Genomic DNA, 72,089 nt, shown 5'->3' on the forward strand with positions numbered 1-72,089 from the left:
CAATGAAGCTCTGAATAGTCGCTTTTGATCGTGCTTCTATAGCCTTCAGGGCTAGGCTTTTTTTGAACAAGATATTGTGCTTCTAAGTGTTGCAGTTTTTTAGAAAAATTTGGCATTGGCAGAACAGCCAAGGTGAGTATTAAATTTGGGTAAAATGAACTTTAACGATACACTCTAAAATTGCCCAGTACTCTTGCTGGATTTTGGGGGTGCTATTAAAATCACTTGTTTTGACATTTCAAAAGCCTTTTTCTGTTTCTTCTTTGGCTGTATATACTGCAGCTAAGTCTCTTGATTTTAAGCGAGTATCTCAATTTTAAGGCACTTTTGATGACTCGGTACTTGCACCTTTTTCTTTCTTAGAAATTTTGGCTCAAATTCAAGTTCGTTTTTCATTTCATACAAAGAGGAAGCAGCCACAGTTAAGCAACTACTGTAAGTGTCTTGATGAGCTGGCCCATCAGGTGACGTGGAATGCTTTGCATATCAGTTCAGTCGTGTCCGACTCTTCGTGACCGTATGGACTATATCACACCACGCTTTCCGGTCTCTCACTATCTTCCTAACATCACATAACTGATACTGATTCACTAAATGAGAAGCATGGGCATGGTCAACTCAAATAAAATTGGCTACCTTTTCTTAATCTTCAAAAAGCATTTGATACAGTGACCCTTAAGATTTTAACTACCAAACAACTACTTGTCTTCTGCTGTCCATTTATCGCTATTTTAATGAATTTTTTGCATCAGATTAAACAACCAAATCAAACCTGGTGATAATGTATCAGTAAAGGGGGCTGTAAAGGGTGGGGTTTATTCCATCTCTCATACTTTTTTCCTTAATTTAGTAACACGAGCCCTAAAATTTAAGAGTTTGGCCTTCTAGAATGAACAAATTATGTCACTAAGTGTTATGACAATGCAGTTTCAGTGAATAAGAATCTGTTGGCACCATATGCAGGGGGTCATGCTGACGCCCATGTCAGTATATATATCAGTGTAAACTTTCCCAAAACATAATTCCGTTGCCGTGCGAGGGCTAAATCGAAACCACTGTGGTGAACGAGCGCGTACCTAGCCATACCCTCCTCTAATTTTTCGAAAAAAAAAATAGAGGCACCTGGCATAGAGCTAGGTACCTGGCACGCTTATGAGCCTGCTTCATATATGGGGGTATACCTTGCTCTCGAAGCTTGCCGTCCCTCCTGAGCGCTACGAAGGAGCAATTGTGACAACTTCGGATCAGTACGCTGCTATCTACGATAAATGTTCGGGTAGTTTCGGCCGTACACAGGCGAAACCGAAACTATACAGCGGGTGAGCGTAAATCGCCATGCTAGTCATGCATGCTGATCTTTACGATTCAATGCGCCCCACACACCGCCGCGGGTGTCACTCCTTTCATAATGTTCGGGAGCGCCCTGGAGGAATGACAAGCAAAGCGTACATATATATGCCGCGCGCACTAAATTATCCTCTACCGAGAGGTTTCGTTTTCTGCAATGCGCGGCCCAAATGCATATGCTAAAAGCGGGGACGATAATGGTGTTTCCAAAAATTAAAAACTGATACAGATATTATAATTGCGACCTCAGCTACACAAACCTATAGCTGATAGTGAATGAGATAGTGCGCATGACTAGTTAAAAAGTATTATCAGTTATATACCAGCGCCTGCTTAATTGTTACCACGTGTTACTTGTTGCCTGCTGCACACCACCGCAGAAATCGCACCGCATGCGCGGGCACAATTAAAAGCCTCCAGCCGAACCAACTTGTGAAACTGCATGTTAATTTTGCAATGCCCGCAGTCCTGGCATAGTTTTTTTCTCACGACTCGCACCCGCGTATAACCAGCAGCGGAGGCTGCGACGAATTGCATGCCGCGCATACGTGTACGCGGCGTCGATCGGCATTGCAGTGCACCGTTGTGATTAATTAAGAGCCAACAGATCCCGTACGTCTTTGTTGGCCAGCGTGTATACACGAACTGTCTGGCGACTCAGGGTAATGCCATGCTAATTCAGGTGACTTCGTGCCAGGAACTGCATGGTAGCGATTTTATGAGGTTGAGATTGAATTGCGATGGCCCAGTGGAAGCTAGGTGGAACGGGACTGCTTGGCCATGTCACAAAAACGTAGCAGCCGCGAGCAAATTCCAAGCACCCAACAACGCAACAGTGTCTTCTGCAGTGTCCCCCCCTCTCTTCCGCTGTGCTGATGCAGTTGGCGTACTCGACTTCTGTGTCCAAGGATGTGGTATCGAATCCTGTCTGGGGTGACTGCTTTTCGATGGGAGCGAAAACTAACAAGGCGCCCGCGTGTACTGCGCGATATGTCAGCTTACACGGTAAAAACCAAGCTAGGTGGTCGAAATTCTCGAGCCCTCCACTATATACGGTGTATCTCATAGCCTGATCAAGTTGCTTTGGGACCTCATAAACCAAACCGAACCATCTTTTGGAGTGCAGTTTAATTCGTCCCCCACGTACCCACCTCGCATACACAGCATATGCAACGCGACTCTTATTAGAACATTTGACCTCGAGAGCTGTTATTCGAACTGAAGTGGAAGCGCGAATTTTCATGTGGCGCTTGATCTCAGTGCGTGGTTATGCATGTTTGTGAACATATAGAATGCGGAAAAAGACGTAAATTTTTTACTATATATTTTGCGCGACCGAATTTACAAGCAATGGTATATTCAGCAGCCAAATAACCGTGTATATCAATCAATTTGTACAAATTATTCCATGTTGGTCTCTAACAAATCCAGTGCATAAGATATGCATCAGAGTGCATCGTCGAACTTTCATCCTCTGATGTGCTCTTTATTCGCTTCGCCGGTTACGCGACTGCCATAGGGCTGCGCTGTAAACTAAATTCGATAAAATATTTTAATTATGTGCTCAATTAGTAGAGCTGGGCTTACCTGCTCAGTGCAATAATCAGCGAAAATTGATGGCCGTTAGCAACCAAACTGGAAAGAGGGTTGAATCCGTGCCGCGGAGGGCGTGGCGTCACTGGGAAAATCGACGGCGACGTTGCGCCGGCCGACAGCTGCCAGTCGATGACCAGACGCATAGCATGCTTGGTCTGTATACAGGTGAGCACTGCACAAGTGCTGCCGATACTTTACGTCGCAGTCGACAAGAAAGAAGTGAAAGGGATTAAGTTAACTTGCGTTGCACTCTCTCCAGGCATTTTAATTTAGCAGTAGCCCGTCTAAGTTTGGTGTCAGCGCTGCGTTTTCATTTTTAGTATCAACCAAGTAGCTCGATCAGACCACTATTAATTGTGCTTGAGCAAGTATATATGACAAACACTAAGTGACGACTAGATATATCAAATTTTCTTTAATAAATATAATAGTTGGCGGGGCCCTTACCTGCAGGTATACGTAAAGCCTGATGGTATCTGGCTTAAGCACCCTTCAATATATATTTCGTGGAAATCAGGTTAAGCCTAGCTGAGCCCACTTAGAAAGGTACCCTCTCGCAAAATGTGGCTTTGCGAAAGCACGAAGGTGCTTTATAGAAACTAGCAGATGTCGTCCTTGCATGATGGAAACTGGCAGCTTGAGATATCAAATCCATGTGTGTGCCAGGAGGAATTCTATGCAATATTAAGCATTGCAATACTTTGCTTGAAAGCATATGGTTTTTTTTTTTTTTTTTTGCTCATTAGTTTCATTCACAGTGCACATGGGGTGTCCACTCAGAGACATCTACTCTATTTCCTTTTCCAAAAGCTTGCTTTGCTCCTGACAGAGTACTGCCAAATTTTTCACTTTTTTAGGCTTTAAGAAAATTTCACAGTGCAAAATTGGAAAGTGTGCCAAGCAATTAAGTAAGGCAACAATGCTATGCTTCAGAATACTCAGGCTACTAGAGGCATTAAGCTGAAGGTTTCATCATTAAAATCTTGTCAAACATGAGGAGTCTGAAACTGAATTGATAAACTACTGAAGTTAATACTGCATTTATGGTTCCAAAAATGGCTGGGATCACACATGTATGCTGATGGTACCGTGTAGCAACTTTTGCTGCTATACATAACTTCATTACTATTTCTCAATTTTTTGGAACACTGTCATCTTGAAATGCTTTCTATTTTTTTTTTAAACTGCTGATTGTACTTACGATTACTGTGACTAAAGGTTAAAAGTGTGGGAAAGGTTATACCAGAAACTGAAATACACCTAAATTGAGCAAATGCAATAAATATTTTGGGGGCACTTCAGCTCCGCTGTGAAGGAAAACATACCACAGCATTTACGACTCATGTATCCTTATCCCTGTACATTTAGTTGGCTACTTGTTTATTCACCGATCTTAGTTTGCACTTTTACCACACATACCAATTTGTAAGTTTACTAATTACCACATGATGTAAATGAACTCGCAACTCTGACTTGGGATTCTGAAGGGCAACGAGTTTTTCTCATGTCAAAGGAGCTGCTTGGGTGGGCAGCTGGACCATACCATGGTCCCCACATCACACAGACCAATCCATCCGGTCATACCATCTGCCAGTCATCCTTGTCGTTCAAATTACCTGTTTTGGTAAATATGGTCTTTTAATGCAGTCACATTAAATTAGGCGAGGGCTTAAACTATTGCTACATGGCAAGAATTACTGCACACGCTCGTTTATGCCCTTTCAGTATGCTGCCTTATCATCCCAGCAGCATAGAGGCACAGCAATAGCGTATTAAGCGGGTATCCAAGGTTAGAATCTCATTGGTGCACGCATGTCACCTCGCTATTGAACACAATTCACTTTGAAGGGCCAAGATTTCAATATTTTAGTAAAGTGATTAACACTGCCAAATGTTTGAGCATTACATGAGGTGACAATATAGGTGTAAGTATCCCACAGCCAAGGGCATTGCAATTAAAGTTGCTGCTCATCTGCAAAACATTGAATTAAACCACTCTTATTTAATTCAACAAACACCGCCCACTTTGCCTTTCCATCACCAGGCCCTGTCTGCAGATCCAAGCATCTTCATTGGGCTTACCTCTAAAAATTGTCTACGAAACATATCTGTGAACTTTTCTTACTTCACTGGTTTTGCGGATTATTTCCTGTCTCAAAAGGAATAACAGAAATACATGTGGTTCTATGACACATACAATAAATACTTACCTTTCTAGGTAGGCTACAAAAGGGAAGTAATGCAGAAGGTAGGCAGTCTAAACATAAATGTGTTTGTCAACATGGTGTTTTGGCACTGGAGTGTTTATTACTCCAATCATGTGCATTATTAATGAATGAAAAGGCACATAAGTAGGAATACTTTACTTTGACACAGAAGCTATGGCCAACGTGTGTGTGTTGCCATTACGCTCGTAAGTGAAATGCAGACTTGTGGGTACACTGTTGAGCCAGTAGCACAGGGAGCAGTCAACTTGGACCAGGGAATGCCATGCTTTGAAAGGTGGGCAGCTGTTATGATCTCTCGACTAGCATCAGTCACGTGCAGGATCGGCTGTCATGGGGAGAAAAAACAAAAGTATGCAAGCTCAGAACAATAACAAAACATTGAGAGAAACTCAGAGACGTACCAAATTTAAATAAAAAGATAACAGGACTGCAGACTATGCAGCAGCTCATATATTATAATAGTGTATTTGCGTATGGTCACTACACCCTCAAAAAGGAAAGAAGCACAAATGCTGAATTCATGACTCGTCAAAGGAACCAGACCAAAAGAAAAGTGTGCACCATGTAGCATAGCTCAAGAATGAGAAAAGCCAAAACAGCGAAAAGGTTACCCTAAGTAAGGCCAGTACTAGTGCTCTCTGCATGCGTGCGACGATGTATCACTGCAGTGCACATGCACAGCAGAAATGGACACAGTGGGTGGCAAAGAACTGATATGAAGTTATCAACACTGGCCGCAGACATCAGAACAGACAGCTGATTGTGCTTTGGTATAACGCAAGCGTGCGGGCTTTGGTAGGTTGTGAAGCATATAAATAAACGTTGAGACATCTTGAAAACCATGTGTGCACATTTTCATTTGCTGCTGCATCTAAGAAGTTTTGCTTGCACTGTTCATTAGACGACATGCGTTGCTCTCAGATTGTAGCGTTTGTCGACTACACAGCATGATTCCAGAATTGCGACTGACTCAGCTGTGGACTTTTCATTTTCTAAACTTGCCAAACAGTAGTTTCCAGACAAGTAACAAGAAGTTCTCAAACTATGTGACAGGACCATAGCTATTTACTTTGAGGGTGGCCACAGCAAACAGGCAACAACCACGAGATGGCCAAATCCCTCACCAAAATGCAGCACCACAACAGTTGCTACAATGCTAGCATCATGAAACCTCTGGCTGTCTTTGATATACAGTCCTCATCACAAATACATCAGTTCATGTTGTTAAGGAGGCTGTCCATGAGCATCATACTTCTCAAAGCAGCTAAAAAATATTGCAAACAGAGACCAACACTTGACTTTAAGTGCAGTAGCAGCACTACTAACATTCAATGTGCTAATGGAGTACACACACTCTGAAACAGATAAGACAAAAAATCAATTATAAATAAGTTAGCGGTTGAAGATAAAAACCAGGTGATGATCTGTACAGAGTAATGTCTTGTATGTCGTTAACAAGCAAAATGCGACCAAAATTAGGTACATATGCTCCTGTAAGATGTAGTGCTGCACTGGCCTAGCCCAAGCAGTGCGAGTACCTCCAGTCAAAACGCTTTCAAGTGCCATCATCCATGAGATGGTTGCCCAATAGTAATCTGAATATTCATAATGCAGCGTTCCTTATCTTCGGCCAGCATTTTTCACTCTTCCCAATGGATGCAACCCTCCCCAAAACTCCACTCTGAAGACATCAATTCAGTCATGCAGAACTGTCAATAATGACCTGAACCACAAACCAACTTGGAGAGGTGGAAGCAGGCTCGAGCACTTTGAAGCTATAAAACGGGAGTTTTGAAGCATTCAAATTGTTTTGGAGCACGTTTCTAAAGTCAAATGATTTTATTAGCTGATTTTTTTATACCTGACATACCAAAATAACCTATTTGATTACTTTTTATTCAAAGATCAATGCATTGCTGAAAATACAAGACTAACAGCCAAAACATGTACAGATGTTTAAAATAACACAAATGACCTTAGCAACAATTTGGAACAAACTAGCAGAAAATGCAATGCTTGTTTTTATACTTGATGCCCGAACGATAAGTTTTACTAGAAACATGACTATTTTAGCTTGAGAAATGTGGACTATACCACTATGATGTGCTTAAGCACCACTAGACTAGTTCGGAGTTCACATCAATAAGCAGCACATTTCCACTCCCTATCTTGTGCATATAATTTTTTTTATCCATGCCTGTTCTGATAAAATTTCCAAGGCACTGGTCAGCAATCCCTTCAGTGAGGATAGACTCAAGGGTAGCCCTTTCCTCCTTCAGATGCCCTACTCCATGGCCTTCTGTCAGTGGCTTCTCAAGTTTTCGCTTGAGTGGCACTGGAGCTCCCCAATTTTAACACGTTAATGATAGGCCCTCCATGCCTGCCCAACACTTGTGACACTTGTAATGATTGACACCTTCAAGGTGTCACATCCATAATACTGTATATTTTTGTCTGACGTGTGTTTGACAAGCTTATTAACAAAGGTTCAATGAAATAGATCTACGACAGCCAGAAACGAGGCTCAATGCTGTTCTGGCTTATGGGATTTAACGTCCCAAAGCAACACAGGCTATGACCGGCTTATGCTCTTCTATTTAGCAGAAAAGGAAAAATATATAAAGGCCCTGTTAAGACACAGGTATGCAAACCAACAGAATGAAATTGAGGAAAGCATATAATTAACTAATAAAAAACAAAATCTGCATTGGTGATGTCTGTGCGATGTCAGCACACGTTAAAGATCCCCAGGTGGTCGAAATTACTTCGTAGCCCTCCACTACGGCTCCCCTTTCTCTCTTTCCACTTTCATTCCCACCTTCATCCCTTCCCTTATGGCGCGGTTCAGGTATCCACATATGGCAAGTGTGACAGATACTGCGCCTTTCCCTTCCTGTGAACAAATTATTATTATTATTATTATTATTGGTGATGAACGGTAATTAGCAGTGTATCTACTAGTAGATATGAAAAATCTCAAATGAAAAATAATCCCCCATTGCAAACTAGGAAAACAAAACAAAAACAAGAAACATGCCACCGTCGAGGTCCGAGACCTCCATATTATGCATCCCATGCTTTACAACCTAGCTACAATGATGGCTGTGCAATCTTTTACTTTCAAGCTATTTATGTTGCATGTATCCCAACATAGACAGCGTTCACCAGTGCTACACTAAACCACAGCAGCAGACGTGGGAATGCCCTGTAAATTCAGCAACAAGGTTAACAACTGGGAGAGTTGGTAATTATCAACTTTAAACCAGCCAAAAGACGAGACACAGAGAAGCCAGCCTCATCTCGTTCGCTTCTATTCTCTGTCTCGTCTTTTGGCTGGTTTAAAATGAAATACAGCAAGTGCCAAGTAGAACATGATGTGGAGCGTGGTGTCTGAAGGGTTGTGTATGAATGAGCCGAGCTGGCGCGGTGTGCCACTGCTCGTAGTGTGCCCAACCTCAGACAGGCAGCGAGACTCTCACGGATTCGGGCAGTACGGCCAGTGTGAGTGACTCTTTCGTCTTCCCATGACAACTCTAGACTGTTAGAAATTCGCTGAAAAAGAATGTATTAGTTTAGGCCGTTTACAGTCTCCAAACACACCATGAAATATTTCAGCTGTATTGCATTTCGCTTCTGCTTAAGGGGGGACATGGCTCTTAAAATTATTTTCCATTTTTTGACCAAATATGATAAAACCTGGCATTCTGATTCAGTTTCTTGCACTGATTTCAAACATATAACCGTTTTTACAACTAGCCAATTAGTTCAAGAGATAATGAAATTAATTGTTCATAATTTGCAAAAACAATAAAAAAATAACAGCCCTACAAAAAATTCACACGGACACTTTGCTAGGTACTTGCTGCCGCAGGGTTTAAATACTAGCGCCAGTAAATGTACAGTAATGTACAGTATCTCGTGGAAATATCTGTACTAGCGAAATAAATCTGCCCCACCATGCTGTGCCGCTGACAATAACGGGAGCTCTTTCGTAGGGCGGATAAGCTGCTAGGCGAAAAAGTTCCTTCTCCCCGCATCCGCGATGAAAAATAGTGCCTTCTCTTGACAAGAAGAAATAATATTTGCTTTGTCTGCAAGCTTAATACATCTTACATTTGCCATCAACTCCATAAAAAGCACCTTTCTTAGGGAGAAAAGATCGGATTCGGTAAATTTGTATGTTTTGTTTGTCGTTTTCGTCCGTGTCGTATTCGCAAGCTATCATTTCCCTTTAGATGTTTTTATGCTTGTAACTATATGAATATTTGCCTTTTTTCTGTTTTAAAATGTGCTGTACTTATAACCGCTGCATTTGGAAAAATTTTGTATACTTGTATCTTTTCTCTTTCGTCCGTGTCGTATTCGCAAGCTATCATTTCCCTTTAGATGTTTTTATGCTTGTAACTATATGAATATTTGCCTTTTTTCTCTTTTAAAATGTGCTGTACTTATAACTGCTGCATTTGGAAAAATTTTGTATACTTGTATCTTTTCTCTTTTTGTCACTGCTGGGTTTTTGAGCCAATTAGTTCAAGAGATAATGAAATTAATTGTTCATAATTTGCAAAAACAATAAAAAAATAACAGCCCTACAAAAAATTCACACGGACACTTTGCTAGGTACTAGAAAGCGTAATGAATACAATGTTAGGAGCATTTTTTTTTTATTTAACAAATATTAGTGATGTTATAGCAGTTCAAAGTTTTCAATTTTGCTCTAAATCAGACAGGAAGGCACTCACATTTGGAACAGTGAACTTTGAACTGCTATAACATCGCTAATATTTGTTATACAAAAGTGCGCCTAACATTATATTCGTTATGCTTTCTAGTACCTAGCAAAGTATTCATGTGAATTCTTTGTAGTGCGATTATTTTTTCATTGTTCCCGCAAATTATGAACAATTTCATTTATCTTTTGAACTAATTGGCCAATTGGAAACATAACTACATATTTGAAATCAGGGCAAGAAACTAAATCAGAATACCAGGCTTTATCAAATTTGTTGAAAAACGTAGGAAAAATAGCTTTAAGAGCTATGTCCCCCTTAAAAGCAACCAGTTTGGCCATGATTTCAATTCGTGAAATCGTATTCAATTAGAAAGAAAAAAAAAAATTATGTCATCGGACTTCTTGCGAGGATGCTTTAATATTTAGACACCGCGTGCAACAATATATAACAGATTAAAATCTCGAGGAAACGCAAAGTAGCCAATAGCGAGCGTATGTAGTCTTCACGCCATGCCAAAACTGCCGTTCGTCAAGCGTAGGTACCACCTCCATCAAAGAAAGAGAAAGCCAATATTCTTCTCGACTTAATGTATCGGTGAACTGGAGGCGACGGCGGTAGAAGAAAGACAAGAAGCTCAGGCAGCGTGTCCGCCCTGTGGTGTGCGAGAGGTGCTGTTTCCAGTTCCTAGCCTCCAGTGGTATATAAAACTGACCATATGCGGAAGCGCCTTATCGCAGACCAGACTGCCTGTGCTCGCTGATAGCTGAAACAGCCTCATCTGGCGCTACTCAAATTTATTGGGCGAACTCCACGCTGCACCACACCAGCGTAACCCGCACATGGCATTTTACGGTTTAAAACATGCAAGAGCGGTGTCTGACTGCTGCTCTTGTCACAGAGGGGAGTAATTTCGTATATTCGTTTGTATCGTTCAATGTGGCCGGCACTCGCCTAATTGTTTACGACACTGATTGACTCGATTTAAAAATTGCTCATTCAAGATTTATCTTATTTCATCTTCAAGGAGATTTCTAAACTCTATCAAGTCTTTGCGGCTATTTCAGTTATGAGACGTTCCAATCAACAGATTCAAATGAAAATCATACCCACATTTGGTTTTGAATTTTCTCACGTGGAGAAAAAAAAGTGTACATGACAAAAAAAAAAAAAAAAAAAAAAAAAAAAAAAAAAAAAAAAAAAAAAACCCAACAACAAATGGGCTATGTCTCTGGAGCAATGGTCCCAAACAGGCTCAAGGTGTGAGGACGCCGTAGCAGAGGTGTCCGGATCACTTCGGCCACCTGGGGTTCTTCAATGAAACTGCCATCGTTAAGGGACATGGGTCTTGAGCAAAATTTTCTTAATATCTGTCCTGTCAGTATGAAATTTGCAGGGTTTATGTAAATTCTTGTGCTGGTTTCAAATATGTTAGTTTTCTTCTACATAAATTTGCTGAGTAGTTACAGCAACTTTGCTGTTCCAGACTTGCGGGAAGCTTGTAAAAATATCTACTGAAGGGAAATTGCTAAAATGCACATGGATCTGTTCCTGAATGTCTAAGGAACACAATAAAACAAGTTTTGTGCTCCTGCCTTACTACAAGCCAAAGTTATGGAAGTTTAAGTTTCAGCTTCACAAGTGCAACCACCCCCTTTCTACATCTTCTTATGTTTAAAAATTTTTCATGCAGTTGAGACCTTGTATAATAGCTTTATTGTGTTCCTTTAACACTTACGAGCCAGTAAAGAAAAAATCATTACAATCTAACGAGTAGGAGAGCCACAATGCCACCCGGAAAATAGAAGGGTAGGCAAAATTTTCATTTTGAGAAAAAGGGAAAAAACGAATTGCAATGTCAAACACTAATTTAATCAAACAAAAACTGTAGAAATGCAGGCCTCTGTGGCCTAGAAGGCTCCTGGACAGTAATCTGCATTGGGTTTGCCCTTCTGCTTTCGTTTTGCTGCAGTCTGAAAAGCTGCAGAGGAAGCACGCTTCCTCTCTGCTCTGACATTCACTGGTGCAATGCACACGTTTACAATTTGAAATGGCTATAAACCTCCAGGAATGTAGTCTCTTTGCTTTCCAACGTCCAAGTGTCGCCTCTTTTATTTTGATTTGCAGCACATTCACTTGTCACTTTTTTTTTTTTTTTTTTTTTTTTTTTTTTTTTTTACGTACGTCGTTTTGCTACGTCCTCTCATCAAGACCGCGGTGAGGAACGTTTATTGCGGAAAAGAAATGTAATATGGAGCTGTTTGCTGCTTCCCAGTGCTCTGCATTGCACTGGAAGCAAGTGAATTCCCTAAGGACTATGAACGAGGTCCGATCGGCACAAACGCGCGGCGAGCTCTACAAAGATGACGTGTCCCGCAGTTTACGCATTGGAGAATAAGTTTGACGGCGATTCCATATCCCCGTTCACTTTTTTAAATGCCAATATCGCCGCCGTATGTTTTACGCTTCACCAATCTCGGCAAACTGTTTAGATCTGACGATCGTAACTCCGCATCGCCAAGCGGACTGTCCGCCGCGCTGCCGTCATCGTTACGAACACAATCCGTCTACCGCTTCGTTGCTGGAGTTGGCGCGAGTTCAAGCTTTTCCTGTTTTGAGCTTATCTTTCTGCTCATCTGCGGCCTGCGTTATCACTGTCGCGGCGGGTGCGACCGCTGACAGTAGCAGTCCCCCGTGCTGGGGAACACGCTAGGCCTACTTCAGGCTCGTACACACGATCGTTCGGCGCACGATTTTCGTCGGCCTGAGCGCGCACAGCCGGGGCAGGGCATCACTTGAGATGATTATTCAACTATTTTTTTCACTTTTTTCACAAATTCTTGCCATGAACGCACCTCGCGGTTCGGAACCAAGCGCGGCCGGCGTCACGTCTCCGCCGTCTCCCCGCGGCTCGGGCGCGCCGAGCAGACGCCGTCAGCCAGCTCCACCAATGCGGGGACGCGTTATCGTCACGTGCATCCCGAAAGCCAATGGGATAGGGAACCAAAGCTGGAGTTTGCTCCGCGACGCCAGCGCTCGGTTTCCAGCGGAGCGGAGAGGAACTACAAAACCTACGCGCATCCGCGCCCGCGTTGCGCGCGGCTGTCTGCGGAGTCTGCGCAGCCCGCTCGCTCGGGAGCGCGTGCTACAGGCAGCCGCACGTGCAAGCGGAGCGGGAGAAGGAGAGTGAGGACGAGGGGGGATGGTCGTGCGTCTGTGCGCGCAAAGCCGGCGCTCTTTGCCAGTGGTGTTTCTTATTTTTGCTTTTTTTCTGTGCCTCGGCTGGCTGGAGTCACGCTTTTTATCGGTGCTTTCGAAAGTGAGAAATTATTAATTGATCGCCGCGGACATTGTTTTCAAAGAGCGCTTGTTGGCAGGCTCAGACAAAAAAAAAAAAAAAAAAAGAAAAAAAAAAAAAAACGAACGCGAATTCGGTTCGGTACTTCAAAGCAGAGGCAAGCGACAGGTATTTTGAAGGACTTGAGGCGGCACCTCTTGATGTCTCTTCCATGTTGTTCAGAGAATGAAGGGTCCAGCCTTCTCGTTGAGAATTGATACGCGTGTACACAGCGACGAGTGCTCTGTGCGCTGGTTGGGAAGCTTCCTTTCCATTTGTGACTGCTCACTTGAAAGGGGCCTATTCAACTCTTTGGGGACAGACGTTTTAGGCGATGCTGCCGGCGCCGTGGTGCCTGCTTTCGGCGCGTTTAGGACGCGTTCCCTACAAAGGCACAAAGCATGCCGCCTTACCCTTTGGTTCCTGCTGACAGCGGTCAGGGGGAGTTCGCTGCTGTGGCGCTGCCATCCGAAATCAATGACTTATCTACCTTTAACGATGAGGGGTTTCTTAACTACCTGGATCACTGACGAGAAGCCGAGGCATGCCATTCTTTCGGCAGTTTCCTCTCTCCGTGAGACGAAGAGCGAGGAAATGCCTGACGGCTTTTCATGCAGGCGGGGACATCTCTCCAAGTAAACCTTTGTCTTCTTAATTCCACAGCTACGCTGTGCAATCCCTATTTCAGTTATCTCCTCTAACGAATGCGCAGTTTTGAGCTCCCGAAGCAGGATCGCGTATGAGGATAGGACGATTAACGTATGTGTTTTCCCTTTATAAGCGCCGTGATGGCATTAATGACATATATCTGTTTCTTGAGGCCGACTTGGTTCTGCGGTGGCTGCTGCGGCACCGCCAGTTACAAACAAAGGTGCGAGATACGAGCGGTACGAGATACCTAAAAAAAAACCGACAACCATCGTTTCAACACGAAAGAGAGAAAAACACTTTCACGAGTTTTGCGAAAAAGCGCGCCGTCACTTTTTCATTCCAGTTTTTTTTTCTTGCCCCCTTTGCTGGAGCGCGACGGCGGCCAGAATGCGGCCGGAGGAGGAGAGAAACAACCAAGCGCGCGCGCACAAACACGTGCTGGAGAGCAGCGCGGAGCAGACGACAGCATGCTTTTCTATGCGGCGGGGAGCAGACGACGCGGCCGCACTGCGCGTAGGTTTTGACGGGATCTCCATGGAGGGCGCTGACGGATGGATGGATGGATGGAATATAGGAGCGTCCCCTTTGAAACGGGGTGGTAGCAGTAGCTATCATGCTCATTTTTCTCCATATATCTTAATTATTGATTTAGAATTGTTCACTAAACCATCATTCTATTTATTAAATTTTGCTCCTACATTACTAACATTATGTCACTTCTCTGCTTTTAAGCCACCAATCTTCCAGCCGTTTTTTGCTAGTTTCCACCGCCGGTTTATTCACCCGGCCACTGTTATCTCTAAACCCCAGAGCTTCAGGAACAGTGATTGCGCCTGCATCAACTTCCGGATGGATACCATTGCATTCGAGTATAATATGGTCAATTGTTTCACTGGAGTTTCCACATACAGCACATGCGTCATCTCCATTGTTAAACTTCTTTTTGTAGCTGCGTGTTTTAAGGCACCCTGATCTAGCTTCAAAAAGGACGCACAGAACGGCGCAGCGCCCCCTGGCCCAGGTTTTCTCCCCTATTGCAAATGCCACGTTTTCTTTTTTGCTATTTTTTATGCGACCAATGGGCGAATGTAAACAGCAGAGGCGGCAATTTGAAGACGAAAGGCGGCTCTTTCGAATGAGACCAAGATGGCTACGGTGCCGCGCACAAAATGGGAGCTACGCCTCGCGGAAAATGGTTGTTTCGGGGGTCGTTTTCGGCCCAAATTTGGGCGACATCGACTATATTAATTGGCATTGTGACTAAAATACCGACCCTAGAGATGAAAAACTTAGCAGATAGGTAGATAAAGAGCTACTGATTTCGCAAATCACATTTTCTAAAAAGTGATTTTTTCGCGATTTTTTGGTCCGAAAGACCCGTGTCCCCCCTTATGCCTGCCATGCTTTCAGCTTCGACCAAAATGCTGTCTCCCAATTAGGATCAGACTAGGGTACCCCAGCTCAGTACTAGAGAGCTTTAATGACTAAACCACCGCGGTGCCGTAATAAGTAAATAAATAAGCTAAGACTAAACTTTTTTCTCGGAGCGTACCATGGTTATTTCATGCATTTCGCTGCAGTGACGCCGCGGATGTGTACTTTACTCTGACAAAGTGACTATAAACCGGACATCGGCCCTATGTGTACAAGCGCGAATCCGGCTCAGACCCGTACGTTTAAACCCACCCCGAGTCTAGCAAAAATGTTCATGTGTCGGCCCAGACGGCCCGTGGGTTGAGCCACACCTAGCTTTTGGGCCTGTCCACGCCCACGCAGTGTCGTGTGAAGTGCGTGCTACCTTCACCTGACGCTTCTACATAAGGTTTGACGATCTTCTATTTTTTTTTCGGTTCCTGGGGCTGCCTTTCAGTGGGTCGCTTTCTACTTTTCGATGTCTGAAAGGTAGGCAAGGCAGGCAGAGAATATCGTGGGGACCGCTTCCTTTGCTAGAAATGCGCAACGCTTTGCAGCACATGCCCATTTAACTCTGTCGTCCATGTTTTGGACACAAACCTGGGCTCCAAGTGCCCCTCACAAACAGTGACTGTATAGCTCGGTCCTTTCTTGGTATGCCGGCCACCATAGCTGAAGCTGTTCGACATCTTTTCGCGCTGAAAAAAGCTGACATTTTTCATTGCAGAATACGTAGCCTGTATTGCAGCAAGGAACAATGCTCTTTTTTCCACATTACAACTTAGAATATACCATGATCGAAGAAAGGCGTGGAGCGGGGGCGTCAGCGAGAAAAACAAAATGCACACCGTTGCAAGTTGAGGACTGATTGGCAATCCTTGAGGCACCCAGCAAACCCGCAGCCACCAACAGTCAACGCAATCTCTCGGCAGCCTATGGAAATCAGAGCATTGGTATCGCCACTTACTGTTCAGTGCGGAGCAGCCCATTCACACTCTTCTATTCTAACACCATGATGCAGAGGTTGTGGGTCCGGGCCGACCAGTGGCATATGGTAGCTTTTTGCTAAACGATTACCTTTCAGACAAACTCATTAAGAATTATCCATTGATTGCCACACCATTATGGGCATAAAGCAGGGGGTCTCAAACTCGTATTGCTACGTGGACTGCATTGAGAAAGCTTTTTCTCTCATGACCCAGGAGCCAGAAAATAACAAAACAACAGGAAACAAAGTACAATAATAACAATAAAATGAACAAAAATAAGCAAAACTTCGTTTTGCCAGACCAAGCCCTCCTATTATTGCAAGGGAAAAGCAATGCGTGCTCCTTTCCACTTGAATGCCAGACAAAAGCAGCTTCAGGATCGCTCGGAGAGAGGTACTGAAATGGTACACCTGTTAATAAATACCACACTTATAATCCTCAAGAAAAAAAAAAAAAGCACACTTGGAAATAAAAGAGAAGGCAGGATGTCTGACTCATTGCTTTTGAAGGCATAGTGATGCCAAATGAAAGTTCATGCAGATTAAGTGGTCAACGCCTTTTCAAAAATGAATGCGTACTAACCGGTACAAAGTCCGAGTTTATTTTAGTTGGAAATTAGGGCTGGTGGTAATGCTTGCAAAACGTCAGCTGAAAATTTTGAGCTGGCGGACTGCATCACGCAGCTCCGCGGGCCGTGCGCCAAGGCCCCTGGCACGAAAGGATAATCTCTGATGAGCGGAAAGAAAGTGTTCGACGTTAGGTAGAAGATAGTGGATGGAGTGGAGGGGCTGCATTCCCCATTCTCAGCAAGGGAAACTAGAATGCTTCTTTTCTCGTCAAGTGAAGAGGATATACTTTAGACAGGCATTGCCTCCGCTACGAAACGGGCACCACCATAGGCAGTGTACACCTCGCCAATTTTTTAACAGTACCACGCGACCGCCGACTGCCTGGCACAGCAGCGCCGGAAGATGCAGGAGATGACAAAGCAATAGAGTGCGAGGGCGTGCTGACAATTCTTGCTGCTGCAGTGAACCTCGTTTGCTACGCTGCTTTGATCAATGTGAAGCATCCTGCCACAATCGGCTGGTAGGCATATCGGTGCCCGGAGAAGCTGTCATTGTTTGTTTTTAGCCGCAATATCTGCATATCGAGCGAATAATATTTTCAAAGTACACACATTTCTGATAAAAAATCCAACATGCCCCATAACTCTTGCCATCGATACTTTTGAAAAATTGTTGTATCGGTACTTTCATTGCTTTAAAAAAAAAGAGAAGAAACCCTTGAGACAGTATCGGCAAATAGAACCAGGGACAAGTGTAATATTTGGAACATTACAAGTTTGCACAGACTGAAGCCACAAGCACATAGCAGAGCGTTCCCAGAATTTCGATATGAAACTTGATTCAAGGGGTTGCTGCCAACGGAGCAGAACAGCCCAGCAGACAAAACTTGCTGAAGCAGCATGACTACGCCTCCCTGCTTGTTCCCTCTCCTGATTTCCACTTTGCTTCTGCTCGGACAGTCGACGCTTGTGCAGTACTGTTAAAGAATTGGCAGGGTGTACATTCTGTGCTGCTTGTCTTGCAAGCCATTGATGCCACTCATTTTATCTTTCACAGTGGTTTTCAAAGCTAAAAAGTTCTTGCAGCAACTTTGTTACACGCACAAAAAAGCGACACAACCAATCTGTGCAGGAATATCATTCGTTAAAAAAGGCAGCTTTGCTAGTTTCTCACAGCAAATTGAGAAGATAATATAGCGTGGTTTGATCTTCCATCTCGTGCAAACATTTGTTTGTTTTTGGAGCCAGTCTGGTTTTCTTATTTTGAATCAACTGTTACATTGCACAATGTTTGCGATGCATTAATTGCAGCTGAGAAAGAAAGGCTGCGAACCACAAGCTGGACACTGCAGCTGCAGGAATTCTAGCTTGTTCGATTCATTCATGCACTCTATGCAAACTGGTGACCTGTGCCAAAGCATGTTCCCCATGTAAAACAAATGACCAGTCCCGGTGGCACAGCAACTGTTTTGAAATTAAGTACAGGGCTTACCTTGTGGCATAAGAGCATATACTGCCTCCGCCTTTCATAGACCCATTTGTTCAGCCTCAGCAACCAGCAAGCACATACTAGACTTCAAAACACATATCAGGAAGGTCCCTGCGTACCAAATATTAGACGTCAGCTTATAAGCGACCTTCGCACACACAAAACAAATTGAATTTAAGACAAGTACATGTTGACGCATTTTAAACACAAAGCGAAATCTCTTACCTCACCGTAATTAGAAAGCGGCCCTGCATACATATGACAGTACGCAGTCATAAAATGAGGCATGAAATCATTATTCTACACCGCGTCATAGCAACAAGGGTCACACAAAATGATAGTACATCGCACAAATGGTTAGTACGTCGTGGTGCATCGAAACAAATGCTTCCCACACAGGCCTGTGTGATCCTCGCCTTCGCTGCTTCTACGCGTTGTTTTGTCATGTCCTAGTATCCCCTAAAGTCCCTCTATCAGCTCAGAGACGTTACAATCACTCAGACCGCTGTGGAAAGCTTACCCAAGTTTCCCGCAGTGTTCAGGCGCACGCAAGACTGGTAGTCAGGCGTGTTTTACATGACTGAGATTTTCGTGCGGTTGGCCTAATAAACGGTATTTAACCGCATGTTCCTTGGTGTCGAACTGCGTTGAGCTTTCGATTGAAACTTTCGATAATACACATTCGGGGCGTTCGGGCCCACTGCCGGCCAAGCAGGCTCAATGGTCATCAGGAGAACACTCGGGCGCAGGGAAGTTGAAAACTAATGTCGAACTCCAGACAGCGGGCAATGACTCAATACATGCATACTGACATATCTAAAGAATAGAAAAAATTGCTTACAACACCAGAGCGCACGGCAGGCACTACCCACGACCCAAGCCATCCTGCTACTAAAAACAAACACCTACCCACAAAATAATAACCGAACGTGACGTCATTTCTTAAACCGGACAAGACGTCATGGGTAGCAGGAAGCATTTCGCTGCTGCAACCACTGTTGCAGAAAAAAACGCACAATTATCGTTTTAAATAAAAACAAATCCCTACAATGGACGAAAAATCGGGACGCATACAGCACTGCCAGGTATACTTCAACATTCCCTAGCGTTAGGGACTATTTTAAATCTAGCAACACTGTTCTGAAGTTATCAATGTTACCGGATTTTTATGAAAAAACAAAGTTGCCAGAATTTGGGGGACATATTTTCCCTAAGATACAAATGCATTCTTCAGATATTTCTTGAGCTGTACTGGCTGTGGTCGTTATTTAATACCTCGTTGGTAAACGCTCTTGGCAGCAAATTTTTTTTCTTGTTTAGAAGAGGAACATTAAAAAACCGTAGGCTTTAAGCTTGGCTTCAAGTGGCTGCAGCGCAATGCCTCGCAGTGTTGCTTTGGGAAACCTGCAAACTATGCAGAATGCGACTAAATGCGATGATCAAGAAAGACGCCACAATCGTTTGCGGTGCCGTTCTTTTCCATTATGTTTTACGTTGGCGCTGTCTAGCTTTCACCACAAATCTATATACACACACTAACTACCCCAGCCGTCTGTTTTGCCAGCAGTAGAAAATGCTTCTATACAAGCAGAAAAATAAGGTTTACTGTTTGGATGGTCGACAAAAAAGCATCGAAACCCTAGTATGCCAGACTCGCGGGCACTGCCCAGTGGCTCTGCTCACGCCGCGAGCTACATGAGCTACAGTGCGCTAGAATGCCGCGAACAAAGAAGCAACTAATGATGCCAAGCCTCTATGTGTGCCAAGCTCAGCACGATAGTAAGAAGTCCAAAGTTTAAAGTGCTTGATAGCGGGAACAAATGTGGCATACCGGTAATAGCACAAATTAAACCTGGCCGATCCACATTCGTTTATCGCAGCGCAAAACTTTGAACAACAAACGCCGTTCCTAACCTTTTGGTGCGACCGACTGTATTGGATTGGTGGTCCAGAACACCGATGCTTGAGCTAGAGGAGCCTTTGAAATAATTTGCGCGTGGAGTACGTACTACATACGTTCTGCCGTTCATCCAATATATGGAGGCCTAGCGCCTATAGCTAGCTACCATCATACCATTTCGCCCTTGCTGTCGAAGAAAGATCCCCAGCACGAATATCGCAGACTAGGTTCCTCCGTTCCTTTCTTTCCCCGTGATTGGTTGCGAATTCCCCTAGGCAGAACCGCAGAACCTTGAAAGAGTGCTCGTCTTTGTCATGTATGTTTGGTAGTTTGCACACTCGACTGCTGATAAAACCAATAACACGATTTCGTTCGCTTAATTAAGCAGGCAAAAAACAAAAAAAAAGTCACCAGTTCCAAGTTGAACTGCACAGCAACGTCCCTGCACCCCATAAGACGATTCTAGAGAATTTTCCGGATGTTGTTTAAGATGGCTTTCTCTGACCCTGCGCGCCTTTTAGTTCGATTTCGCCGTCGCGTTTTCATTTCGCTGCTGTGTTTTCTGGTACGTGGGTGTAAGTGGCCACAAGCTACACAAGCTAATCATTGCTTGAGTGCGGGTGCGGCTGTGGGCGTGCGAGTTTACCCGTTTACCTGTATGCCCTGTTAGAGGACGGTTGACTGTAAAAAACGTTTACTTATTTATCTCCTCTATTACTAATTCCAGCTTATTTTGTTAATTTCTATTTTGGCACCGCAGTGCACAAATATTTGTAAGGTGTCTCATTCGTTCCTGTTTTCATCATTGTCATCATCATTGACATTATCGTGGTTAATGGCGGCATAGTCAAATTCGACACCCACATGGTCATTGGTCATCCATCTAAATTGCCGGTTGGAGATTTCAAAACCACCCAAACTGCACGTTTGCTTGCCTTTCTTAGCCGCTGGAGATCGTTTATCGGGATGTCCCGCAAGCTTAAGAGCGAAGAAAAATTTTCAGAAGATGGCACGGAGCCAAGATTGTTCATACTGCCAAGTGCGTGAGATAAAGGCTGCAATGCCGCCCTTGCTTTTGCGTTATGCGTATTTGCATCAGCATTTTCATGTAACACGGCGTTCATTAAGCTGTTTCGGTTACTTTTTGCGAGATAATTTTTCTTATCTTATTACTGCTTGTAACAGTTTTCATGAATTAATTGTGGTTCCTGTCGCTTGAAGTATTGCTTTGAACCACTCTCCCTGTCCTAATGCTGAACTAGTTCAAGTTGCCAAGCAAGTACGCTTCTTTTTTTACTGTCCTGTTTTGCTCTAGGTGAGCTCGCCACAGGAAGGGTGCGAAGACATCGCCTTTTATTACTGCCCCGTCCAAATACAGGTAACATATCTTTGTGTTATCGTTGCCCATGAAATGATAGTCAAATCGGTAGTTTTTTTGATGACAAGAAAGAAATTTTGCTATTACGCCACAGGTGCCATGATGATGGTCCAGTCTTTGCAATTTTTCACTGTGTTTTTTCTCGTTGAAATAGTATGAGTATGTTACATTGCATGTCAAAAGGGTATTATTATTATTATTATTATTATTATTATTATTATTATTATTATTATTATTATTATTATTATTATTATTCCCTTACTTTTTTCTTTAGATGAACTCTCAATGTTCATGGGAACTGACTCGGGTGACTACCTGGAGCTGGTAAAATACCAAAAGGAGCATGAATCGTGGACAGCTGATAAAATTGTTGGCAAAGGTAAAGTTGCTACTTGGCTTATTGCTACATAGCAAGAAGGTAACATTACACATGAGAAATGCACATGGGACGTTATGGAAATCATGTTATGATAATGAATAAGCTTTTCATGTCTGCTTAAAAAATTCCTGTCGGCCATTTATTTCGTGCTTTTCAACTCAACAGCAGGCTGCACTAAATAGCCCAGATCTGCTTTTCTAAGAAAGTAAAGCTATCGTCACTCCATAAGTTTTTCTTCTTTTCTTTTTATTTTTTCTCAAGAGGTTCAAAGTGCATCTTCCACTTTCTTTCCTGCCTTTTCTTTTCCTCTTAAAATGGGTGGACATCCTAATGGGTCAGACTGGTTTAAAAACAATTCCTAGTTGATTGGAGTTGGTTCCTAGTTGAGTTCCAGTTGGAGTCAACTGCACTTATGCCTTAAACCAGTTTTACCAGTTTGGATTTCACCTTGGATAGTATTATGCACTGCTGTAGATATCTTTATTATGCATCAAAATTAGAAGCAAGGGATAACTGGTTTTCGATGATCTCTTGTTTCACAGAAACAAAGTATTTCTGGCCTCCAAAACTTTTTGCTGCAAATACACATGGGTGTTACTTTTGGTGTACTCTTTATGTGTAATTTGAATGGCATATTGCATTATGTAGTATTGTTATATGGTATGGTATATTGGGGTTTAACGTTTCAAAGCAACATGAGCTATGAAGGATGCCGTAATGGAGGGCTCTTTGTTAATTTCAACCACCTGAAGCTGAGCAGATTGGTGCCATTGGAGTAATTTAAATAATTATGTAGTAAAGGTTGGAAAGTTCTGGGCTCATTTCGTTTAGTATAAGCTTAAGTGTGTCAATAGATTTGTTATGCAAATGGGATATACTATTGCTTGTCTTCTGCAGAGAGTGTGCAAAGACTGCTTTCGCTGGCAAATTAAATTCAACATTTGTGCACTACTCATTGTGTACCAATCTTTTTGTGTGCTTTTACAGCTCTTTTTAGTAAAACACCTCAGTCAAGCTTGCTTAGCAGCACTTCTTGCTTTGTGAGTTCATGACTTCTACATATTGACTAAAATGAAACATACATGGACACAGCAGAGTAGGTTGATGGGATGAGTGGAAACTTTTGGCCTATATTGTTGCCTTTAAGTATGAGTTTACATGATAGTGTTAAAAAGGAAATATTAGTCAAATGTAAGGATAATTGAAGATTTTTATTCTAGTCCCGATGCAGTTTGCATTGGTATTACAACTTTGTATATGATAAACATCCCCAGTGCATAGACCAGGCTGCTGTGATCGTCTGTGCAAAATGTTAGAGCCACTCTGTAATGTGGGGAATATTAAAAAAAAAAGGCCTTTCATTCTCCACCCTGCTCATCTCCCACGCTGGTACCCAGTTTTTGCCCTGATGCCACAGCAAGCTGCGTTTCATTGTTACTTCATTTTTTTTTATGGGCAACTCTGCCTTTTGATGATGTCCATTTCTTCTTACCATGAATGCGGGCACATTGTCTCATCACAAGGCTGCTTGTGTGTTTCTTTGTGCCTGCTCTTCAATACTGTGTTTCATGTGTATAGCTAGGCTGGGAGACAAAAAAAAAAAAAGCAAGAAAAAAAAAAACCCAGCAAGGTGAGGCTCATAAAAACGCAGCACAAAAAGAAATTTTGTTTGCGAGGGCTTGCTGCCCGAATGAATGAAAGGAACTGATTATGAGAGTATGAGAGAGAGATGCATGGCAAAATTGCTTGGTTGCACCAGTTGTTATTGGGTTTTAAATTAGTATTTGAAAAAAAATGCAGCTATGTGTTTCAGTGACAACGCCTGGGTACTTCTGGAGTGCAGCAAATTTTTCAACCGAGGATGCTCAGGGACCTTTTAGTTCTATAGCAAGGACTTCACTGCTTACAAGTTGGGCACAATATTGAAATGTTATCGATACAGACCGGATTTTAGGCAAATGCCAATTTTTTTCTGCGCATCGTAGGCACATCATTGTTACATATGAGCATGAATTAGGTGTTGAGAATATGTTTACTGCAAATTTTATTGTGCCTATAAATGCCTATTTTTCAATGGTTAGTGGCTGTGAATGCATATTTTCAACATTCATGCCTAAAAATGCCCTATTTTGGCTAGCCTAGTCCTGAAACATAGTGCTAAACACGTGAGCCGAAAATGCCGAAACAACTGTTTTTCTATTTCTGACATTTTGTCTTTCCAGCTTGTACAATTTAGCTTACTGGTAAAGTGATAATCGACCGGAAGGTGCTGCATTTCGGAAAGTATTTGAATTCAGTAACTTATACGCTTGTCTGAGCAATTTCCAGTTGGTTTCAGCTGTCACTAACTAGGAATGGTTCATAAACCAGCTAGAACGAACTTAACTGGTTACGATTTTGTCTATCTGCCATATATTTCCTTGTGCTCCATGGCTGCACGTTATCCCCATCAAATATTTGAAGGCAATCTTGTCGAAGCATGCTGCACTAGGAAGCTGTGTATGCATACAAATACCAGGGATGTTTCATCAAAGTAACTTTATGCCTTTTGCGTTTAAGACACATTAGCACCCTAACGTAAACAACCTTTAACAAGACCCTCATTTAATGCTTATATGAACACCACTCTTCCGTCGTCAATCCTGCGCCATATTCGAATATGGCACGGGATTGACGGGCAAACACAAATGAGCCTAGTTGCTTTGGAAAGTTGAAGAACTGCTTTAACATGTACTCATTTCTTTAAGATACGATCCCTACCAAAACAGAGTGAAATGCCAAGTATTGTCCGAAAACGTGAATCACTCCCACCGTGGTACTCTCTATCCACAGTTTGTGACCCCCCCCCCCCCCTCTCTCTCTCTCTCTCTCTCTCTCTCTCTCTCTCTCTCTCTCTCTCTCTCTCTCACACACACACACACACACACACACACACACACACACACACACACACACACACACACGCACGCACACATGCACACAAAATATATATGGGAGTGTATTTTATACAGATGTAATCAAGAACTGAAGTCTGTGTAGGAAATACAATATGCATGACAAAGCAGAAAATTGAAAATACATGGTTGCCTTGGTATGCATCACTTTTGACTGCTGAATGTTATGCCTTCTGTGTTGGCGTAGAAAAAATAGCAAACAAGAACATCAAAAACAGCATCTTATATATGGATTCCCTTAGTGTTATCTCCACATTAAACCCTGGAAATGCTGTTAAGCCATTAATAGGAAGCATAATGCACAACATAGTAAAAATCACAATGCTGAAACACACCATAAAATTCTGCTGGGTCTCTATTTGCTTCGGGATCAGGGGTAATGAGAGGGCAGATGGATTGCTACCTGGGCCAGAGCCGTGAGAATAAAACATTGAACATGCCTTACAGGCATTGCACAAAGCTAATACTCAGCACACTGAGAGCCAATTGGCAAGGTGCTTGGAGAAAGAAAGCAAACAGCGAAATCGTGTCAATACCAGGGATGTTTCATCAACGTAACTTTGTCCTCTACGTTTAAGACACACACATATTACACATACTAATTCTTTACTAATGAAGAAAGACCAGCCTGTTTGTGAAGTTTGTTGTGGTGAGCTCACAGTAGTTAACGTTCTAATCACATGCACAAAACTCGAAGAACTGAGGGAAAATATTTTACTATATTTTACACTCACCACATCCCATTTCATCCAATGATGCTTTTAGACGAACCAACTGTTGTTGATTTTCACATGTTTTATGTTTTTTAAGCAAGGCAATGTTTTAAGCCATCTATAGATATAAAAAATTGTTACTTAACGCAGTACGCTGCTTAACCTTGTATTTGGCATGTGATGGCCATAGCCACTTATGCGCCATAAAACTTCATATAGCTAGCCACCTTCTTCATTGTAATGAACTGGGGATGTTATCAGTAAGTGTGAATTTGCCTTTCTTATAATTGATTGATTCATTCATTATTCTAAACCCATTCAGCGACATTTTGGTAGTGTGCATAGCTTAATTATTTCCATCACGTCAAAATAAACTGTAACTTGGAGGGCTTTAGAAACTACTTTTGCATTGTTGGGAGGTAATGGCTCTATGGTAGATCATAGTTAATGCCGATTTTTACTATTAATTCTGCTCCTTTTACTATGTGTTGTCCAGCATACTTTTACTCTGCATTGTTTCATTCTTTTACTTGTCCCCCACCGCAGCGGTGCGATGGTTAGGACACTTGGCCACTGTGCCCAAGGTTGCACTTTTTGATGGAGGTGAAAAGCAAAGTGCTCGTGTACTGTACGGTGTCGGTGCACGTTAATGAGCCCCAGGGGGTCGAAATTTCCGCAGCCCTCTACAATGGCGTCTCTCATAGCCTGAGTCGCTTTGGGACGTTAAACCCCATAAACCAAACCAACTTTTTACTTGTGCTCTTCTCTATGAGGCTATCATATTGATATACTGTACTACTGTTTTTGTGAACAGATGGCTCAGTGTACATAGCCACTCCAATGGATGCCCTCTTCTTTGCCTTGGCCCTCCTCTACAAGGTAGTATACTAACATACAGCTCATGTCTTGGTATCTTGAAGGCTCTTATAGCTCTTTAACGAACCTGCTGAGGGCCGCAGAGTTAGTGCTACTTGAGCATTTTTAGATTGGGGCAAAGGAAGACATAGGAAAAGGCATACAGGCAATGTGTGCTGTCATCTAATGCTTTACTTTAAGCAGTCACATGAGTTCTTAGGGAGTGTGTGCAGCACTGCATGGCCTTTTCCGGGTGTTTTCTAAGCTTATATTATGCGCCTCTGGAATAACACACCAGTTGGTTTTCAGTACTTGCATTGTTTTTGGTGCCATTTCTTGTCCCATCTTATTCACTTTTTTCGCAGTTATTTAATACAAGCTTTGTCGAACATTTTACGGTTGTGCTTTATTGATTACATTCAGCTGAAATGCAAAAGGATCAACCGATTGTCTATGATATTAGCACAGGGACAGGTTCCTGCCACTCCGGAATTGTGTGGAGAACTGTGTGTTGCTGGAAGTCGTCAGTTCCTGCGGTGATCACATGCATCATGTTGCAGATGTTAAAGGTGTGTCTGCTTTTTGTTATGGAAGTGGTCATATGAGTGTAGTATTAACAGTGAAATGGTATGTGCCCTGTAGACAGCCTTAGTCTAGAGCATATCTGCTAACAGTACTCTTTTGCTGCTGACATCGAACTATATCAGGTGGTCTTTCACATAATATGGTAGCTTAAGGCTATATGATAAAGAATATGTGGGAGATAATACATGTACAAATTAAGGAATTAATGATCAAGCAAGTAGTAAAGGGCATTATGCGAACAAGGATCCTCAAGGGGAGTCGCAGATGAGAGCCATTAGCCCTGACATGTCATAACCCTTAAGAGTGGGGCTTCCGAAAAGTTTTTCATCGTACAGTGCTTTGCTTTTAGTTTTAAGCTTTCTGGCTGGAGCTAGCATGCTTTCTTAATGCTAGCTGTGTATACTAGCTTGCATTACTCGAGTAGTTGATTTCATTGGGCTGTGTGGACAACATTAGTAAAACAGGAACTTTAAATGAAAAGACAGTCCGGTCAAAATACATATATATGTCAATGATAGAAATGCCTGAAAGTAGTGTTCAAGGAGGTAGATGCCTCTTTTGACTGCTCAACATGTCTACCCTTGCATAGGAGATGTGAAAAATATAAAAAGAAGAGCTACTGTCAACTCTAGTATTCAAGGAATTAGCATAGAAAAGACAAAGTGAAGAACGAAAGATGGCTTATGGAGCTCAAATTGTAGTGGAGGGCTCTGGGTAATATCTACCACTTGAGGTCCTTTAAAGGGACACTGCAGTTGTTTTCAAATGTGCCAATACTATAGATTTTTGAATCTGTGAAGTTATTTTTTCGATTATACGTAAAACACCTGCGCAATCGTCGACTGAATACGTGCAATTCAAATTTGTCGCGCCACGCTCATCAACTGCTACAGAGGAGGAAAGCGGAGAGAGAAACCTAGCTTTTCTGTCCGTCGTGACGTCACTGTGAGGAGCCGGAGGCATTCAGAGCCAACGGAGGGGGTTTTCGGCGTGCGCTGTTCCTCGTCTTGCGTGCGTTGTGGACGTACAAAACTCGTCAACTTAGTGTTTTGCACCTGATACAACACAACTTTGCATGTATTCGGATGCACGAACAGCTGTGGGCGCGACGATATAATCTTCTATTGTGTTAAAAGCTCGCGGCACAATGCGGCGTTGCTTAGAAGCGAGATAAATTCAAGCCAACTAAAGGAAGCATTCTACTCAAAGCAGTTTCGTGACTGTGACTATATGCAGTTTGTTCCTAATGTGATTTTTATAGGGCTCTGACAAAAAGGCATGGCTGAACCATGACGCGGTTCCTTCTATTTCCTTGCACAAAAGAGTCGGGACAGTCACTATTTCCTAGAACCGTGGTTATTAAAGGAAGAAAAGGGAGGTAATGCTTGTACTTCATAGCTCCATTACTTTCTGACTATTCAGGTCTCATTTGTATATGAACCATTGTGTTTAGCGTTGATTGCGATCCGTTCATGGAGTGCAATCTCGCGATGGGATGGGCAGACAGCATCGGTGCTAAACATAGACAACGCATCAGCAGCACGCGCTGATGATTTTTGTGAACTAGCAGATGATTAAGAAGAGCCCTCTGCTGTGCCGCAGCTAGGTTGTGAAGGCCTTGTGAGAACCTTTCCAGCATGGCACGTGCCTAATATGCTCCTGGAATCCTTACGGGAGCATTATTTGCGAGGTTTTCTTTGATACGTCCAAGCAAGCAATCATCAAAGTTGTTCATATATGGCCTTGTGATTTTGCACCCGTTGTTGCCTCATCATTTTTTATAGTCCTGTCTTGTTTGGGGATCCAAATTAATTTAGAAATGAAAATGACAAGGCTCTTGCAATAAAGCACATTTCGGAACATGGTTTTCTCGTGAAGGTATGGATGCGGAGGAGCTGCAGCTTGGCTTTCAACATACCCCAGCCGTCATTTCACTGAGCGTGTATTGTGAGAGTATGATACGTCTGCTAAATGTCCTATGACTCAAGCAGCATTCTGCGCGCATTTGACTTGGTCTCCAGCACAATGGCCCCGCCAATGCCTTGCATGCATTGCATGTTGTTCATTTGTCTGGTGGCAGCTGTGTACTGCTTCACCATTTCTATAAAATTCTTTGTTTCCCCCAAGGTACAACTGGCACTCAAGCAGGATTTAGTACACCAAGTCATTGGTCCACTTATCACAACAGTGACCTTTCGGGCAGGGCGGGAGGCCTGAGGCAGTAGTTGGCTAGGGCATTAATTGTTCGCTGCCCTTCCTTCCCAGGGATATGCGCGCTGAGGTTTCGCTGAGGGCCATGTAGTTTCTGCTAATAATGACACACACTACTTTTCAAAATGTCCTACTCTAACGAAAGCAAGTTTTCGTGCCAAACCTACACTCCCCACAATGGAAGTGCTGCATCGTTTGTGGGCGCATCTGGCACGGATACATGCGGTGAAAATCATGATGGTCATTTGTGTAGAAATGGCATGCCATAATGACATTCACAAAGTCGCAAAGAGCTGCGATCGGCACACAGCGCAGCGAAGGAGCAGCATCGGCAGCTTCCCCGGTCTTCAAAATCTCGTCACGCGACGTCTTGACCAATCACAGGCGGCGGCGCTACTCGCGGTGAGCCCCGTCACGTGGGCTGCATATTTTCGTTAAAAAAAAGGTAATTTTACTTTCTTCTGCCTAATTTCAATCTGATATTCGAGTTCGCAGCATGAAAAACTGGGTTTCTGCTGAAAGCCCAATTTTTGCAAAAAGTGCTGCAGTGTCCCTTTAACATGTGCTGACAGCCTCTTAGCTGTTACAGCCGGGACAGAACATCCGTCCCCTGGTTTGGTAGACGATTGCTCTAGCCACAGAACCATGCACTGTGGCGGGGCGAAAAAGGAAAGATACTGCATTGATAGACAGTAAGAAACATATTGTAACCCAGGAATATTTTGGTGTGGTAGCTTAAGATGCCATCAATCACAATTGCTAGATATTTTTTTGAAGAGAAGCTGTTTAGCAGCTCCCTTTTATTTCTATACACCAGTGAGCACAAAACTCTCGAAGTGTAGGCAGTAAAGGTTGGCATCCTAGGTCACGCTGACTATATATCATTGGTAAGGGCCACTCATCATATCAGCAGCAAGTGTGGGAATAGGTGCGGAGTCACAGAGTCGATCACACTTGCCTATAGCGCTCGAGCGGTCTGGAGTGGAGCAAGCAAAGCAGAACATTTTTGAGGATTTTTTACATTTGGCAAGGAGCTTGTACCCATGCTGTTCACAGGTCTCTTTGCCTGCCCTTGAGCACATGTTCTATGAGTGCAATCCAATTGAAATACATAAATCAAATAATTGATTCACAATACGGGAAAGGTGCACTGTCTGTCACACTTGTTTCTGTGGACACTTGAACCGCACCTAAAGGGAAGGAAGGAAGGAAAGTGAAAGTTAAAGTGAAAAGAGAGAGAGAGGGGCCATAGTGGAGGGCTACAGAATAGTTTCGACCACCTGGGGATGTTTAACGGGTGCTGACATTGCACAGCACACAGACTGCTCTTCGTTTCGCTTCCATCAAAACGCAGCCGGTGGCGGTTTGGATCGAACCCGGGTACTCTGGCACAGTAGTCGGGCGTCTTACCACTGCACCACCGCGGCGGGGCGAAATTACTTGGTGCTTCAGAATTTTGCTTTATTTCTTCCACACATTACTGCCGAGTGCTCTAGACAAGTGTGATAAACTCTGTACATGTCTGTAAAGTGAAAGATGGGGCAAGGAGCCCCATTCTTTTAATGACAACACTTCAAAGTTGGCCGAAATGTCCAGCATGGCCTCAATCGGCTTATTACTGCATCTAGTGATGGGAGGGCGGGGGGGGGGGGGGGGGGGTGATGTGGAAACACCAGGCTATGCTAGGGGAGGAAAGTTGGAATAAAGGCTACATTAATTGCTAGAAAGCATTGGCTTTATCAGTAAATCTCTAATCGCCTTTGCTGTTGTAAGAAAAAAAAATCTAAAACCACACTGCCTTCTTGAAGAATGCATGGAAAAAAAAACTTAGCAGTAAGTGGATGTGGGTGTGAGTGAGTAGGTGGATGCGAAAAACCTTCATGATCGAGTGTGAATGAGCCACCTTTCTTAGTGCGGAGGTCACCAGAAGTGGCATTGTGTGTGCAGATCACCCAGCTTATCGGACACAAATTCTGATTTCCCATGGCCATGCAGACCTTTATGGAGAAATCATGAAATGTCAGTATAGTTAGGTGTGTCCACAAGGCTATACATCAGTGTTTCAAAGGTACAGGCTTATTCTGCACTGCTCTGGAACATTGACATTACATGGTTGTGCTGTGTTGCTTCACTTATCAGAATTCTGCCTTAGTTGCTTTTGGACTTAACGTTTGTGCAAGGAGGCTGTTAAAGTAGCACTTGCTGCACTTTTTTGTGGTTGGGCACTAGGCTGCCTCAGTGCGACTGTTCCTTGTCCTTGATTCATACAGGCCATTATCCCTTTCTTTCTACCATTATCCATGCATGCTGCCCAGAGCTTGGCGAGGACCGAGCGTACCGCTACAATGAATCTAAGTGCCTTGCGTGGCTTACGAAGAAAGTGAAGGATGTGGCTGCCAGGTTGCAGCTGATTGGCTTTCCTCTTCCAGCAGCAGGCTTTGCCAGTGCCAATGGCAGTGGTGGCAGTCAGCCCAACAGCGGTGAGACTTTTTTTCCCACATTCTTTGGCTAAGAAGGCAATGAAATTGTTCACCACTTGGGCCACCCGTAGTTATCTGGACAGATGTAGTAATTCTGCAGTGATCTCAGTAGCTGCAGTGGCTGCATTAAAGGAACGAGAAAAATTGATGGGTTTGAAGGTCGGTGCGAAATTTTTTCAGTGTACAGAACAAATGCTTTACAGTGTTCGCACTAATTATGATTCTCTGCAGATTGAACTAGGGGCTGATGACAGTGGGTTCAAATTTAAATGTGAAAAGACTGTCTGCATACTACTTCCTAAGCAATGTGGCATCAGGCCTGGACCTAACATCTACTGAATATGTAGTCGGAGCCTTGCTGCTCATAAAGATCACCTATTTTTGGGTGCAGTAGTTGATGAAAACCTTTCCTTCATCATGCACATCAAATAGTGCACATCAAATAAAATATGTGAAAGCAATGAAACTGCTAAAAATCCGATGCCATCAGCCATGAGATATGGACTACGACTGTCTCTTGAGTCTCCTGAATAGTCTAGTCCTGTCACGCATTGACTTTTGCTCGAAAGTGTACAAGCCAGCATCAGTGTCCGCCCTAAAGATGCTTGGCCCAGTGTACCACCTTGGGCTTCGGCGCACTACTGGTGCTTTTCAAATACCGTTGGTCACTGGAATGATAAAGTTTACAGGCATAACTTATGCTAGAAAGGTCCTACCTCACCAATGCATCCATCTTGTCACTTTCTTTTTGACATAACTAGCACACAACTGTTTTGGCCACCAGAATAGGGAAGCGCACCTGAAGTTTGCTGCCACTGCACCAGCGCCACCACTCTCTCCTGGCGGTCGCCGGCAGAGCACATTGAGTCACTGAGCCAGCCTTGCAACTGCATTTGCCACTGCTTATTGTAAGCTGTTGTTTTTGAGGGTATGGCCGTTAATGCTGAAAAAAAAATGTTCACAATGAAAATTTTGGCTTCCACACTTTACAAGTACAGCGAAAGAGGACACGCGCCTACAAAATTTCATCATGAATGGCCTCCGTCTAGACCAGATTTTTATCCTATTGAAAAATATGGCATCATTTATTGCAGCCATATTTGTTTGTCAAAATTTTGCATGGAATTGTAACATTTAGTGACTGGACATTTCTCCATTATCGTCATTTACTGATAAGTGTTCATGTGGCCAAACGCAATTTAGAAAAAAATAGTAGTTAAAAGCCAAAATGTTGTCTTGCGCATTAACAAGCATTTGCTTATCAGCGATAGCTGTGCTTTCGGGATGCATGTGCGCTTTGATAGCATTAAAATAAATATAACAACCGAACAACCGCTTATCTCAGTGAAAGTTATTAACCAAATTAAACAAATTATGTTAACCATAACTTAGTGAGCAGTTGGTAGGTGCATTCCGTGAATGTTTTTGTTTTTCTCTTCATCCTCGCATTTCGCCTTCAGGACACTTATTTTGTGTTTAAATAAAGGTTATTTTCATTATTCTTTTTTTTAATTCCCTGAGCATGTGTAAGTGTTCTAAGCACAAAGGAGAAAGCATGCAACTGCACAAACAGATTTGCAGCCAATCTACACGTGCAAAACTTCCCCTTTCGAAGAGCAAGCGCACCACTCGTGCAGCGAAGCTGTGATCCTTAATACCCCATCAGATTGGCCATGCATATTGAAAACCTCAATGTTTCAGTGTTCAAATGACCTCTGCAAATGATGTAATTACTCCTTGGGAAATGCAGGCTGTAAAGCTGTAAATTGCGAAATGTCGTTTCTCAAGGTAGAAAAACACTGCTATGCAGCAGCAGTTTGTGTCCTTGCAGGCGAAGTGCAGGTACATTGAGTTTTGCACTGACGCCTCCAAGTCTTTTCTGGTCTCTTGTGCAGCACATGAACCCCAGTTCTCTAAATAAAGAAAGAAAGGAACAAACTCAGAATTATATTCACTGCCAAGTGTTGTGGTATCCTGCCAGCTGTAAGACATGGAGAAAAAATTATGCACATCTGTCATTTACAGACTCTCTATACACAGATTCCCTAAGCATGGTAACCTCTTTATGAGGGAAATGGAATAAGAACCCAGCAGCAAACTTTCTCTTCCACAACCTTGTGTATGCTCATAGAACAAAGCTTGAAATTACCATGTGTTGTGTGCCCAGTCATCGACACATTCCAGGTAGAGGCAGCTGGCAAATTTACCGTTTCAACCGCTCTAGAATACTACAGACATTGAGAAAATACATGGCATGACCTCAAACCACACATTACGAATGCGATTTGGCAACAGTGGCAAGAGAAATGTTATACAGCAACTGAAAACAAACTACATGTAGTAAAGCCAAGAATAGGAAGATATATCATAGAAAAACGAGACATATTTGGGGAAGTAGCTTTGTGCTGGTTGAGAATAGGACACATATATATGCAATGCATTCATATCTTTAAAGGGCCTCAGTCCACCCTCTGGTCGAAAATATTTCCTCTCATGGTGACTGTGAGACTTCGCCCCTGGAATGTAAAGCAGCAAACACTTTTTGAAAAGAGCAATTAGTAGTGCAGTTACAGCCACCGCAATCGACCGATTCTGTGGTGTTTCTCTCCTCCTGTTCCCTTGCAGAGGGTTTTCCCTCTCCTGCCTGACCGTCTAAATTCCGCCATGCTTCTGCAAGCCAGATTCTCCTTCCTCCCTCCCTCGCGTTTGGCGGGAGGTGTAATGTCGGTAGGAAGGCTTTAGGAACGGTGTAGCACACAGAACAGCCGCAGAAGTAGGGAAACTGCATGCATGGCAATGAAACTGGCGAGAGAGAAGCACGCAGTGAGCAGCTCACACAATTACTGGTCTCCGCCTACTCTTCACCCGTTATTAAGAGAGATGGATAAGCTCACACAGTCTTGGGTATTGACGTCACCATCTAGGTTCAGCAGCCAGAGTAAAGAGCAGGGAAACTGGCTTTCGTAGGGAAGCACGAGAGAACTTCTATTAGTATTTTTGCTGCTTTCCGGCATGCGCATAGTTGTAGTATTTTGCAGAGACTATCTCCGATACCTGATCGAAGCTTTGGGCTTATTTGTTTAAAATGCCATATCCTGTTCAGGGGTTCTTTAAGCAACGCTCTGGCATTGCATTGCTCGAGATGTGGTGACTGAATATCGATGTTTTAATCATCTATCGGAGGCCAGAACAAGAAATCGGATGTTATTTCCTAGAGTTGTACATAAATAAAATACCCATGCACTTGTTTTCTTTGTTGACAATATATTGTTTTCTTTGAAAACAGTTATAATTTGAATTTTTATCAAAATTAGGTTTTTTTACATGAAATTTTTATACAAATATGGACCTCAGTTTGTTCCTTAGCTGAAGAAGATGACCGAGTTTTTTTTTTTTATTCCAGCTTGTCAAGGGCCTTGCACTTCTTGCCTGTGTAAGAAATGTAATGAGGAGTTTTGATTTGAACTGTTTGATGAATTTTGATAATTTTCAGGGATGGCTTATCTTCGTCTTATTACAATACATTCTAAGTTTCATTGCCTTAGCACAAATAGAAAAAGAAGTTGTAGTTGTCATGGTGAGTTATCAAGTGTCTCAGCTTAGGAAAACTATCATTTAAAAAATCACGAGGATGTACTAATCGTTCGTGCTTAAGTAACTTTTAGGTAGTTCATTATGCGGGATAAGGCCAATTGCAGGTTCTTTATTACATGTTTCTAGAAATCTGAGCACTTTAAAAATGAATTTTAATTTTTCTGTTGTCATTGTATGTCACATATTCGATAATTTTTTTCTTATGGAATAATTAAAATTTGGAACCCAGAAGGTACCTTATCTTGTTCCCAATAAACTTTTAATTCAGAAACCACCTTGAAAGCAGCCTTTGGTAAAAGAGGTTGGAAATGTTTGTTTTCCTAATGCTTATGCTCTTACAAAAAATGCAAACTGAGAAAAATGAGTTAAAAATTTCAGAACATGCTATTCAAGTTTAGGGGCTAAATATATTGTTACGGTTGGGATGAGCTTATTCACAAATGAACGCAGATGATGGGGGATGGACTCGAGGCAAAACAGGCAGCCAGGCCAACGTTCCTCACACTTCGTCAGCCTCTTCTTCACACCACAGTCACTTTCACTTCTTTTCTATCATCGTTGCGTAGCACATGACAATATCAAAGTGACCTGGTGCATACGTTGGGCTATCCTTTTCAACACGACACTGCTCTGTGCCGATTTCTTCAAGTTGTTTCTTTTTGTCTCAGCTTTTCAGTGATCTAGAGCCCTTATTTGCGCTCTTGAAATACTTTTCTTGGTTGCTTGCTGGTCGTGCATCTTCGTCGAGCACTTCAGTTAGACAGGCTCCCAGTGGTGCAAGACCAGCGTTCGAGGGTCACATGCACTCTTAGTCAAACCGAGCTTGTCTCGGTTTACCAGCCAATCCGCTGTTGCCATGGCTCAAAATTTGCCCTTTCTTTCTGTTTTTCTTTTTAGCTGTCTGCTGTACTCGCAAAAGCAGTCCTTTTTGACTAGAGAGCACGAAAAATAAGCATTCTAACTTGGGGATACACTTCATGTTCAGCTTCTTGCCCGCTATGCGGCTGTGTCTTGAAATCAGCGTTCATATATGCTTGCACTGGTGAGTGCACACCATCTCTCAAAACAAGTTAATTCTGCCACTGCGCAGGTGAGAAGGTTCTTTAGCACATGCATAATCCAAAACATAAAAAAATGTAAATACACATTTTTTGCTGAATTCTGGGATTTTAGCTCCGTATTCCCTCCTTAAAGCCTGTACATGTCGGCTTTCAATAACTTTTGCAGATTTTATTATACACAGTGAATGAATATTAGGCCCTATACACCTTGTTATTACTCCTTGGGGACCTAACACCCAGCATATTTTATTGACCTGAGTTGACATGTTATTTCTGGTTGGCACTCTTTGGCCTCTGATGCCCTTGCACCATTAAAGTTCACTTTCATCATAATTATGAGTCTCTGGAATGAAACTGGTAATTTAATAATAATTAAAAAAGAGCAAGATTTTAAGTTTGCAAGCCACCACTTGTACTCCGTTTCATACATCAAGTGCAACACTGCCAAAGCTAGAGCCCTGGCTTGTGCTCCCAACATCCGTGATGAAAAATAGTGCCTGCTTTTGACGAGAAGAAATAATAGTTGCTTTGTCTGCAAGCTTAATAAATCTTACATTTGCCATCACCTCCACAAAAAGCACCTTTTTAAGGAGAAAAGATCAGGTTCGATGAGTTTGTATGTTTTGTTTGTCGTTTCCGTTCGTGCCACATTTTTGCTGCCCCGCGTTTTCGTTCGTGTCGCGTTTTCGCTGCCCCGCAACCCTGCCAGCGGTGCTCTCCATGCAGCGCAACGCAGCGATCTCGATTGCCTCTTCTGAGCGGATTTTTTCTATAAGATCCGCACTGCGAAGATGTCCAGGCACGCGAAGCAAGTTATTGCAAGCGTGTATGCTCGCAATAAAGCCCGTTTCCGCAGAAACCACTCGGCTACGAAACGAGCACGTAGTGATATGCTTCTTTTTTTTTTCTTGTGGACTACTTGCGTAGCTTTCATTGCGTTGCACCTGGTGTATGAAATGGAGTATAGTGACAGTTTTGGGACTGTTTTTCTAACAAGTATTTGTATGTCACAACTTCAAGTACCCGTGTCCGAACCCGACTGTGACAACCGCATTCTGATGGAAGTGAAATGCAAAGATGTCTATGGGCTATGTGTGATGTTAGTGCACAGTAGTATCTCCAGGTTTGTCGAAATTATTCCACAGTCCTCCATTACAGCATCTCTCTTTCTTTTCTTTCACTCCAACCATCAGTCATTCCCTTGCAGTGTGGTTAAAGTGTCCACCGAGCAAGTGTGACAGATACTGCACCTTTCCTATAAACTTATTTATCAACTATGGTAAACCATGTTGAGAGACAGGTTGCCTGATGTTGCAGTTTGCTGCAGCCAGGACAGCCACAACATTGCCGATGTCTTCACCGCTTAAACTAGCTCGAAAGTTTTTGCAAGGCGAAATGAGTGATGGAATGCCTATCGCTCCCTGCTTTACTTAGCCTGATTAAATGCCATTTCTGTGAGGCAACATTTTTGCTGGTACTTCAGAGGCATTTTTATTGAAAATATGGTTGTGTCCTTTCATTTCATTGGCCAAATCCTGCCTTCACAGTGTTTAGAAAAGGAGATTTTACAACCTAGCCCAGCTTTCAAAACATTGCTCAATCACTCAGCTGACTGTGTGACTGCCATTGATGCACACTTGTAAGCAAGGATAAGGAAAGCCCTCTCCCATTTTTTAGCCACGTCACGGGGGTTCAACTGCTGTACCCAAGGTTGTGGGATCGAATCTTGGCTACGGCGGCTACTTTTGAATGGAGGGGAAAAGCAAGATGCCCATTTGCCTATGTGCTGTGTGATGTCAGTGCTGATTAAAGAACCTCAGGTGGTCGAAATTTCTGGAGCACTTCACTTGGCATCCCTCATGGCCTCAGTTGCTTTGGGACATTGAACCCTAAAAACTAAGCCAAAAAACTAAGCCAAACCTCTCCCATTTAAAACTACGGCGTCTCTCATAGCCTGAGTCACTTTGGGACGTTAAACCCCACAAATCAATCAATCAATCAATCAATCAATCAATCAATCAATCAATCAATCAATCAATCAATCAATCAATCAATCAATCAATCAATCAATCAATCAATCAATCTCCCATTTAAAAAGAATTTATGCCATGAACATGCTTCGTTTTGATTATCTACCTATTGCTTGTCTGATTGTTGCATAAAAATTAGGCTCCTAATTTTTTGCTCCTTTCCATATGGTGAAGAAGCAGCAGCTATAGCTTTGCCACACCTTCCTCAATAGCGCTAATTGCAAAACCAAATGGATTTATGGGAACAAAACGCACACTCATGAGAGTACCCAATTCCTATTCTCGACATTCTCGGTGTAGCGGGTGAATGCAAGAAGTTTAGTTGTGACATTCAATGGCATTGCCACTGCTGTTCATCTTGTAGAAAGGCCCATATGCAGCTCTCATTGCAAAACAATATATGTAGCAGCATCATGTGGGCATGAATCTTAAAAAGTATGTGTGCTTGTTGCGTCAACCGAGGTGGCAAAGAAGGGGAGATGAGGCTTGTGCATCAGGCGTCCATGCTGAGAAGCCCGTTTATTGACGAAGTGCCGGATATTTATATAGCTCGATCTATATCACAGATAACGACACAATCCAAAAACGACACAAGTACAGTCACAATCCATAGAACAGAAACCGAAACGGGACAAAACCGAAACTAGAACGGAATCTATAGAAGACACGATATAACAGTGCTCATTACCTTTGCTGCTACATAAGAGTCTACACACAAAGAAGCAGGCAGATAAGGTCACTTGATTGTCTATTTTAATTTATTTTGCTATTTCAGGGTCGTGTACTGTCTAGTAAAGTTCAAAGGTGTAGATATGCACGTCTACTTTTACATTTTTATCATGGCCAATCATTTTATTTTTAATTTGCCTTGCAGTTTGCTTGATCATTATGTAGCTCCTTCTGAACAGCATTAAGCCAGAGACTTTAAGTATGACAATAGGGGTGTGGTTGAACTGCTTGGTGACTTTGCATTTGATAGCACTGAGATTTGGACTGCATGAGAGAATGCTGTTTACTACCTTTTTTTCCTGCATCTATTTTAGAGGACTATATGATTGCTGCACATGGTATTATGGCCAAATACATTCCACCGACGGTGGCCACAGCCTTGAAGTCATCACTTGGGTATGTGATTCTTGTTGCAAGCTGCACAAATATATTTCAATGCTTTTAGGCTTGCAAATTGCAGCAGTCCTGCTGGCACTGTGAATGCATTACACTTGAGGCTGAACGTTGGGTAAGAGAAGATGAGTGGATTTTCAAGCATGAAGTGCACTCAGGTGTTAGCATTTTTTCGGGCACAAAATGTATGAAACAGAGTATTTGTTAGAGTAATACTGAAGCTCCCTTAGTCCTCAAAGGCGTCGAAAGCTACCCTACACTTATGGTGGCGTTCAGGTACAGAAAAGCGCAGCTGCAATGGCTATAGCAATAGCAGTATAAAAATTTTGTGGCACATAGTAGAAAATTTCATTTTGTGGTTCTTGATAGCCAGACAGTAAGTTATGTGTTCCGGTTTACACAACCTATCGATGCAAGACGTGGCAAGATGAACAGTCGTTTTATGACCAATGGCATACATGTTAAGGGTGAATGCGTCAAATGAAATTGCCAGCTTGGCCAAAATCTTTTACACTTAAGTAACATTTTCCATAATCCTCAAGTCTTAATGTCCTCAGTGACAAAAAATAGTATTAATGAATTTGATGTGGGACCATGTGGGGTCATCAGAAATTGATTTAATTGTGCTTATGATGGTTTTGGCACGTTGTGGATTCCATAGATTTCTAGCAACAGGCCCGCCATCTTATTATCATTATGTAGAGGAGAAGTCAGATTATCAGAGCTGCTGTTGGTTGCAATGCCTCATTTCTGTGACCAAAATCAAAAGCAGACGAGGGGATAAACAGAGGAAATGAGGAATTAAACTAGGGTTGAGTTTCACAGCTTTCACTTTCCTGCAATTGCTAATGCTCATCCCTTCAGCATTTTGTAACGAATGACAATAGTATTGATTGCTTTTTGCACATGAATCTCGAGATGTTGAGGAGTGCAATAAAGCTCTCGATTATTCTATGTACCTGTGCAATTGCTGTTAAAGGTTATTTCTGTAAGAAACATTTTCATATAAATGTGTGTGCTGGAGTTTTAATTTAATGGGTATTGTTAAGCTAGAAAAATGAACGACTAATAGCTTTATTGCACAGAACAGGGCATTTGTAAACATGCTAGCCTAAACAGTTTTGCATTTCCTCCTATTTAACACCTTGAGCTGACTTCATGAGGGTGACAGTTGTAGTTACCCAGCAATTATATTACCCAGCTTAATACGAAATGTAGTTCTCAAATAAGCTTAAACATATTTATATTAGTGCCAACTTTGGCTGAATTTTATGCAAAAAAAATTAATAAATGAAAACTTCTTTAATTTCTCATTGAAGAGTTAGATCTATGGCTGCTGAAGGACTTGGCCATTGGACTGACTGTCTGAGTGGTGCCCTCTTTGCGGGTCTTTGCTTCTTGAGTTATGCAACATGGTGCATTTTGTTCACCAGCGAATATCTGCATTTGTTGCCTTTGTTTTTTGAGCAAGGAGTGCAAGTCTTACTTCCTCAGCAACACAGTGTTGTCCTTCTTAATGCATTCCCAGATGACTGTGCTAATTACTGGATTACACAACATAGCACTTAATTTCTTTGAAAGTAGTTTGAAATCAATGCAGTTGAGCCTGGATATATCAAATTGTTGTTTATATCGAACGTTTATAACATTCCTTTGAAACGTCAATGAAAATGTAACGGTGCTCTTCAATCACTTCTCACACGTGAAGGGTCGCCTGCGCAGCCTTAGGTACCTGCTGCCAGCGCTAAAGCGATAAAGCTGCATGATGAGGTCAACGTAGAGGTGTCCTTGAGGGTGGCCCTCTGTTTGCTGAACTTCCTCGCCTCATCACTACCATGCAGTGTAGTTAACGTAGCTAAATAAAGACTAGCAGTGGCATTTGCCTTACATACTTCACTAGTTTCGTTGCTGGAGGCGCTGCAGAAGCCAGCTTTGAAGCTCAAGTTCATCAGCTCTGAAGCCATCTTTCTGTGTTCGCTCAAGTTACTCTATGTATAATGTGCTGGTAATGCGGATATCTGGGCGATATCTGGGATCTCACGTGCAGATATCTGGGAGTTGGTAGGAATACATAGCTAACATGAGCGCATAAACACGGGCACAGAGAGAATATAGGACGCAACAAGCACTTGTAGTGTCCCTATACTCTCTCTGTGTCCATGTTTATGTGCTAATGTTAGCTATGTACTAGGAATGGTTTTCGACGCAATGTACGAGAGTTGTTCGATACAGACTGAGACTGGGTCTAGAGCGCTTTGCTGTGCGTTCGCTGCGCCCTGTGTCGGCATTTTTGGTAAACATTGTGGCACTACTAATATCACATCATATGCCCCGTCACTGTGGCTCTCATGCATTGGCAGCAATATTTATTCAAGCAGGATATAGTATTTCATCACCTTTAAGCGTACTGGTCGTGTAACCCATGTGAACCTTGCATGAGCACCGCTCTGCTATAAAATTTTGTGTGTGATTTATCCGAATTGCCTTGGACACATACGCCTATTTGATGAGTGCGTTTGGTGGCGAGGTTATAGAAGAAGGAGGGCAGGCACAAGGACGCTTCTGAATGCATTTCCTCGGCTGTCCCCACTGCCATCAATGTGGCAACGTGGCGATCAGTCCCTTTCACCCACGCTCCCAGTCACGAACCTCTTCCTCCTCCTCGTTCTGTTTGCATATTCCTGCACGAATCTGCAACAGACATCACGTCTAGTGCGATTTGTTTTTGGTGGTTCAAGGACTTCGAAGAGGGCAGGGGTTGCAGGGAGGTGATGGTGCACCTGTCACAGGCGTTTCTGAGGAAACCATAAGCACAGTGGCTGCAATGACCATAACTGACGGGCACCACACTGTCAGGCAACTTTCCCAATACCTGAAGATTTCAGTAGGAAGCACCCACAAAATTTTGAAAGGATGTCTTCGCATCTCAAGAATTGATGCGCAGTGGATCCCCCGCCTGCTTCTGTTAGGCGACAGGCTAACACGTATAGACATTTGTCTTTAGTGGATGCAGTGTCTAGAAGAGGAGGTGAAGATTGGTGGGAGACTATTATTACTGCAGATGAGACCTGGGGATATAGCTATGACCCAGAGATGAAGTCCGAAGATCTCACTGCATTGAGAAGAAGAGGCTGCCTCGGCCAATGAAGACCAAGGCACAAGGTCAGCAAAAAAGGCAATGGCCATCACATTTTTTTAACACAAAGGGGGAATTGTATACACCCATTAAATTCCTACAGACCAAACAGTAAATTCCACATATTGCAGAAGTGTTTTAGAGGTGCTGATGAAGGAACACAACTAAAATAAAAAGGTTTGAATTTGCAGAAAGTTGAAAATTGCACCATGACAATGCAGGGGCATATGTTGCGAACCCTGCGGTCCGACTTCTCGCTCAGAAAAGTATTGAAACTGTCCATCAGCAACCGTACAGCCCTGACCTGGCCCTCTGACCTGGCCCTTCAGGTACCCAACGGCTAAAAAGGAACTAAACGAATGTCAATTTGATATGACGCTGAATGCAGCGGTGGCGTAGCGGTAGAACATCCGCCTCGCATGCAAGAGGACCGGGGTTCAAATCCCAGTGCCGCGCAATTCTCCACTGGATTAAAAAAAAAAAAAAAAAATCCGCATGTCGATGGAATTGCATAAGCAGGTTTGGGGTGCGACCTGATGCCGGTGAACATCTCCGGCAACGCACTGCCTCACCAGAACAGGAGTTGGCCACCCTGGTGCAGTAATTGGCCGCAACCTCTCATGGTTAGTTCCATAAAACCTCGGCCCTCAGTCACCAGCGGCTGCGGAACAACTGGCCACGGTGGCTGTCAGACCTGTGACGCAGCAGGGGGTGCTAAGAATTCCTGGCTCCGCAGGACAGGCCGCCATTGGAAACTGACCCTGGCAACGTTTAACGCTAGAACCCTAGCTAGTGAAGCTAGTTTAGCAGTGCTGTTAGAGGAACTAGACGGTATGAAATGGGATGTCATAGGGCTTAGTGAAATTAGGAGGCCGAGTGAGGAATATACTGTACTGAAGGATGGGCATGTACTGTGTTATCGAGGTTTACCAAAGAGGCGAGAACTAGGAGTAGTTTTCCTTGTCAATAAGTATATAGCAGGCAATATAGATGAATTCTATATAGTATTAATGAGAGGGTGGCAGGCATCATAATTAGGCTTAATAAGCGGTATAAACTGAAGGTTGTACAGGTCTATGCACCTATATGCAGTTATGATGACCAGGCAGTTGAAGCTTCTACGAAGATGTAGAATCGGCAATGCGAAAAGTAAAGACGCAGTATACTGTACTAATGGGCGATTTCAATGCCAATGTAGGGAAAAAACAGGCAGGAGACCAGGCAGTAGGTGACTATGGCGTTGGCTCTAGGAATAGCAGGGGGAGTTACTAGTTGAGTTTGCAGAGCGTAGTAACCTAAGAATCATGAATACCTTCTTCAGCAAACGGAAGAACCAGAAATGGACATGGAAAAGTCCTAACGGGAGACTAAAAATGAAATTGACTTCATACTGTGTTCAACCCCCGCCATTATGCAAGATGTAGAGGTATTCGGGAAAGTGCGATGCAGTGACCATAGGATGGTGAGGTCCCGAATTAGCCTAAATCTGAAGAAGGAACGCAACAGATTAGTAAGAAAGAAATCCATCAACGAATTAATGGTGAGGGGAAGGGCAGAAGAGTTCAAGATCTCGCTACAGAATAGATATTCAGCTCTAACCGAGTATGGCGACATTACTCTAGAAGCAATGAACAATAATTTCAGAGATATCATTACTGAGTACGCTGTAGAAGTAGGCGGTAGGATAATTAGAGAGGATACCGGTAAGCTGTCTAAGGAAACGAAAGATTTGATTAAGAAATGCCAGAGTATGAAAACTTCCAATCAAACAGACCAGATAGAATTGGCAGAGATATCAAAGCTAATCAATAAGCACAAAGTGGCCGATATAAGGAAGTATAACATGGAGAAAATTGAGCATGCTGTAAAGAAGGGGGAAGCCTTAAAGCGGGGAAGAAGAAATTTGGCATAGGCAAAACTCAGATGTATGCAATAAGGGACAAGGCAGGCAGCGTCATCACAAATATGGACAAGATAGTCAAAGTAGCTGAGGAGTTCTATACAGATCTCTACAGTAGCCAAAGTAGTCGGGACCGTAATGAGATTGGCGGTAGGGAGAAACGGTCAGACGTTCCACCAGTGACGAAGGACGAGGTCAAGAAAGCATTAGGAACTATGAAAAGGGGGAAATCAGCTGGAGAGGATCAGATAACTACAGATTTGTTAAAGGACGGGGGGGATATCGTGCTAGAAAAACTGGCCACCCTGTATATGCAGTGCTTGGTGTCATCCACGGTACCAGAACCGTGGAAGAATGCAAACATTATTCTCATTCATAAGAAAGGAGACTCTAAGGACCTTAAAAATTAGACCAATCAGCTTACCTTCTGTTACGTATAAGGTATTTACTAAGATAATGGCTAATAGAATCAGGACAACCTTAGACTGCAATCAAGCAAAGGATCAAGCAGGTTTTCGGAAACGGTACTCTACTATCAATCATATCCATACCATCAACTAGGTGATATAGAAATGCTCGGAATATAACCAGCCCTTATACATAGCATTCATTGATTACGAAAAAGCATTTGACTCAGTTGAAACCTCGGCGGTGATGCAGGCATTGCGAAATCAGGGAGTAGACGAGCCATACGTGAAAGTGCTAGAAAATATATATAGTGGCTGTACAGCAACCATAGTTCTGCATAAAAAAAAGTAACAAAATTCCTATAAAGAAAGGTGTTAGGCAAGGAGACACGATCTCCCCAGTACTATTCACAGCTTGCTTAGAGGAAGTATTCAGAGACTTGGAATGGGAGAAGTTAGGGATAAGGGTAGATGGAGAATACCTTAGTAATTTGCGATTTGCTAATGACATTGCCTTGCTAAGTAACTCGGGGGATGAACTGCAAATAATGATTGATGACCTAGGCAGGAAAAGTAGAAAGGTTGCCTTAAAAATCAATATGCAGAAGACTAAGTTAGTGTTCAACAGCCTCTGGAAGGAACAGCAGTTTACATTAGGTAGCGAAATACTGGAAGTAGTAGGTGAATATGTCTACTTAGGACAGGTAGTAACCGCAGATCCGGACCGTGAAATGGAAATAACAAGAAGAATAAGATTGGGATGGAGCGCATTTGGCAAGCACTCGCAGATTAAGACTAGCAGCTTACCGGTATTGCTCAAAGGAAAGTATACAACAGTTGCATCTTACCTGTACTCACCTATGGGGCTGAAACATGGAGGCTAACCAAGAGGGTTTTACTTAAGTTGAGGACAACTCAGAGGGCTATGGAATGAAAAATGGTAGGGGTAACATTTAAAGATAGGAAGCGTGCAGATTGGGTCAGAGAAATAACTCAAGTTACTGACATTCTAGTGGAAATTAATAAGAAATGGGCATGGGCAGGACATATAATGCGAAGAGAGGATAACCGATGGTCGCTTAGGGTAAGAAACTAGATTCCAAATGAAGGAAAGCATAGCAGGCCGCGGCAGAAAGTTGGTGGGCGGGTGAGGTTAAGAAGTTCACAGGGGTTAAGTGGATGCAGCTAGCACAGAACTGGGTTAATTGGAGAATTATCGGAGAGGCCTTTGCCCTGCAGTGGGTATAGTTAGGCTGATGATGATGATGAATACAGTCCAGTATTTTGAGGCGGTTTTCAAATAAATGGTTAAGAATGGCTTCGCCCATTTTTTTCATGCATGACAGAAATGGAGGGACAAGTGCATATCGCTAAATGAGGAGTACTTTGAAGGTGATGAAATTCCTGATGAGTAATTTTCAAAAATAAATGTTTTAGAAAATCAGTCTCAGTTTTTATTAAACAACCCTCGTATTTTTGCTTGTAGGTCACAGATAAGCCATTTTATTGCCATTTTTTATATATAAAATTATTTATGTATTAGAACTATTTCGTGATCCTCTTGAAGTTCAGTCCGGGTTCATGTTTTTATGTAACACAAACACCTTAGCCTAATTTGCTGTCTTTGCTGTTTGCTGTCTCCCATTTGCTGCAAACGACATACACGCTGCAAGCTAGAGCAAAATTTTTTATTTGGAAACCACTTAATTTGTGCTTGCAGTTGTTTGCGGGCCCATTTGACCAACTAACAGAAGTTGCTTCAGGGGCTTGCCTGACTCGCTGAGGTTTCAAAATAAATCTCTTAGAAAATGCTGCAGGGTAGCTAGTATCACCAAGCATTTCATGCTTTGAGGTACTATCATATTTTTAAAACTGCTGTTCAGTTGGCCACGGCTGACAATGCCAAGTTTGCGTCTTTCTATAACTGGCACTTTTGATAGAGCAAAATTAATAGTATCATTACAATGCCACTTTTAGTGCAGAATCTACAGTGGCGCTTAAAATGCATGTTGGTGTGCTGCAGCCTGGGTACAAGACCGACCACAACTGTAGGGAAGGAAAAGCAAATGCCAAGCTCATATCAGCCAAAGGTATCATTCTGTGTTCACTTTTATTGCAGCACAACTGTGTCTGGCTTTCCATATTGTTTGTGTATTAATGTTCTTAATTTAGTATTTGCTTCAGAAGATGTGACCAGAGCACTTTGAGGCAGTCACGTGCAGCCATTTCTTTCTGTGGCATTTTAGATTATTGCCAGTTATTTATTTATTGGACCTGCATTGCCTTACATCATTACAGCAGTGGCATTATGGCATTACAACTGCTTAATAAATCAAGGGTGACTGAGAATGACAAGCATTCCTGACTTGATGACAGTTGAATGCACTTTCTAGTATTTTGCTGCTGCCTATAGTCATTTTTCGTTTGTGTATACAAGCTTGCCCCGTAAACATTTTCAGATCTACTCCAGCTTAATTATGTATTTTTTATGACTATGCCTGCTTCACACCAACCACAACGTTAATTATTGGTTGGTTTTTTCTTGCGCATTTTCTCATTGGGCCATTGCCTCTTATTTTGTTAAAATTATTCAGTGCAGTTAAAACTAATTTCTGATCTTATAATTATAATTTGCAATTTATGAGCTGGAGTGATGAGCTGAATAAATTTCCTGGAATAATATGGGTAGTTAAAAGAGGAGTAACTGAAAGCAACTGAAAGTGACTGGCTTTCGTCATACAATAGACATCCTGCTCTTTGCTTTTGCTGATTCAATATATGCTGAATGCAGTTCCTGACAGCTGGGAAAACTATGTTGATTTCTGAGGATCTTATAGTATGGGGGTTTAATAGTGAAAGACTTCGGATCGTAAAGCACATGGACACTTTTTGCACTTTGCCAGTGGTCTCTTAGGAAAGATTCAAATAGTAACCTTGTTCTTCCTCCTTCCAAGTTTTTTTTTTGGAAAAGAGGTAGAAGCCTTGTAAGTACTCCAGTGCTATGAGTCGTTGTCATTGCCACTTCTATAGATTTTCTGTACTGAAAGCAGTAATCTTATTAAGAATGTTAATTTGAGTCTGAACTCTGTTGTGTTTGCCAGCAATATTGGCAAATCTCAAGAAACCTTTGCCAGTAGATACTATGTGGTAAGAACAGAAACATTTGCAGGTGTACTGAAATAGCAAGATGAGGATAAAAAAATACCAGCTAGTGCTGTTGAGTTACTAGAAACAGTGCAAAATGCAGAGGAGAAATGGGGTAGTATCTATTATTATGCTGTTGCATAGAATGATTAACAATGTTGGTGAACTGCTTCTGGTATGGTTGAATCGTGGATAACATTTTTCAGCACATTTAATGTTTCAAACATAGTTGTTTGGAAATAATTCTGTACGTGCACAGCTATAGTACTGACCTTGTTAACTTTGCTAGCTTTTTGCGTGGCTAACATTATTTTGCTTCCGAGCACTGTACTATGAGGCATTCCTTGGTCCAAGGGTGAATAATAGGTAAATGTGTGCAACTAAACTCTTTGGAGCTTGCAATGTTTGAAGGTATCCTGCATCATATTGAGGCAGTGAAAAAGGCTACAAAGAGATGGACAGCGGAATGAAATGTGGAGCTTCACACTTTTCAATTCTGTTTGCTTTATAGCTCTCTGTGGTACGCCACTAGCATTCTAAGTAAAACCAACAATGTCTTTTATGTTTTTTTTTTCTAGCTTCTTATGTCACCACCTTAACATACGGGCAAATGTGCATATGGCAAAAGTGTTATTTTTTTGTAGAAGCACAGGTCCAAACGAGTGCGGTTTGAGGAAGACGGCAAGAAAGCGCAGAAAATATCTGTGCCGAAGTCACCCAAGGTAACTGCAACTCCCTATCTGATTGCAACTAGCTGGCGTACATAAAAATCTTAGGTGGAAATAAGGCTGTTTTTACACAGAGAGGCATTGCTGAACTGTTTTATATATAAAAACAAAGTTTTATGAAAGGTGTTCAACAAGTTTAAGCATAACTATTACAGAACACAGGTTAAAAATTCATCTGTGTGTCTTGTAAACCTTTTGTTTTGTGCATTACCCTCTAGCATCTTGTTATTGTCTTTTGCATTTCTTAATAGTTTCAAGGTGGGTATGTACTATCGGGAAACAAAAACTTGTGGAATGTGCCGCTAGGGATTTTAGACTAGAAGCATTATGTGAAATAATAATTGCCTTATTTCTATGTCACGTGAGAAAAAAAGCCAAGCCTTCACATCCACAAGTATGATCTGAAACTATTGGCCGACAAGAAAGTTTGTGCTTTGGTAGCCGTTCATGTGTTCCAAGAACATTTGTCCCAGGTTGTACATAAGAAGGGTGGCAGCATCAAAAATTATTCGTCTTTTTTTTGTGTGTGTCTGTGTGTGTGTGCGCGCGTGTGTGCGTACGTGCGTGCGTGCACGTGTGTGTGTGTGGGGGGGGGGGGGGGAATGGGTGGGTGGGTGGGTGGGTAGGTGGGTGTGTGTGTGTGATTAAAATGGCATCTGCACTGCATGGTTTACACTGAGCAAAAACATGGTGCTAGAGCAGTTGGCACTGTACAACAGTTGGGTCAGTATAGGACACTAACAGTTTGAAAATCTACGGCAAACATGTTTATGGCAAGAGTGTTATTCCTTTGCAGAAGTGCAAGTTCAAACGAGTGCGGTTTGAGGAAGATGACAAGAAAGCGCAGAAAATATGTGTGCCGAAGTCACCCAAGGTAACTGCAACTCCCTATCTGATTGCAACTAGCTGACATACATTAAAATCTTAGGTGGAAATAAGGCTGTTTTTACACAGAGAGGCATTGCTGAACTGTTTTATATATATAAAAAAAAAAGTTTTACGAAAGGTGTTCAACAAGTTTAAGCTTAACTATTACAGAGCACAGGTTAAAAATTCATCTGTGTGTCTTGTAAACCTTTTGCTTTGTGCATTACCCTCTAGCATCTTGTTATTGTCTTTTGCATTTCTTAATAGTTTCAAGGTGGGTATGTACTATCGGGAAACAAAAACTTGTGGAATGTGCCGCTAGGGATTTTAGACTAGAAGCATTATGTGAAATAATAATTGCCTTATTTTTCTGTCACGTGAGAAAAAAAGCCAAGCCTTCACATCCACAAGTATGATCTGAAACTATTGGCCGACAAGAAAGTTCGTGCTTTGGTAGCCGTTCATGTGTTTCAAGAACATTTGTCCCAGGTTGTACATAACAAGGGTGGCAGCATCAAAAATTATTCAGTATGTGTGTGTGTGTGTGTGTGTGTGTGTGAGAGAGAGAGAGAGAGAGAGAGAGAGAGATTAAAATGGCATCTGCACTGCATGGTTTACACTGAGCAAAAACATGGTGCCAGAGCAGTTGGCACTGTACAACGGTTGGGTCAGTACAGGACACTAACAGTTTGAAAATCTTTCATTAGGAAAAGCTTTCATGATAAAATAGTGCAATGAAATTAATAGGACAGCTATGGTTAAATATGTTGCACACTTGTAATTTTGATGCAGGGATGTCATTCTCACTGGAATGGATGCAAGGCTGAAGCAACAAAAATTTTGTGCATTTGTCTCACATGGTGTTAAGATACACAGAATATTTTTTTAAAATATGCCAGACAGCAGTGAAGGAAAATGCGCAGTAGTTGAATCTTGTGCTAGAAAGCAAATGTTCCGCTTTGGACGAAGACGACTAATCACAATGCTAAGGTACTGAACTCCAGCTTGGCAAATATAACTACGACGTTAATGCAGATAAAAAGGCGGAGCACTGACAATCTTATGTAAAAAGATAGGAGGACCCTTAAGTTTCGGCTTGAAAGTAGACGCGATAGTGCGGCTTATATGTGTCCACTCAATTTAAAGGAAACTGCATGTGCGTGAACGAGGCACCACAAGGGGAGCCGGCAGACGGGAGCCATTAACACTGTACCATCACACACTTAAAGGTGGAGCTTATGTGTCCACGCTATACGCTGCTGACGGTCACTTTTCGAGCGAACTAGATGTATACACTACTGCATAAAAAACAAAGGATTTTATTACACGACAGCACAGCAGTCACAAGCCCCAAAGATGAGGTCGAATGAGCAGAACTATTCAAATTTAATAATAAATGGAAAGTTAGTGTCGTCTGGAGAGGTGAGGAAGCACAGAGCAAGCTTGAATCCTGCTGCTTTGAAACTAGACAGGGGTGAAAAGCATTGATGACAGGTGTAGTGGTGGGTGAAGATAAAGAGTACATGTAGGTGTGCTGACAGGCAGCTGATATATAGTTGCACTTCAAAAGTTTGTGCAACTGTGCGCACTGTGCCTTGCTGCCTAGAGGTACAAAAAAAAATGGGAAAGCATTGTTAACATACTTGTCATTAGCATCATCATGTTAACATTTACTATAGAAACAGGGCAGCATTAGATCTCATTCAGTGCACATAATTAGCAGGCTTTCTGAAGGTGTACTCATTAGACAATATTCATATCACCAGTCAGGTAAATAGCAAAATCAACAAAAAGTAGTGCATCTCTGCAAATGACCTTCATAGATTTGAAAAGACACTTGATGCTGTGAAAGCATCACTAGCCTTGCAGGTTTTTTGTAATGAAAGCATTGTTAAATCATATGTACATATGTTGGAGCTCATTTGTAAGGTACGCTTCAATTACCTTAGTCCCTCATTACAAATAACTTCTTTTTGTTAATACAACATTAAAGAGACACTGGGACAGCTTCATTCTCTCTCTAAATCTCTCTTTGTATTGATTCTCTAGCTCTCTTCGTATGTTGACAGTTGTTTGATAACAAGAGGCATTTATTGCTTAGAAAATTGTATTTAAATATATTCTGTGCAGTCTGTTGAAGCTCGTGATATTATTAGCGAAAAAGACTGGTTGCCACCTTTTTTTCAAATGAATGGCAATGTAGCCTAGCCTTTGGGATCCACTCCCCAAAATTCTTGTTGATGCATGCATTCTACTTGTGCAATCAGCCGGTGATGGCGACACGTGCATTTCATGTCTTGGCGTTTTCTAGCCTATAAAAGCTTAGTTTTCAGTGGCATTAGTTACTTTGATGATAGAATGCAGTAATGCATCGATACAGGCCACCTTATATTTGTCCGAAGTCTCGCTTCAACCCTGCAATGCCCAGCATTGCATATATAATAAGGAGTGCAAAAAAAATGTGGATAATTTTTATTTCTACTCCTATAAATATGTGAATGGCTAATGAACATGAAGTATAGTGATCTTCTCCAAAATATTTATCAGTTCAAGGCCAAAGTTCAAGGTAATAACTTTTACGGCAAAACAGCCTAAAATTTAATATGTACTGTGTGCTGCATTCACAGAGGGTGGAGCAGTTTAGAATTTTTCACCGGATTTCCTGCATGTGCCTGCATATTACACCCAAGTTTATAGCTTTTAGACAATTTAAAGTTAAACTTGCTCAAATCAATTACAGTACAATTCATAATTTTTAGCAAATCTCCCGGTTATGTATTCACATTTCTGTAACTAAGGGACCATTGGCAGTTCCTGGAAGTTCATAGCATTTATCTGAACTTTTCAATGCCAGGACGTGTTTAAGGGCTGAAAAAGTCAGTGGCTTATCAGGTAGCAAGTCGATGGCTTGTCAGCTGATGATTCCACTTGGCTGACAGTTGCCGGGGATGAAACTGTTGCTGGGGAAAAGGAAAAAAAGGCTTTGTTTCCAGGTGCCTCGGACAATTCAGTCGCCGCCTCAGTTTCTGCCATTGCATATATTCGCAGCAATTGTCAATTTTTAAACGTGGGTACTCCAATCACCAGGTGTGTTGAAGTAGTCGAACCAAACCAAACTGGAATATTCTACCACTGGATTATTATAAACATGTTATCCTCTAGTCTCCTGTCCTTGCGGAAACCATTCTGCAGCTCACCTAGTATCTCCTCACCCTCTGCCTATTCTTCTAGTTTATTCTTAACAAGTTGCATTGCCAGTCTATATATGACTGAGGTGACTGTAATTGGTCGGTAAAATTTAATGTTGTTCTTGCTTCCCTTGCTCTTATAAGCTAATCTCATCCTGCTCAATTTCCACTCTTTTGGTACTTCTCTTCCTTCTATTATTTGTTCAACCAGGTGTCATAATTTCAATTTGCTTTTTTAACCTAGCATGCTAATCAGTCTCATGGATATGCCGTCAGGCCCTGTCACTGTTCCTGCTGGTACCTTCCTTTCTATTCTGTTCTCTTATTTTGCAATAGTCTCTCTCTATTCCTCCTCTTCTTCCCTGTTGCCTTCAAAATTTTCATATCTTCCTGTTGTGTCCTCCTCATTCTCTGCAAATGTAGCCCCTATTATGTTCCTGATATAATTCTGTGCTTCCTCTACGTTTTTGCCTTCCTCTGTCGTCAGTGCCTGTTGCATCCCCTCTTTCTTATTTGCCTGTGCTCTTATGGGCTCCCAAAACATTTTTGGTAGCACTTCTATCTTTCTTATTAATCTCCATCATCCACTGAACTCCGGCTTTTCCCATTTTATTCTGGACTAATGTTGCCGCCTCCCTTTTTCTCTCAAAGCATTTCTTTCATTTGAATTCTAATTCTTTTTGAGTGGCCCCTTTTTTCTTTTCTGATCTGTGTGCTCTGGATGCCCCTTGGCATCTCACTATGGCAGCCTTAACCGCCATGTCCCATCAGCTTTTTGGTTTATGCTTTTCGGGATTGGTGATACCGATGCTGATTTGGCTTGCAGAAGCTCACGGCAGAAGGAAAATATAATAATGATGAACTGCGACTTCGGGTGCCATCCGTGGGTGGCATCTGGAAGCTCCTGTGTACATGCATTTTGTTGAGTGTGGCCCTTACACGGATTTTCTTTTTTTTTTTTTTAATATTTGCTTTGAAATGTGGGAGATGCGGCCCAAGCATGGGTGCAGCGTATGCAAGCATTTATACGGACTTTGAATAATGACTCTCAGTAATTCCCTCAGTTGGTTTCATGGGGTTAAGACGCTTGGTCTTTTTTAAATATTGGTTACAATTAGGTGAGACACGTATATGCGTGCAATGTGTAACATGCTCCCGCAAATGGTGAAGCCACCGAATTAGAAGTACTAGTACCATCGAATTTTCGAACTTAGCTGCTGGGTATAAGAAGCAATGATCTGAAGACAGATACAGGTGCTGTTTAAAGTAATAGACACAGGGTGTCTAACGACCGGGAATACTGTGAAAACCGGGAATCGTCAAGGAAATTTTATGCACCGGGAAAAATCAGTGAAATGTCAGGGCAACCATCAAATATTTTGCTAAGTGAGGAAAAACTATACGACATATTCTGCAGTGCACTTTCATTTTAAGTTGGCACAGAGCAAGTACGTTATTCATGCAGATTGTTGTTTGTGCTGTCTCACTAGCTTGTGGCCGCCACGACGGCCGCGCCTAAAAGTGAGGCGCGATATATTACTTTGACACCAACGCATGGCTGAGCTGCCACAATAGAAGAACCAATACGCACGTGAGATGGGTATTGCGTAAATATGTGAAATGCTGCGTGAGAGTAGTACGTGATAAAAAGCATGAATAACTGCACCGGCAGCAGCCAGTGCGAAAGTGATCGATGAGTTGTAGTGCTGCTAGTGCCAAGCGTGCGCGCACAGCCATATTGAATGAATTGGCTCGGCAGTTTGCGAGGCGGGCGGCTCGCGTGCTCTGAGGTTGGCATAAGTGCGCTTTTGATTTTCAGTAAACTTCTAACGTTTTTACCGGTCAATAACACTAATGACAGTCTTTCACTATTGTAAATTGCAGAATATGATTAATAAATAGCTTTTTATTGAGGATTATTCGTCTATGTTCATTATCATCAGCAGCTACATTTTTGAGCCTCTTCACTCGTCAGGGAATTTGAATGAAAATAATCAGGGAAAACCTGGAAAAGTCAGGGATTTTGAAAATAGTGGTTTTTCTGAGACCTCTCCCTGTTTGAAAACATTGTGACATCATGAGAGCACGTAGGCATGTTGAAGGAAAACTGGCTTTGTTGGTTAAAGTGTTTTTTTGGGGGGGCTTGGTTTCCCTGCTATGTGGAGCATTTCAGGGCTGTTCAGTGTTGTGTGTTAAATATTGAGATGATGCCCAAGTAACCAGTGGTACCAGTCAAAATGATCTCAAGTGTGTGGAAAACGTGCACTTCGGTGATACATTTGCATTGCCAGAATAGGCTGGCCCATGCACGGGCTCTGAAATCTCATCAAGCACTTGACACGCAAAGGGGGTTATTTCAGACCTCGTCGTCGGGTGCTTTTTTCCAGTGACTGCTGAGCTCCACAAAGTGTGAGTGTGGGCACTCCTAAGCAAAAATAGTGGCATGCTTGACTGGCTAATTTCTTTTTAAAGTACGGAATATTTATTGTTTGTGCCATTTATTGACTTTAATTCTGCTCTAAACACAAGATAAAGGCAACAGTTTACGGGACACAACTGTGTAGAAACTGATTTTTTTGCTTTGTAGTCATATAATTCAGTCGCCTGAAATGTTTCAAGTATGCGGGGTCGGGCACTGTATATCCGCTTGTTGTGCTCTGCATGTGGGTCGCCAGGCAGAACTGTAATATTCGTTTTTTTTTTTTTTTCGCCATCCAGGGTAAGAGCATGCAGTGGAAAACAATGCGATACACATGGATGCAGCGAGCAGAATGCAATGTAGCGATGCAGTTGAACGCACTCTGTACTACATAGCATTCTATTTATGCTGAGAACACTAATACTCAAGAGCACACTTACATAGTGCAAGCAAAACTGCTTTTTGACTGAGACAAGCCAATGCTCGAACGCTGTATATGACGATAGAGCCTTGGAATGTGGCTGTACATGAGTGGGCAATTTATGCTTTGGCATGCTCTTGTGAGCCCTCCCCTAAAAGCTTCTTGATCATCATGCACATCAATGGGATGAAATGCCTAACAAGAGGTTATTTCTTGCGATTGCTGGCCACCTGGGCATTTGATTCCAATATCGGTCGATTGGCATTTCAACACGATTTGCTCAGAAGGACAACAAAACAAATCAAGTGCGTGTTTATTCTTCCAGAGATACTTGAATGCACAAGTCTACTGGGAAATTCGACTCTTACTATCATGTGTATGCCGCAAAACATGCCAGCTAGGGTTTGACATCTGTAGCTTCGGCCTTTTGCACTACTTCAGAACCCATTTTTCTGTGCTCCCCTTTGATCAGAAAGTGAAAAGAGCACATATCCCTGGTTCTCTTCTACCGATTCGCACATTACACTGGGCAGCAACTCAACGGCTTTGAGAAAAGTACAGGAAATGGTCACTACATAAGACCGAATGCATTGCATCATATAGCTGCAGCAGCAAAATGTTTCGCCAGCCAAGCCACGTCCTTCACTTCTACTCCAATTCGTCATCCATGAGGGAGGCCAGGTGAGGTCTATTGTAACTGTGCCTTGGTGGTTCACTGGTTAGGGTGCTCTACTGTTGATCCCAAGGACACTGATTCGATCCTCGCCGCAGTGGCCTTGTTTCGATACAGGCAAAATGCAAGACGTCCGTGTGCTATGCGATGCTAATGCAAGGTAAAGAACCACACTTACCCAACACCACCTCGACTGTTGTTGGCTTACCTCATCCTCTGTCGTGTTGAGTAGCGTGATTTAACCCTCTAGTTGGCCGTGCGGCCCATAAAGACCCGTTTCAGGTGCTGCTGCAGGGTTGTTGTGTTGTGCAGAGGTCTATGGAATAGTGCCATGTTTTGTAGTGTAGCTTGCTGTGTAATAAGGTTGCCTGTATAAGAATGTCACAGCGGCCTCTGCACTTAAATCATGCAGCCTAGTTATAGAAACAGTTTCAAAGGAGGCTGAAAAGGAGTAAAAAAAAACGGAATAATGTGAATTAATAATCCTGCCTGATCACAAGATAAGAAAATAGGCAATTATGAAATAAAATGCGAGTTGACTTGTTAAGGTGTATTCACACAGGCTCACATATTGCTCCAGCATTAGTGTAGGCAGCAAGCCAAGAGGATCAACGTCACTGGTTGAACAGCCATTTAAAGGGCCCACGAAAAACTATTTACTAAAATTATAAAACATGCACGAGAAACAGGTATCAATCCACAAAGCAATAATTTTTAAGCTAGCTTCACTAACACCGTACATATTCATGATCAAAAATGACGTTCCTCCTCTCTCCCTCAACTGAGCATACCGGACATGCAAGAAAGAAATGAAAGAAAATGAGTCGGGAGGGCGGTCCATCGCACCCCATCTTGCGCATCACTTGGGAACATCCAGTGAGTGGGTGCACCAAGAAAGACCAGCTCATGTAATTGGGAAAGGTGTGCATAGTGGAGGCCTGCCGACTAAGGTCCTTCTGATTGGGTACAACCACACCAAATTGGACGATACATGGACTCGTACCTCGAGATACTAATGCTTTCCCCATTTCCCCCTCAGTGGCCTTGTACCCTTCCCCCCCCCCCCCCCCCCCCCCCCCCCCCCCCTTAGCATAAAGGACTTTCACCCAGTCAATTTATAATTGTAGATTTTATTTCAATATTCACAGGCCATGTCTTTCTTGCATTAGAATATTAGTGCAGCTATCATTTCGGAGGCCCTTCAGCAGTAGTGAGGCAATTCAGAAACTGCGCAGTTGCCAGACAAGCAAAGTGCCACTAGCAGATGTTTATATGTACTAGCAGCATCGACAACCCTCGCCAAGGTGGAAATGATTTGTGTCAGCTGTGCATGGAAATTCATCAGCATGCTGCACCCAGGGTGAGTGACATCACTGCACCACTGTTCGAGGGCGTATCGTTTCAGTCACATGATCCGTGCTCAAAGCATCATAGCAGCCTCACCCCGCCGAAGTGGCGCAGTGGTTACGGCGCTCGACTACTGTTTCCAAAGACGCGGGATCGAATCCCGTCCTCGGCGGCAGCTTTTCGATGGAGGCGAAAAGCAAGGCGCCCGTGTGCTGTGCGATGTCAGTGCACGTTAAAGAACCCCAGGTGGTTAAAATTTTCGGAGTCCTCCACTACGGCGTCTCTCATAGCCTGAGTTCCTTTGGGATGTTAAACTCTATAAACCAACCAACCACAGCAGTGGCTTCCTCCCCCATATATGGAACATATGGTACTGCTGGGTACCAAGAGAAGTGTAGTCCGGAGGGGTAGAAAGGCAGAATGACGTTCCAAGGAAATTTGCTGAGGTTACTTAGGTTGCCATGGTCACAAAGGATCTTATTTGCCCTGTTTTGGGTTCTGCTACTACTATATATGCATTTTTTTTTCTTTTTTTTAAAACAACACTACTACTCCAAAGTACCTGGGTTCGAACTCGACCACCGGGGCTGCGTTTCGATGGCGGCAAAACGGAGTGGCATCCGTCTGTTCTATGATGTCAGTGCACAATAAAGGTCTCCAAGAAGTCGAAATTATTCTATAGCCCTCCACTACGGCACCTCTTTCCCTCTTTCTGCGTTCACTCCCACCTTTCTCCCTTCCATTACGACATGGTTCAGGCGATCACAGAAGAAGAAAAAAATGTGACAGATACTGTGCCTTTCCTGTCCTATAAACTAATTATTATTATTATTATTCTGAAAACAACCATCTGCAGCCCTATTTATGTTTATGATGACGCTTTGTATCATTTCAGACACCGAGGAGGATGCTGAAACGACAGAAACAAGTGCAGAAGGCAACCAACACTGGCATGAAGAGCATTTCTAGCTATTTTGCTAAAAACTGAAAGGCACATACTTTTTGCTTAAGGAAGCACGTGCGTTCAGCCACCAAAGTGGCTGTCTACTTTATGTAGCCCAGTCCTGCCAGTTGTGCCACTTGGTTAAGATACAGTGTGCCAGCCTGTGTATGCAAGACATCTGAAGTTTACTACACTTGCAATTTGTTTGCAGTTTTTTTTCTGACAAGTTTCCATCACAGATTGGTGACGTTTGATAGAGTGATCACATTTCATTTCATTATCTTAAAGGTCCTGAGGGCCGTTGTGTAATATTAAAAAGCATAATCACAGCAAAGTTATAAATTTTTAACGAACATGCCAACACGTAATGCTAATAAAATTTAATTGCTTGAACGGTTGTCTCTGCTTTGTAGCATGCTGTCAGACTAATGAGCCCCTGTGGAACCAGTATTACCATACAACGGGGTGAGAGATAACTGGGATTGAGTTTGTTGTAATTTTTCATCATGTGGTGCAAATGAATCGAGAGCACTTGCGAAAACGCTTGCAATAGGTAAATACACAAGTCATCTGTCACGCAACGAACTACTGCTAGAACAAACTCTCTTTTTACACTGGGCTGCGCACTCTGTGTAGCTCCATTAAGCGGCCGGGCTCTGATATTACAAAAAAAATGAAGTCACAATTTCTAGCAATCGCTCAAGCCTACAGGTCACGTGTCATCATTACTTTTCAACGCAGTGTGCTGCTACAGGTTCTGGCTCAAAAATGCGGAGCTTCCAGGATCTATCATCCCAACAGCTCACAAAAAGATATGCGAGTGGTAAGGCTGTGTTTTGTTGATAAAAAAAGAAAAGCCAGATAGGAGAGCTGCTGTTATTCCTTACTTGTGCACAAATGGAAGTTGATAAAGATGGCAACTCACAATGTGAGAAAGTGGCTTTTAACACATGTGATGTCAGCTTGCAGCGATGATGTTGCTTAGTGCAGCGGCCAGGGAAGTTGATCGAATTATGTCCACAGCCAGTGCTGTTTTTCTGTTAGGCGTTTTATTATGCATTAATCACGTAGTTCATGACGTCACACTTTGGCAATGGCAGAGCGGTTTTTGCTGGCGCACAATCTTTTGTTGTGTGCATGTGCAAAAATATATTAATATTGGTTCGAACAGATAAGAGCACAATAAAATCTGCCGTTTCCATGTTTGTTTAAGGCTTAAAGATCCAATCAGCGATGGCCCCGAGCCTTCACTGCATACGGGCCTGAAGGAGAGAACCAGAAGTTATTGGCGCTATGCCAGCTGTCGCACATGCATAGAATACAAGATCGTGTGTCGGCAAATGTTATGGGAACTTCATTGCCTCAATGGTAACCATGACATCTCAGCACGCTATGCGAATGAAGTGCCCACAAGCATTGCAGACGCCAACTCCCAGGAGTCTAAGGTCATGTGTCCCATATGGTGAACAAGAACCACCTGAAAGTAAGTCTGTTGCTATGACTTTATTGCAATGTGGCCAGGTGCGCCACTGGTGGCCACTTCTGCGTCCGAGCTTGCACTGGCACCCGTTGTGTTCGGGCTATCACGCCGCCAGCCACCATTTTTGCAGTGCACATAGCAGACGAATGCCTCCACTAGCATGATTCTTTGCATGGTGCATCCAGGCTGGCCATCGCTGCATGCAAGCAACTGCGTCACAAATAAACATGACTTGGATGGGCAGCTGTGCTGCATAGCGCTGCTCGAGCCGAGGTCGAGGAACGGGTCCAACAACGCCGTGGGCTGATTCAAAGCGCAGACAATGGTCAGTATCTGCAGCACTTCCGTGAAATTGGAAGCCTTATTGTTACCACACCAGAGAAACTTTTTTTGTTTATACAAAGGCAGCTGTCCACTATCACAATGCGCTTCACTATCACTATCGCGCTTCATCCTTGCTGTGTCTGCCTTTCGTGTTGGCTTCTGTAAACACAGTGCACATATGATGCTGTGACCAAGTTAAACTGGCAAGTTACCGAGCTAGGCGGCGAGCTTGCATTATCGCCCTGACGCAAGCATAGCCTAATTTCATTATGGCCAGCTCAATGGTGATTCTAAATTTCATTCAGTAGACACGAGGGAACGTTAATCGCTCCCTGGGGATCCGTCACTCTTCTTACATCCATGGTTTGTGTCCACTGACGTGGAGGTTGTCCACATGGGGCCTTAGAAAACTAAGCTTCCCCTTGCCCTTAGTCTTGCCATGAAGGAACCGAGCTCGTTCCGAAATGGCGTGTTTTTTCTGTAAAAGAACTTGGTTGGCACTATTCACCTTTCTCTTAAATGCTAACAAACTTTGATTAGACTTTTGTTATTTGTAGGAGTGGATGTATTGTATTTTTGATAATATGGAGGGGGGGGGGGGGGGGGGGGGCTAATTGGTAAAAGGTGATGCCTGTGCTTAAATAAAGTGTAGCTCTTTTTAATGCAGTGGCGTTACTACCTCAGTGCACATAGCACATGGAAGAGGGTATGAATAGTCATAAATGTTAAAAGGTGACGTCCTGTGACCTTATGACACGACTTAGTCATATCTTGTCGTAATGCAACAGCATGACTAAACACTTAAATAATGCGGTGTAAGTGGAGTCTAGAAACAAAACATGATTCAGGATCATAATGATTGATGACTAGTATTCATAACATAATATAGACTGATTCAGCACTTTAAAATGCAACATTCTGTAAGGTGTGGAGTCTAAAAATATATTGTCGTGGGTCAGTATGATATATGGTCATGACTCAGTTGTAGCCATGACTCATGACCCGTCATTAACTTGGAAGCTTACAAAGCACCATATTATAAGATGTAAAGCATGGACATACAAGCATTACATACAGTCATGACTTGTAATCATAACCATGACTCAGAATGCAAGGTGGCTTGACTCAGTACTTTACAAGTAATTTACTGTGAGATGTAGAGCCTGTACAAACATTACATATAGTTATGACTCAGTCTGAATCATGACATGAATGCAATTTGGCAAGGGACAAACCATTACAAATAGCATACTATAAGGTGTGGCATCCATGCAAACATTATATATATGACTAATAATCGTAATAATTGACTCATAGTCATGATACAAAGTGGCATGGCTCGGCACTTTACAGAGCACCATACTGTAAGGTCTAAAGTCTGCAAACGTTAAAGGGTCATGATTAATAGTCGTAATATGACTTTTGAGTCTTAGTCGTATGCAATGTTGCATGATCGAGCACTTTACAATGTAGCGTGCTGTAAGATGTGAGGCTGGAAAACATGTAGTCATGACTCAGTCATAATTATGACTCGACCTGTGGTCATAAGGAAATATAGCATGACCCAGCACTTTGAAATCTAGCATACTGTAATATGTGAAGCGTGTACAAACATTACATCAGTCATGACTCAGAATCATAATGAATAATGACTTGCAGTCATAATGCAGTGTAGCATGACTCGGCACTTAACGAAGCATACTGCAAGATGTGGAGCCTAATTCACTGCATGTAATCATGACTCATAGTGATAAGCATGACTCAACTTGTATTCATGTTAATCACAATTGACTAACCAATCCCGGCAGCGGCGACCACTTTTTGATGGAGGCAAAAAGCAAGGTGCTCGTGTACTGTGCGGTGTCACTGCACGTTAGAAACCCCAGGTGGCCGGAACTTCCAGAGCCCTTCACTGAGGCATCTAATAGCCTGAGATGACACGCTAGCCTCGGTTCTCGACGCTGTTCACACACTTTAGGCAGCTCAAGAAACAATCCTCAATGAGTTAAAGGGCATCAAGGACAGGCAAGAAGCTACAGAAGTTGAATTAAAGCTTTTGACCGGGAGAATAACAACGCTGGAAATGTCTCTTGCGCTGCTCAAACCCTTTGAAAACTTTGTGCCTAATACGTCATTGCGGAATGTTGATGAACATCTCAGAGCAATAACATTGAGATGCGGTAGGCAGAAAACAGAATGAGATAGTGCAATTTGCTATTTCTCGATATTGATAATGAAAAGGATGAGGGCTGAATGGCATTTGAGCAGAAAGTAATAGATTTGTGTTTCAAATACCTGGGTATCACTACCACAAGCACCCAATTTGAAAGAGTGCACAGGTTGGGTCAATTCACTCATGATAAATGCTGGCCTATAATTGCGAAGCTCGCCCTTTTTAAAGATAAGCAAGCCATTTTGTCATCTGTGCACAAGCTAAAAGGAATGGGTTTTGCCATTGGGGAAGAATTTTTGCTGCCTACACGAAAAGCGAGAAAACATCTTATAGAATTTGCCCGATCGCGGGACAAAAAAAACCTTTCATACGTGCCACTGACAAACTGCACATGCGAAAGAAAATCTATATGATTTTGCTTCCAGTTCGGTAGTTTTCAACTAAAGGCAGAAATGTGCTCACATGTACAAGAGGATGCCAAACCCCAGAAAACCCCTTACATATCACTCTTTTACTAACATTCGAAGTGTGCTTCACAAGCGAAATCAACTCAGCTCTATTACTGATAAATTGATAACAATGACTCAGATATTCTTGTACTTACAGAGACATGACTACTTGGTGATACTGTAACTAACAATGAAATATCTTTCCTGATATTAATAGGTTTATCATATATATGTATGACTGGGCAAATACAAAAGGTGGTGGTGTTTTACTCACTATAAATAAATGTATTCATTCTACTCCAATTTATTCTAACTTAAACCTAGAAATAGTGTGGGCAAAGTATTTCAACTATTCCAGCAGTTTTCTATCGGGGTCTATTACCGTCTGCCCAATTACAGTACCTTTGTGGAAGGCTCTAATATTGCCATGGCGATGCAGCGGTTGAATGCTGATAGCATATCTCGTCAGTGATTTCAACTACTCGTTAATCAACTGGCCAGACTCATTATCTTGTTCTGCTGAATTCATTAACCTTTAGACTTCAACCTATCTCAAGTAATCAACCAGCCCACCCAGGGTTCCAATATTTTTGACTTCATCCTCATCAATGATCCTAACACAATGGGTCAGTACCATACTCCGATGGCTTTAGTGATCATACGCTCTTGCAATTTACAGTTAGAATTCTGTCATCATTGCCAGGGGTCACAACTAAAGAAACCAGAGATTACAATAACGCAAACCTATGATGATATGAATAAGGAGCTAGGGTCTTTCTGGGAACATAAGTTTGCTCCTTTGTTTTACACTTGATCTGTTGAAGACTAGTTGCTCTTCAATGACAAAATTTCTGAATTAGTAAACAAGTATGTCCCACTGATTTCCATATCGAACGACTAAAATAACCTGTGGTTTACTAGCTCTCTTCGTAGACTACGGAATAAAGAAAAGTGCTTGTAGCAGAATGCAAAGGGTACGTCTAATTCATCTGCTAAGTAAAAATACAGTGAACGTCTTAAACAATACTGCTGTGCAATATCTGCCACTGAAGGTAAATATTATTCGAACAACTTACCTTCCCTGCTTAAAAGAAATCCAAAGAAATTTTGGAAAACGATATCTCCTGATTGCGGCAGTAATTAAATATCGTTACACGGGAATGATTATAACATTTTTGCTGAAACAGAATGCTCATCTGCATTTAATGCATTCTTCTCGTCCATATTCACCAAGGAAGATCATTCTAGTGTTCCTTTTTGTTGATTTAGATTACAGATATATGGAGCCCATAAATATCACTACCGAAGGCTCATTATAAATAATAAAACTTCGTCTTCAGGCATAGATAACATAAATGTAAAAATTTGGAAAAATAGTCTTTCCAATTCCAGCCTAATTCTTTGTCAAATCTTCCTGCAGTCACTCTCTTCCGGGCTGCTACCAGCCGACTGGAAGATTGCCAAGGTTATTGCAATTCATAAAACTGGATCTAGACACTTACCTATTAATTATTGTTTAATTTCATTAATTTGTATATGCTGTAAGCTACTTGAACACATAACTGGTTTTAACATCTACTGCCATTTGGAGTCTAATAACTTTTTCTTCGTCAATCAGCATGATTTTAGAAAAGGTTTTTCATGCAAAATGCAATTGCTTGAATTTACTACTGATCTGCACTTTAATATAGATATTAACCTTCAAACTGATGGCATCTTTCTTGATTTTATTGTAAGCATTTGATCGTGTAGCTCATTGTCATCTAATATCTAAACTTTCTGCTCTCTGATTAGATCATGTACATTATCATGGCTTCACAACTTCTTATCGCTTCGCCAACAGTTCACCGTTGTCAACAATGCCTCATTATCGCTTTATGTCACATCAGGCGTACCACAAAGCAGTGTTCTAGGCCTCTTACTTTTTCTAATCAGTGTGAATGATTTGCATAGTAACATATCATCGAGCATCACTTTTTGCTGATGACTGCATTTTGTACCTCCCCATCATTACTCCAGATGAACACCTCGCTCTTCAAAGGGACCTTCACATCATCATGCAATGGTGTAACAAGTGGCAGATGAGTTTACATATATCTAAGTGTCAAATAATTGCATTTAGTTGTAAGCGGCATAATACTTCCTTTGATTACGAACTTAGCAATACTATGATTACCCGTGCCCTTACTTACAAATACCTTGGCATTCATCTTGCAGCAAACCTCATCTGGTCTTCTCACATGACAGCTGTCTGTGCTGTCTTCTAAAATGCTAGAATATTTACGTCAAAGTCTATGAAAATCATCTAACATCCGCAGATTGGCCTCCCTAAGCCTTGTACATCCCCAACTCGAGTTTGCGTCATCTGCTTGGAGCCCTCATCAACAGTACTTAATTGACATGATTGAAGCTATTAAGAATAGTGCCGCAAGATTTATATCCAGAAACTATGACCGCAGCACAAGCATAACACAAATAAAATGTGACATGCTTAACCTTGAATCATAATGTATTTGACATTCAGTTTCTCTTCTTTGCTTACTTCATAGCTGTGTGTACAGTACCATCCCGTGTCCCCTTCCACTCACTGCTTCTTCACGAACATCTCGACGGTTACAGTTTCACGTGAGTCAGGGGTACTGCCCAAGCATTCATCTTTACTGTCTCGGGCCATATCACTTTGCTGGCTTTATATTTCCCATAGCTAACTGCAACACATTTTGTTACTTGTTCAGCCATTACTCATCGGGACACTATTTGTCAAAATTACACGGGGTTATCGTTGATTCCGTTCAATTCTCATGCAGTTTTTGTCCTTTTTTCTTTGTGATGCTTGATGAGTTTGCCATTTTGATTTACATTTCTCCGCTGTGTTTTATAACATATTTCTTAGGTTGGGGGGCATTTGAGGGTTACTTTTCCGTTCCTGTGCTGTATTTTCACATGTTAAGTTTTTGTATTATACACTATATTTTTGAATTGTTTTCGAGCTGTCATTTTATTTCATTGTCTCTATGTTTTGTTGGTGTCTAATATTCATGTTTCTTTCTATTTTGGTATAAATAGGTATATACATTTGTTGCCCCCCCCCCCCCCACACTCAGTGCTCTTGATTGGGACCTGTAAAGTGTTCTGAATAAATAAAATAAATTATTAATCACAACTCTGAGCATTAAATAAAAGTGGCAGTTAGTGTAGGGCAATCATACTTTATCTAATCTGTATCCAAAGATATACGACAATATTATAGCAGAGTTCAATTGTTAACAAACTAACTAATTCACATTAATTAATTCAGACTTGCAAATAGTCCAGTACAATTAAGCTATCTAACAATGTGACTGGATGTAGCATAAAGGTAATTTTTTGCAGTTAACTAATTAATCGTAAGGACCTGTAATTTAGAGCAATCATACTCAGCATAAGCTATTCAGTGGTATGTGGCGTAAAGCTTCTAATCGAAATCAACTAATTATGGTAATTAATGGAGACCTCTATTTCATCACAATTATTTTTGACAGAAGCCATCCAATGATATAAAACTTGTTGCTAATACTTACTATAAAACATAGCTACTAATGACAGTTTCTGTACACACATTCTGTACATGAAGGGCATGGGGCAAGTAATACTATGCATTAAAACAATGAGTCAGCGAACAATAATTCTCAATAAGAAATGTCCTTTTGGTATTACAAAGCCGTGATCTCCCAAAATCGTAAGGTTTCTAACTCGATAAGATAGCCAAATTCTCCTTGGCTTGACACATCCATCCGTTCATGCGGTAGGTTTGGTTTGTGGGGTTTAACATCCCAAAGCGACTCAAGCTATGAGAGACGCCTTATGTGGTAGGGGAGTTGCCTTCTCCTTGTAATGAGGACAATCAGGACTATGAAGGGAAGGGCATTAAAGTTGGAGGAGAGAGTATCTGTCAAAAGTTTACCGGCAGCTAGAGCTTAAAGAGCGTGAATAAGAAGTTCCGATTCTATACATGCACATTGGGTCGCTTTATTTATGGCGACTTCTGTAAGTAGTAGCAAGCATTTCTTCTTTGTTGCAGTTTGTACTGGATGAGACCCTTCAAGGTGTGTGAAAAGCAATTAAAGGGCCTGTGTACTGTGTGGCAGACATTTTCCGGTGCCTTCCATCATGACGTCCGTCATAGCTTAAGTTACTTTGGTGCGTTCCCAAATAACCAACCTAGCTTTTTCCCATGTTGCATTATTTTCTATGGAGAGCAAGTAATAGAGGTGTGCCTCTATGTAGAATTGGCCACCTCTGCACTTAACAGCTGATTGTGATCAAATCTGCTCATGCATTCTATCTAGCACAAGCTTCCTAGCAGTCACTGGCAGTATTGAAGATACATGTATCTTCAATACCATCTTTCAAACATTTTGTGCATCAGTATTAGGCATCAGTAATCGTGTGCTGAAAATGAGAGTATCAGCATCGAAAATGCATTTTTAGTGCATCATGTACTTTAATGATACTTGATACTAAAGAGAAGCAGCAAACTGTGAGGCTATCTTTTGCCACATAGTGTGTATTGGTTTTAGGTATTGTGGGCTGAAAGGGAGATTATCGGAGTGTCAGCATCGAAAATACATTTTTAGTGTATCATATGTTTACGATACTTAGTACTAAAAAAAATGAGCTCCGGCTTTCGATTGGTGGCACTAGCTCAGGCGGTAGCACAAGCTGGGCAGCAGCTTGGCTTGTACTGCCGTCATGCTCCGGAGCTTGCAGAAGTTGTTGCCTGTCAACATGACAAAGGACACGCATTCTTCCACACTTAGGTCAGGGGGGTCATCAGCACCGGCAGTGTCTTAACTACCATCAGGATCCTCGAGTTGATGCGGTTATACTTGATACTTTTCTCATTTGCCTCTTTTAAAGCACACCCACATCACGGAACTCTTGTGCAAGTGCTGTTTTAAGGCCTTCAAATAACAGTAATAGATGTTTTTCCTAATAAGATGTTCAGTTATTTTACTTTCTTTTGTTTTCGATTTAGCTTAAATTTAACGAAATATGTTTAGCTTCAAAACTCTGTTATTGCAGTACTGGCAAAATAAGTGTTCGATTCCCCAAGCGCATGGAGATTACATAGTTTAGTGCAGAGGCCACAGGTAAGTAATAAACCAAACGAAAAGCTACAGAAAAAGTTTCAGGTTTGTTCATATGTATCCAAAGTGCTCCCAGGTTGGTTCGAATGAAAAACATTAGGCTAAAGAATCTTTTCCATGCTTACCGAAGTGATCGCTTCTACGTATCCGTGGCTTCAGTCTAAAGTTCTAACAAGGATGTCTGCCGAGCTTCATTAAATCCGTGCAGTCGGATTCGTTTAAGCCATTTCAGAAAAAATTACGGGGGGAAGGCGAAAGCTTAGTTGGATCGTTTCTAAAATTTTTGCATCTTTTATTCACACTGCATGGCATCTAACTCTCCCAGTACACACAACGCATATGTTCCACACATCTACTTTCCAGCGTTGTTGACGACGGGTGGGGTTCCTTGCCTCCGAATAGGGCCTAGTGCATTGTTAGCCATAGCGATGTGGAATGGAGTTTTGAGAGCATGCAGTGATATATACAAGACGGGCGAATGTGTAGCAAGTGTACTGCTGTCGTTGACATTTCGCTCCAGCGGTGGAGCTCTCCTGTGCCACCAATCTCCCTCCTCCTCCCGAGAGCTGCTGTTGTCCTCTCATAGCCCTCTATGTCCTTGTGCTAAACAAGGAGATTTATGGACTCATTCTCGGAATGTTAGCATAGTGTAGTGGCTAGTGCAGTCGGTTGGGCATGAAGGGCTGCTAGTTTGAGTCCTGGCGTGGGCACAGTTTATTTATTTTCTTATTAGCTTATTTTCTGCTCCTCACAACCTGATTTAGAAGCATAATGATTTAAGGCTTTCGCTTCGAAAGTGCGCTTAGGTATACGTAAAAGGTTCATGAAACTATGTATGAATGTCTGAAATTCATTAATCATATTATTGTCTTTATTATATTGAGATTTTGATGATGTAATCACGGTACCATCTTTATTAGATTCACTTTCAGTGATGTATCGACACTACAGTATCGAGCATCTGCATCGAGAGTCGATTTCAGTTGGGTATCTTATTGTATCGGCATTGGAAATACAGTTTTGCAACGTATTTTATATATCTATATCAAAGATACTTTTTTGAAGTATCTTGCCCAGCTCTTCCTGCTAGGCGTAAATTGAGTGGGCCGTGAATTGCCAGCCACTTATCACAACATGAGGTACGCGATAAGTCACAGGGCCCATGCCAAAGATATTTCTTTTGGGCCTTCAGCACTCCTTTTTGACAGCCACATTTAGCTCAGTCTACGCTACTGAGGAACACGTGAGAGGTGGGGAAAAGCAGGCAAGGTCAGTACACCGATCTCTTAAGATGTCTGGTAGCTATGTGCTATATTTCGATACCTTGTCGCATTCTCTTTTATGGAGAACAAAGTTGGGTCACCTATAGATATGCACCTCAGGTGCCTTCTGCACTCAAATGACAGTTTAGTCCAGTTAGAGTGGATTATTTTGTTTGTATTATATGATATAACTTCCCTGTGGAGGGCTTCGAAAACATGTTGACAATCTGGTATTTAATGTGTACCGACAAAGGACAGTACAAGGACGCCTTGCTTTCCGCCACTACCGATAAGCGGCCATTTGCAGCATCTGATTATAAGAAGAAATGTGAAAAAGATTATAACTGCACATGCAGTGCACAATGCTCTGAAGTCTACATCACAATTTTCGAAAATGGTACCCCTGTTGTCACTCATTTTTTCATTATAAAGAGCCCGAGCTCAAGTTTCGTTGTTCAACATCAGTGCCACGTCTCCTCTGGCGGCGGGCCATCGAGGAGGCTAGTGGGGAGAAGAGCAGCGGGCATTGCCAGTTAGGTGGCGGTGGTAGTACCAGAAGGACATGTGCATACGCGCCGTTCAGTCTGAGTGGTAGAAGGGGAGCAGTAACAGATGTGGGTGCTTTCTCAGTGGAGGCCTTTGTCCGAAAGTTAAGACTTCATTCAGTAGGTGTTGCTTCAGGAATCCTGGCGTCCTTGCTTGCTATGGCTTGGTACTGAACACTGCGTTTGCACAGCAAATTGTGCATCTGTAATGCCTCTATTCTCACAAAATGCAAGCGAAAACATGGCATGAGAACTGAAATAAATGAGGCTAGCCTCTTCATAGCTATTTTTTCAGCCTGCATAGCTACTCAGAGCTTAAGAGTTCCCCTGCCTCAAGAACAAGTCATTGGATGATACTTCAATGAATGGAGAATGCGTGTATCTTCCAAGGCTATTAGTGGATAGCTGCCACTGCCATAGTAGACAAATAGTTTTGCACACCATTAACTTTCGTCACTGAGAGAACACAATTAGTTCTACAAAGATGCCATACCAAAACAAACCGATGTTCCACAGCGTAGAACATTGATCGAAAGCTCCATTTCGTAGTTCTCCGTAGAGCATGCGTCCAATATTTGAGCGTAAAAAATGTCTAATTAATACGAAAGACATGCGCGGCGCATATATGATGTGATCGCTGACTTCTGAAGAGCACATACTTTGCGTCCAGTCGTGCTTCGCCATTGTTGAGAATAGGGAGCTTTAGAATAGCGGTTTAGGGGTATAGGGCGGGAAGCGTGCGCATGCTCAGATTAATTTCGCACCCCCGCCTTTTCAACGCCGCATTCCGCGCGTGCGCATTGTCGCCCCACTATTCCCCTATTCCGATAACCGGTAGGGTCCCCCTGTTCTACAGCTTCTTATTATCCTTAACGAGAGTGCACAATATTAACGTACGTTTTCGTCTTTAAAGACGCTATCTTAACTTCGTTTGCCGGTTTCTCGTCCGTTTCTCCGTCGCTCTCAGATTCAAGATGGCGGCCAAGACACGTGATCGTAGCTACTGCATAGCAAATAATTTATTAGCTAGGGACCATCCATACAATGGAGTCCACCACCTAATGAGCCATGCATGGTGTCATGATTACCCAAGGCCATGTGACCCCCACCTTACCACTACCTAGCGCGCATTACCTACTAAATTATTGACCGGCCTTATACTCCACCTGGGAATGGGTGTGTGTCGCCACTTTCAATCATCATTGGTGGCAAAATTACGGTCCACACGTTGAGGAACAGGGTTCAGAGTGGTGTCAAACGAATGGCGCCATATTGCGCACAGCATTGTTTTTCGAGCTGAATCCTAACCACATGCAAGGGGTTTGCGCAGACGACCTTTGGTTCCCGAAACCGTGCTTGGGTCCGACTCCCCCCCTTCTTTTTTTTTGGGGGGGGGGGGGGGGGGGGGGGGTTGTGCCGGGCGAACCAGTGGTCGTAGAGAGATGCGGGGTCGTAGAGAGACACTCTTAAAGGGCAACTTCAGTGATTTTTCGACCGTACTGAGTTAATGATTGATTTATATTGCTGAATGTTTGGTCACCACAGTATACAATTTCATTTTTAATGATTTTAAATAAGCAAAAAACTTGATCAAAATTGAAACTCCCGCGCGGGGTCCGGGGAGTACTGCTTTGGATGACGTCATATGATCACACTCGGAGCTTTTGTGGATTTTGACTCTAGACCAGGAAATCGAGCGGACGTGCCTTCCATGGGCTCCGCCAATTTCGGTTACTTTGGGCAATTCATCGGCTCGGCGTTTTTGAATTTTGTGTCGAATCGACGGAAGGCATCAAGAGGACCACGGGAGTACCAGTTTTTCCAAGGTGGGACTTTTTTTTCCGATTTTTTTCGGACTTTTGTTCAGTGAACTACGTGGCGGGGCTAGGCCTAACGTGATCTAGTCTCTCGCGGCAGCCCGGGATCGCAGCGGCCCCGTCCTAG

At 42.4% G+C, this 72,089-nt stretch overlaps 1 protein-coding gene and 1 long non-coding RNA gene across 3 annotated transcripts; one reads left to right on the top strand and one right to left on the bottom strand.

The window, feature by feature from the left end:
- Window positions 1-5,274: 5,274 nt before the first annotated feature.
- Window positions 5,275-20,442, bottom strand: LOC146203728 (uncharacterized). Of its 2 annotated transcripts, none has more exons than XR_014703914.1 (3): window positions 20,263-20,442; window positions 18,352-18,459; window positions 5,275-5,496 (listed from the first exon to the last, which is right to left on the bottom strand). It is a non-coding gene; the product is annotated as an uncharacterized LOC146203728 (long non-coding RNA). The 2 variants fall into 2 exon arrangements; XR_014703913.1 differs by lacking the exon at window positions 20,263-20,442 and adding an exon at window positions 19,190-19,394.
- A 94-nt stretch (window positions 20,443-20,536) lies between these two features.
- LOC146203729 (ribonuclease H2 subunit B-like) lies at window positions 20,537-59,192 on the top strand. Its single transcript, XM_084588900.1, has 11 exons — window positions 20,537-20,564; window positions 21,564-21,626; window positions 21,901-22,005; window positions 26,487-26,551; window positions 26,991-27,096; window positions 31,639-31,803; window positions 39,532-39,613; window positions 47,077-47,143; window positions 48,842-48,919; window positions 49,722-49,799; window positions 58,736-59,192. The coding sequence occupies exons 3-11, from the start codon at window positions 21,912-21,914 to the stop codon at window positions 58,826-58,828; spliced, it is 828 nt and encodes a 275-aa protein (XP_084445026.1). The 5' UTR covers window positions 20,537-20,564; window positions 21,564-21,626; window positions 21,901-21,911; the 3' UTR covers window positions 58,829-59,192.
- The last annotated feature ends 12,897 nt before the right edge of the window (window positions 59,193-72,089 follow it).

This window comes from Amblyomma maculatum, chromosome 1, assembly GCF_055883805.1.
Source record: "Amblyomma maculatum isolate TAMU_Amacu chromosome 1, ASM5588380v1, whole genome shotgun sequence".
NCBI classification, from domain to species: domain Eukaryota; kingdom Metazoa; phylum Arthropoda; class Arachnida; order Ixodida; family Ixodidae; genus Amblyomma; species Amblyomma maculatum.

What these genes read in the sequence shown, in the direction of transcription:
- LOC146203729 (XM_084588900.1), top strand. Translation starts at nt 21,912, where the DNA reads ATGTTCATGGGAACTGACTCGGGTGACTACCTGGAGCTGGTAAAATAC. An exon ending in TCATGTTGCAGATGTTAAAG is followed by an intron (nt 27,097 to 31,638) that starts GTGTGTCTGCTT and finishes CATGCTGCCCAG; the next exon opens with AGCTTGGCGAGGACCGAGCG. An exon ending in GCCTTGAAGTCATCACTTGG is followed by an intron (nt 39,614 to 47,076) that starts GTATGTGATTCT and finishes GGTGTGCTGCAG; the next exon opens with CCTGGGTACAAGACCGACCA.